Raw genomic sequence first — 72,089 nt, 5'->3', positions numbered from 1 at the left:
AATCAATAAGATTAATTATAATATGTAAAAACACATATATAAATACAGATGTATATACAGTCATATAAAAACAGATATATATATATATATATATATATATATATATATATATATATATATATATATATATATATATATATATATATATATATATATATATATATATATATATATATATGTGTGTGTGTGTGTGTGTGTGTATACCGATATATACATATATATTACATGAATCAGTATTATTGTATTAATTATATAATTATTAATTTATATTAATTGAATAAGGAATAAAACAAACATAGAATCAAAATCTGTTTCACGTTACAATCATACTGTAAGTAATTTGATTCTCTGGCTCTGATCTAGTACAAATCAATTGAAATTAAACAATCTGTATCTGCTTCATTCTTCTTTTGTTCTGTTCTTCTTTTTCTTCTGACACAAATTGATTCTCTGTCGACCACTTACTCGCTGCAAAATAATCAAGATCAAAATTGTTAGCTGTTGATAACAGTTAAAGCGTACGAATCCATTGCAAGTCTCTGTCTAATTCTGTTTTCTTATTTCCTTCTCCTGCTCAAGATTCTTCATCGATCTCAATTAAATACTACAAAACAAACAAATACAAAATTTGCTAGATATTAAACAGAGGAAGAATCGAATTTAGTTTGGCATCAATATCAACTTTCTTATTTACCTGTCCTTCTTGTCTGATAAGAATAAACACATCGAATGGAATCACAGATACAAAACAAAAATTATTAGAAATAAATATCAAATAAATGTACGAATTTGTTACAGGTCATCATCGATTTTAAATTTTACTCTTGTCTTCTGCTCTGCTCGATTCTTCCTGTCGACTTCTTCAATCATATATAACAAGCATATCATTTTTTTTTCTTCATTAATACCCTACACCACATTAAAACCAATCACCACTACATATCTCTCCTTCTTTTGTGAACTCGACAACCCTTAATCCAATCTTATTACAGCATCCATTGTATACTCACACTATATATCCATACCCACAATTCAAAAATAAAGAAAAAGATAAATCAAACAGAAACCCTAAACCGTTTCCAACATTACCTTTAGTTTTCTTCTTCTTAGATAAAAGCCACTTGCTATCCACGCTTCCATTTATCTGTTTTCTAATCCTTTTCAAACATAGTCCAAACAAGAGCCATTAGTTGTTTATGTTTTCTTCATGTTCCTGTTCGAGCTTCAACCAACACAAAACCTATTGCTTTTTTTTTATTACCATCACCTTCTAAATCGCCAAAACCACTCGAATTATATTTTTTCTTCTTTTCTCTTCTCATACGTTCCTACTGCAGCTACAACTACGGTACCTTTCTTCTATTTTTTTTTGCCAACACAAACCACACTTCTATATATAAAGTGTATATAAACTCAACCCATTGCTTTTACTAAAGAATAAAAAGGTTGCTAGAATATCCAAGAGATAACGTGTGTATCCCATTCACTATATATATATATATATATATATATATATATATATATATATATATATATATATTTTCTTTTCAAAAAGCCGTTCCATTTAAATATATATATCAAATAGAAACCACAAGGAAAGTGACATGATAATGATATTGTCGATGCAAAAGATGAATATGGAAGGTGAGGTGTTGGTGATGTAATAAGGATGAGTGCGGTTTAACAAATCAGTTATGATTAAAGTTCAAATATAATAATAAATAAAAAGGAGACTAAGCACCGAAATTGTGAGCTGATTATTGAAGTTTTTTTTTTACACCATACCCACTTGTGCAATATGGGTATTATATTCGAAATTTCTACAGCTAATCCTACGTGACCCAATAACCACCACGAAAATGATTAAAGTTGATGAATTAGTGGATGAATATTTTAATGATGATGTTTTTGCCTGCATGATTACTGCATCCCTCGCTTTCATTATGTTACTGATGATACGTGTGACAATCATATTAGTGAAGGGGTTGATAAAGTATGGTGGGGTTAATTAGAATGACAATTGGATGATTTTCTTTTTGTTTCTTGGCTGCTATTGCGTTTTACCTACTTTTTGTTTCTAACTCTGATCTAGAACACTTCATACATACTTTATGTTGGGCCAACATGTTTCCTTTCCTTTTAAACCGTGAACCATCAAAACAGCTGACACCTTGCTAAACTGTGCTCGAATCTTTCTGTTTTTCATTCAAAACTCAACCGTCACCATAATAGTATAACAATTGTTGCTATTCTCTTTCTGTTAAAACGACGCATAGAAAACAAATATAAAGTTTTGTCTGTTTCACTTACGAAATAAAAGATGAAAGAAATATATTGATGATTAGAAATTAGTGCTCACAAGAAAGGGATAGTGGAGTGGGTGTGGGACTAGAGCTAGATGGCTGACATAACACATTCTTGTGGGACGTTCAATTATTTTTTTTATCATAACATTATATAATTGGAGCATTATAATTAAGGTGATGGTAATTGGTCTAGTTGATTATGATAATAAAGAATGGATGATTATAATAATAATAAGTGGAAAGGTTTCGGTATTAAGAATTTTATGAGTCATGATGATGATGATTGATGAGGAACATTGAATGATGATGATGGTTATGAAAAAGACGGGGACTAATGGACGAATAAAGATAATGATTTACGAGATGGAGCTGAGAAGTCGAATAATTCTGTGATGATACACGTAAACCGAAAACCTTTAGGGTTTCATGGGCTACTATGTATATTGGGTTTGTGAAGAGGTCAGGCTTAGAAACTGCTGGTGGGCTAAAAAGAAATCTCGGCCGAGATCTGCTTAGTGTTTCTGTTTGGGCATAAAACTCGAGAGGATGCTATACAGGGTTAACTGAAATTTAATCCGGGTTATAATGGATAAACCAAAATAGATAAATGGTTAGGTGGTGGTGTTGATGAACGAGAGGTCTCGGGTTCGAGCCCGGGCTGCGACATTATTTTGGAAGATATTATTTTTTTACGTAGTATACTTATTATTCCTATTATTATTATTATTAATATTAATATCATTATTATTATTATTACAACTATATTATTATTATTATTTTTACTACTAATATCATTATTATTAATATATTAACATTACTAACTATAACTTTAGTTTTAAATGTATTTTGTATATAAAATATAACTATATTTTTTTTTATCTTAAACTAAAAAGATAGATATTATAAGTTAGATACAAACATTAGATATATAAAAGTATATATAATAAGTATACTACTTTTACTAATAAAATAATTTTTGTTCATTTACGTTTTAATATAACTCGAACTTATTAATAATACTATCATATTAAAAATTACAATTATTTAAAAATATTAATACTAAGTATTTATTCAAAATATATTAATAAAGTATATAATATATTATTATGATAATTTAATAAAATATATAAAATAAAAATATTTAAGTAATTATTAATATTAAATTTAATATCACAAGTATATTACTAATATCAAAATATATATTTATTTGAATATTATTATATGTGTTAATATACATACTTGATATAGGTTCGTGAATTCGAGGCCAACCCTGCATTGTTCAATTCTGTCGTCAGCATATTTTTACTACAAAATATCGTATTGTGAGTTCATTTGCTCCCTTTTACTCTTTACATTTTTGGGACTGAGAATACATGCGCTGTTTTTACAACTGCTTTATTAAATGCTTTTGAAATATATTTTGAACTACGAATACATGAAATGCTTTTATAAATGTTTGATGAGATAGACACAAGCAAAATATTCCTCGAATGAATTATTATGCAGACATAAGTTCTGTGGATTATTATTGAATTATGTGGACATGATAATTGACACCGTTGAATTATGTGGACATGATAATTACCACCGTTGAATTATGTGGACATGATAATTGCCACATTTGACTTATGTGGACATGATAATTGCCACCATTGAATTATGTGGACATGATAATTGCCACCAATTGATATGAATGTTATGTATCGAGAGAATAATTTTTATACACAGGTTATGTGTATTAGTTTTTGTGCACGAGATATGTGTACGGTTACTAAGATTTATGAAAAATGGTTTGCGTACACGAGAAAGGTGTACTGTATTTAAAAGATATCGCATGTACATTAAAGGTGAGTATAGGATTCGGGCCCATTTGTACCATGCACATTTAAATCTTGTGGTCTATCAAAATGATGAATTTTACTATTTATGATAAACCTATGAACTCACCAACCTTTTGGTTGATACTTTTAAAACATGTTTATTCTAAGGTCTGAAAAAAATCTTCCGCTGTGTATTTGCTCATTTTAAAGATATTACATGAAGTCGTTCATGGCATATAGAGGTCAGTACCTAGCAATGGGACCAGCTATTGAAGACTTCATCCAGGTGGATTAGGATGGGTCACTACAGGTGGTATCAGAGCTGGTATAACCGCGTCCATGTGTGGCGGGTTAGTCGTAAAGGAGGTTCTCACAGTGTGACCTGTGGCGAAGCATTGGCTCTTTTTTTCCTTGCGATCCCTTACGAGGGTTGGCAGTAGCCGAGAGGCAGGGCCTAAAATCAGTATCTGAGGTACACTCAGTGGTCATCAGGTGGTTAGCTGGGAAGGCACTGGGTAGGATGGTGGTTGTCCCCACTGTACTACAGGTGGTATCAGAGCGGTGGTCTTAGCGAACCAGGTCTTGCATTAGTGTGTCTAACTGATAGTTGTTTAGATGCATTTGTGAGTCTGGACTTCGAGCGTGTCTACATGTCAAAAGTTTTGCTTATCATTTCGTGTCGAAAATTACCTGCTTATCATTCTTAGGGAATCACTTGCTTATCATTCTTAGTCTAGACACATCTTACTACATTGATTGCATGAAAAGTGTATAGACAAAATTCATATCTTAGCGTATCTGTTACTGTAAACTTTGCCTGGCATATTCCGTAAATTCCTCCGTAATCTACGAAATCTTTTGTTCTAAATATATAGATATTCTATATAATTAGGATACCACCCGATAGCCAGAAATCATTTCATATCGATAAACCCTTTACTCAATCGTACGAAATGGAACTCGCCACTAGTTCAAGTTCTTTGGAATCCGACAGCTATTCCGACATGGTTGTTCACCTAAGCTCCGAAGCAGCGTCACCGGAATGAATCAACCAATCAGTCATCATCTATTCTGGATGAATTAGGGATGGGTTCGTAATCGACTTAATCAATGAAGAATAGAAGAAGGCGATCCTTTCCACCAACCGAATTCACCTCTTGGTGAAGAACCTGAAACACTTACCGGCGAACCAGTTCGAAACACCATTTTCATCCTCATTTCCCGAATATCTCGCCATGATTATATACTATCTCAAATTCAAAACCTTATTCGCTCGCTCGTTCCTACCGACAATCATTCCGGAGTAATAAGTCAACGAGTTTCGCACCCGAGTTGTAGCCTTGAAAAATATGGTGCAAAACGTACCAGCTTCAGCAACATCACTGGCACCAACAGTACCACCATCGGCAACATCAACAGTACCATCACCACCACCAACAGCAACCTCCGCATCCCACACCTCAACATCACAATCTGTCCCACGAGCATCAACATCATATGCACCATAGATATCAAGGAGTACCAACAACAATGAACGATGAAGTATTGATCCATAACTTCATTGAAGAAATATTCTGCGAAGAATATGTGGTTTCTAAAGTCTTAGAGATTATTTATTCTAGCTCAAATCGAAAAGCAAATGAGATTAATATCATATTAAACTCATTAAATCCATGATTACATCTGAAGAAAATATATATGTATATATATTTTCATAAAGATTGTAATTCAAAGTTCTTTTGTACAAACTATTAATGGTGAAAATATTTTAACGGGTAGGTAATACCCGAGGAATATTTAGTTTTCACATTAAAAATTACACTATACATTCTTCAATTCAGATTCAGCGGTCAATAGTAATACTGTTCAAATCCGCACATATACGTATCCGTTCACCAAAGAACAACTATTTTCATTTAATAATTCGGATTTTGACCGATCAAAATCCAAGTCAAGATTTAACAGAAGATATCACTTTTAGATTCCTACATCTTTCAAAGCCATACTTTGAATTCAAAACTGTGCCAGATCCATTGGCGTGTTATTACCGAAAATAACTTTACAATACCTTTCCAAAATTAGAAAATTTTGTCACAGCTCCAGCAAATCAACTTCGACTTTCATTCAGATTAGCCTTATTATAACTTTGATATATAAGTTTGCCACTTGATTTCGTCCTAAACAATCATTCGTATCTTGACGATTATCATCAGCGTTTAATCATCTAAAAACACAATTCTCTTGAAACCACCTCGGATTGATAACCAATGATTCATATATGGTAGCATTAAATGCAGAAGAAACAGCAAAATTATAGATGGTCAAAATGGCCAAAAGTTTGGTGATAAAGAATTGAGTGTTGGGAACGCTCGATAGAAAATTTGGTACTGAAAAACGGTTTGAGCAGACCACGAAGGTGACTGCGGAAAAATACAAGGACCAAACCCTATATTCAAAGAATCCAGGTAATTCTGAATCCGATGAAATCTTTAGAGAATATCTTGCTCCGAAGCCATGATAAAATTTTGTTAAAAATTTTTCTTCATCAACTTTCGAACTTAGAAATTCCAAAATATCATCATAAATACTTTCGATATTTATGAGGATATTTTCATAAATATTCTTGTCTGAAATTATCTACCTCTTCGTGTTTTCTGTATTTCATTATATTGGAAACTTCTGTAAAATCTAAGTATAAATTATGAATGAATTGTGGAGAAGTGTTGGGAGTTGAAGCATGAGTTAGTATAATATAATGACACTTGGCCAACGTGATTATATTACAATAAGTCATGCTGAATTTCTAATGGAATGTGACGATGGTTCACAGATCATACCCTCATCATGTGCCATGTTACATAACTCTTTCATTCTACTTAATCTCTAAGTATATCACTGAAATATTTCCCTTGATAGTTCTGTTCTTCCGTAATCCGACAGTTTGTTAATAAATCGTGCGATTACATTTTTTCTGATTATAAGATTTCTTTAAATCCCTTAAATTCCAGAAGATTAACCGTGACTACATCAAAAGTTAAGAAGAATCTCCATTTCTTCATTTCACTCTTTCGTGATAGCTCCACTCGTACACTTCGAGTAATCGAATTGTTTTAATACGTATTATCCAATGGTGATAAAACTTTATTTATCAACTCATATTTGTCATGAAAACATTCTTATTGTTAATCATGACCACTACAATCAAATTTCGGGACGAAATTTCTTTAACGGGTAGGTACTGTGACGACCCGGAAATTTCCGACCAAATTTAAACTTAATCTTTAAATGATTTCGACACGATAAGCAAAAGTCTGTTAAACCGAGTCTTAAAATTTTTGAACTGTTTACATGAATTCATTTAACCTTCGACCATTTCCGATTATTCACGAACAATTAAATGTAAATAGATATGTGTGTATATATATATATACATGATAATTGGAATTATAATTTGTAATATTATATGTTGTGATATATATATATATATATACATATATATATATATATATATATATATATATACATATATATATATACATATATATATATATGTATAATAAATATTAAAAATTCAATACATTATATAATTGGAAAATAGTAACAAATTGTAATATATTAAACCTAGTTACAAGTTTGAATATAATTATCATTACTTTCATTATTATTATCAATAGTAAGATTAATATTAAAATCAGTATTATTATAGTATTATTTTCAATATACTACATATAGATATGAAATTGATATAAATAAATTGTTATAGTATTATTACTAATATTATTATTATCATTAATAATATTAGTATTTTTATAATTAATATTATTATTATTAATAATATCATTGTTATAAATTTATTAGTTATTATTATCATTATCATTAATAATAAAATTATTACTAGTATATTATTGTAAATTTTATTATTATTATTTATAATATTAAGCGTATTATTATTATAATTATATTTATTAATCAATAAGATTAATTATAATATGTAAAAATAGATATATAAATACAGATGTATATACAGTCATATAAAAACAGATATATATATATATATATATATATATATATATATATATATATATATATATATACAGATATATTACATGAATCAGTATTATTGTATTAATTATATAATTATTAATTTATATTAATTGAATAAGGAATAAAACAAACACAGAATCAAAATCTGTTTCACGTTACAATCATACTGTAAGTAATTGGATTCTCTGGCTCTGATCTAGTACAAATCAATTGAAATTAAACAATTTGTATCTGCTTCATTCTTCTTTTGTTATGTTCTTCTTTTTCTTTTGACACAAATTGATTCTCTGTCGACCACTTACTCGCTGCAAAACAATCAAGATCAAAATTGTTAGCTATTGATAACAGTTAGAGCGTACGAATCCGTTGCAAGTCTCTATCTAATTATGTTTTCGTATTTCCTTCTCCTGCTCAAGATTCTTCATCGATCTCAATTAAATACTACAAAACAAACATATACAAAATTTGCTAGATATTAAACAGAGGAAGAATCGAATTCAGTTAGGCATCAATATCAACTTTCTTATTTACCTGTCCTTCTTGTCTGATAAGAATAAACACATCGAATGGAATCACAGATACAAAACAAAAATTATTAGAAATAAATATAAAATAAATGTACGAATTTGTTACAGGTCACCATCGATTTTAAATTTTACTCTTGTCTTCTGCTCTGCTCGATTCTTCCTGTCGACTCCTTCAATCATATATAACAAGCATATCATTTTTTTTTCTTCATCAATACCCTACACCACATTAAAACCAATCACCACTACATATCTCTCCTTCTTCTGTGAACTCGACAACCCTTAATCCAATCTTATTACAGCATCCATTGTATACTCACACTATATATCCATACCCCAATTCGAAAATAAAGAAAAAGATAAATCAAATAGAAACCCTAAACCGTTTCCAACATTACCTTTAGTTTTCTTCTTCTTCGATAAAAGCCACTTGCTATCCACGCTTCCATTTATCTGTTTTCTAGTCCTTTTCAAACATAGTCCAAACAAGAGCCATTAGTTGTTTATGTTTTCTTCCTGTTCCTGTTCGAGCTTCAACCAACACAAAACCCATTGCTATTTTTTTTATCACCATCACCTTCTAAACACAACCTCACCACCTTCACTCTTGATTAACCACTATTCTTTTATTTTGTTCATCGCCAAAACCACTCGAATTATATTTTTTCTTCTTTTCTCTTCTCATACGTTCCTACTACAGCTACAACTACGGTACCTTTCTTCTATTTTTTTTCTGTCCAACACAAACCACACTTCTATATATAAATTGTATATAAATTGGACCAATTGCTTTTACTAAAGAATAAAAAGGTTGCTAGAATATCCAAGAGATAACGTGTGTATCCCATTCACTATATATATATATATATATATATATATATATATATATATATATATATATATATATATATATATATATATATATATATATATATATATATATTTCTTTTTAAAAAGCCGTTCCATTTAAGTATATATATCAAATAGAAACCACAAGGAAAGTGACATGATAATGATATTGTCGATGCAAAAGATGAATATGGAAGGTGAGGTGTTGGTGATGTAATAATGATGAGTGCGGTTTAACAAATCAGTTATGATTAATGTTCAAATATAATAATAAATAAAAAGTAGACTAAGCACCGAAATTGTGAGCTGATTATTGAAGTTTTTGTTTACACCATACCCACTTGTGCAATATGGGTATTATATTCGAAATTTCTACAGCTAATCCTACGTGACCCAATAACCACCATGAAAATGATTAAAGTTGATGAATTAGTGGATGAATATTTTAATGATGATGTTTTTGCCCGCATGATTACTGCATCCCTCGCTTTCATTATGTTACTGATGATACGTGTGATAATCGTATTAGTGAAGGGGTTGATAAAGTATGGTGGGGTTAGTTAGAATGACAATTGGATGATTTTCTTTTTGATTCTTGGCTGCTATTGCGTTTTACCTACTTTTCATTTCTAACTCTAATCTAGAACACTTCATACATACTTTATGTTGGGCCAACATGTTTCCTTTCCTTTTGAACCGTGAACCATCAAAATAGGCGACACCTTGCTAAACTGTGCTCGAATCTTTCTGTTTTTCATTCAAAACTCAACCGTCACCATAATAGTATAACAATTGTTGCTATTCTCTTTCTGTTAAAACGACGCATAGGAAACAAATATAAAGTTTTGTCTGTTGCACTTACGAAATAAAAGAAGAAAGAAATATATTGATGGTTAGAAATTAGTGCTCACAAGAAAGGGATAGTGGAGTGGGTGTGGGACTAGAGCTAGATGGCTGACATAACACATTCTTGTGGGACGTTCAATTATTTTTTTATCATAACAATAATTAATTGGATCATTATAATTAAGGTGATGGTAATTGGTCTAGTTGATTATGATAATAAAGAATGGATGATTATAATAATAATAATAAGTGGAAAGGTTTCGGTATTAAGAATTTTATGAGTCATGATGATGATGATTGATGAGGAACGTTGAATGATGATGATGGTTATGGAAAAGACGAGGAGTAATGGACGAATAAAGATAATGATTTACGAGATGGAGCAGAGAAGTCGAATAATTCTGTGATGATACATGTAAACCGAAAACCTTTAGGGTTTCATGGGCTACTATGTATATTGGGTTTGTGAAGAGGTCAGGCTTAGAAACTGCTGGTGGGCCGAAAAGAAATCTCGGCCGAGATCTGCTAAGTGTTTCTGTTTGGGCATAGAACTCGAGAGGATGCTATACAGGGTTAACTAAAATTTAATCCGGGTTATAATGGATAAACCAAAATAGACAAATGGTTAGGTGGTGGTGTTGATGAACGAGAGGTCTCGGGTTCGAGCCCGGGCTGCGACATTATTTTGGAAGATATTATTTTTTTAGGTAGTATACTTATTATTCCTATTATTATTATTATTATTATTATTATTATTATTATTATTATTATTATTATTATTATTATTATTATTATTATTATTATTATTATTAATATCATTATTATTATTATTACAACTATATTATTATTATTATTTTTACTACTAATATCATTATTATTAATATTATTAACATTACTAACTATAACTTTAGTTTTAAATGTATTTTGTATATAAAATATAACTATATTTTTTTTATCTTAAACTAAAAAGATAGATATTATAAGTTAGATACAAACATTAGATATATATAAGTATATATAATAAGTATACTACTTTTACTAATAAAATACTTTTTGTTCATTTACGTTTTAATATAACTCGAACTTATTAAAAATACTATCATATTAAAAATTACTAATATTTAAAAATATTAATACTAAGTATTTATTCAAAATATATTAATAAAGTATATAATATATTATTATGATAATTTAATAAAATATATAAAATAAAAATATTTAAGTAATTATTAATATTAAATTTAATATCACAAGTATATTACTAATATCAAAATATATATTTATTTGAATATTATTATATGTGTTAATATACATACTTGATATAGGTTCGTGAATCCGAGGCCAACCCTGCATTGTTCAGTTCTGTCGTCTGCATATTTTTACTACAAAATATCGTATTGTGAGTTCATTTGCTCCCTTTTACTCTTTACATTTTTGGGACTGAGAATACATGCGCTGTTTTTACAACTGCTTTATTAAATGCTTTTGAAATATATTTTGAAATGCGAATACATGAAATGCTTTTATAAATGTTTGACGAGATAGACACAAGCAAAACATTCCTCGAATGAATTATTATGCAGACAGAAGTTCTGCGGATTATTATTGAATTATGTGGACATGATAATTGCCACCGTTGAATTATGTGGACATGATAATTGCCACCGTTGAATTATGTGGACATGATAATTGCCACATTTGACTTATGTGGACATGATAATTGCCACCATTGAATTATGTGGACATGATAATTGCCACCAATTGATATGAATGTTATGTATCGAGAGAATGATTTTTATATACAGGTTATGTGTATTAGTTTTTGTGCACGAGATATGCGTTCGGTTACTAAGATTTATGAAAAATGGTTTACGTACACGAGAAAGGTGTACTGTATTTAAAAGATATCGCATGTACATTAAAGGTGAGTATAGGATTCGGGCCCATTTGTACCATGCACATTTAAATCTTGTGGTCTATCAAAATGATGAATTTTACTGTTTATGATAAACCTATGAACTCACCAACCTTTTGGTTGACACTTTTAAAACATGTTTATTCTCAGGTCTGAAAGAAATCTTCCGCTGTGTATTTGCTCATTTTAAAGATATTACATGGAGTCGTTCATGGCATATAGAGGTCAGTACCTCGCAATGGGACCAGCTGTTGAAGACTTCATCCAGGTGGATTAGGACGGGTCACTACATCGGTCACACTTTTGCTCTTCTTGTTCGAGTGGCTAGTAGCTTCAAATTTTCATTTGCCAAAGGTGAAGTCACTCTTTCTTGGAGCATGCGACTCAAAACCCTTAGCGATAACAAACAATTCATCAAAAGTCTTCGCCGAATTCCTACTAATCCTTTCTTGATAGTTATCATTCAAGGTTCGGTAGAAATCTTCTTTCAACATTTGATCATTCCCGTCATACTCCGGGCAAAATTGGGTCTTTGATAAGAAAGTGGACTTGAGAGTGTTCAAATCCATTGACCCTTGCCTTAAAGTACGTAACTCTTCCTTAAGCTTTGAAAGATCGACCGAAGGTCGGTACTCCTTGAAAAATTCTTCTTTAAACTCGTCCCACGTCAAACTCATACTTTGTTCTTCGCCATAAAGTCGGATTTTCGCGTCCCACCACAACTTGGCATCACCCCTCATCATGCTACTACCAAACCTCATCTTTTTATCGAGAGGGTACTCACTAGTACAAAAATCCCCCTCCATATCAAAGATACATCACTCTTGAGTGGGTCTCGTTCACCTTCAAAGGTGGGAGGTTGAGCATCTTTGAAGTTTTTATAGTGGAAATCTCGCCTTCCAGCGTTATCCTCTTTAAGAACAATCTTAACTTGTTCCTTGACTAGATTGACTACTTGTTCATCAATCGAATCCAAGAACATCTTCTTAACATCCTCTAAGAAGGCTGCATGACGCCTTTGCATAATGGCCTCAACCTTGGCCGTAAACTCGACATCCTCGCTCGTACCCCCTTCATTGTTCTCAGGTCCGTTTCTCGTCTTCATACTATAAAACGGAAAAGATTAAGCAACGAAACGAAAGGACTTAACACATATGTATATACATATACACCACACTACCCCATCTTGCTCAACAATCGTCGTACGTCACTTGTTTGACACGATTTGAACCCGTAACAATGGTAGCTAATCATTGTTACGTGAGCACGTCGCATTAACTTTCTAGTACAACGTCTATCTCGCTTGATGATTGCTAACACAACACAAAACAATTAGCGCAAGGTTAGTTCACATAAACCTAAACACTAGTCAACTCCCGGTCCGACCCGTCTCCAACAAGTCCCGCATAAAGCGCATACACAAATAAGTCTGAGTCTAGGCACCTATCTCAAGCCGCCTAAATCCCTTAGACCATGCTCTGATACCACTTGTAACGACCCAAACCAATAACCAACCGATTACGCGAAACAAATTTTTATTTATTTATTTAGAAGAGTGCGCCACGCGCACCACCTCAGGGTGCGCGGCGCGCACATGCCCAATTCAGTTCTGTCCGGTTTTCTAAATTTTCAAATAAAGATCTCCCACTTCCCGACATATTTAGACGAAACGCTTTTCGCAACATGTTATAATGGTTAAAACTCACACGATTCAATAATAAAATAAGTTTTACGAAACCGGGCCCACATATGCCGTAATACGAGTTTTGTACAAAAATATGAGTTTCGACTACACTAGTTTAAATTCCAAACGACACTATGAGCATGGTGTTTGGGGGTTAAACTACCCAAATCTTGGTCGAACTCCAAAAGCTATAACATCCAAAAGCGTCCCCTAACAAACAAACGGAATCTCTAATCCATACGAATGCCCTTACCCTTGTCTCCGCCGGATCCTATAAAAAGATAAACAACGAGAGGGTAAGTAAAGCTTAGTGAATGCAATAATTATACCCATATATATATATATATATATATATATATATATATATATATATATATATATATATATATATATATATATATATATATATATATATATATATATATATATATATATATATATATATATATATATATATATATATATAGTATACCTACTTGCAATCACTTAGACACATACCGCATACACGCTAGCAATACAATTAGCATACCATCTCAAGTACAAGCTAATAATCCCAACAAACCGCAACTAGCGTAATCAATAACATATAATCGACATAATACAATATGCTACAAAACAAAACACAACCATGGTTAACCATTCTCGCGTCATGGTGCTATCGGCTCTTTGGTTCACACCATACGCATCGGTTATAATGCTACCGGCTCTTTGGTTCACATCACAACCCGAGTCATACTCGCGTTAAAGTGCTACCGGCTCTTTGGTTCACACTCTAACAACTCGTGCCGTAGTGCTACAGGCTCTTTGGTTCACACTACAACACACGTACTATGACGCTACCGGCTCGTTGGTTCACATCATAGCACAATCGCACATGCTATGGCACTACCGGCTCTTTGGTTCATACCATAGCATACAAATAAATACATTATATACATACGCATATAATCATTCCACTCACCTTAACAGCTTCGATGAATGTTTTATACTTCCGCAAGCTTCAAGGCAAAGTATCTAATATAATAAGTACTTCAATCAACACACAAACTAGTTGGACTAAAGTACCAACAATTCACTTATGTGCATTTAATGACTTAAATGCATTAAATGCCCCATTATCGCCAAAACCGTCCCATTAAGGTCAAGACCATCATACATCACTCAAAGCTAGTGATTAAGATCCCACAACACTAACTAATACACAATAAGGGTATTTCATACCCATTTTCCCCAACTAGGTCAATCATTAACATTTTGACCATTTTAAAACCAACACACCCATTTGCTAAATAACTAGGTGTGCTAGTAATTAACTAACCAATTATGACTCATAAACTCATTTATCATTTTAAAACCCTAGGTTAGCAATTCTTGAGTCCTCATGACTCGCTCTTACCCAAGAACACCATAAAATCACCAAATATGGGTTTTATGTTCTTCATTTACCCAAACCCTAACCCATACATAAATCAAAGTAAGGAAATCCAAGTTAGAACATACCACTACAATCAAGACGTAGCTAGAGAGAACTCGAGCTAAAACTCAAAACTAGCTCCTTCTTCCTTTGCTTGAGCTTTCTCACACTAGAATCTCTCCCTCTCTCTCTCTAAAATTGAAGTGGATAGGATAAGGTTGTTGGAAATGGAGTGAATGACACCCCAAGATCTGACCTACTGGCCTTAAACTCGTCCACAAGTGAAATTACCAAAAAGCCCTTCAAAATATCTGATTAAAAGAACAGAATCCGGCTACAGTGAAGAGTGGCGCGCTCCCTTAGGTGTGCGCGGCGCGCACAAGGTGCTGGACAGTTTCTGACTTCGGTTTAATTATACAACAATACCCACACTCTATGTATCATATTTACACTGCTGTACAATGATGATTAGGGTCTTACAGCACTCCTGTGCGCACCGCGCATTTCCTCAGGCCAATTTTACTTGTGTTTTACTTTTCACAAAATCTTTCCCGCTTAACCGCAACTCCGATTAACATGAAATTTGGTTAACATGCTCATATATGATTCCTCATCATGGGAAAATTGTAGGATACCCGACCCGACCCCGTTGACTTTGACTTTGACTTTGACCAAGTTTGACTTTTTAGTCAAACCTAACCAAATACTTACGCAATCGTTCTAACTTGCTTTTATACTTGTATCTTGCATGAAACTTGACAACGTGATTCACATGCTATATAATTGAGTCGTAATGAGCCATAGTACTAACTGAACATCTTTGACCAACCGTGTTTACCGTTATTGATACGACCTACTTGTTTAGGTCAAGAATAGTATTCGTTTTTGCACACGTTACTTTGTGAAGTACTTTATTTACTCGTACACTCAAGGTGAGATCATAGTCCCACTTTTACTCTTTTATACTTATATTTAGGATGAGAAAACATAAATGTTTCATTTTCATTTTACAAAGTGAACACAAGTACGAAAAAAAACATTCTACGTACGAGTTAGAACAAAAAGCCTCAATTCAATTATCATTAGTTACACTTACAGGGTGTAAGCGAGAACTTATGTTGTGTGGCCATACGGGTTTGAAAAACCCTCATTCGGATGGTTCGTTACCATTAAACGGATGAAATATATTTTCGGGGATAAGTATATGTTCTGACATTATATTAATGGGGTTTCGTGATAGTTAAGCCTTGATAATTGGGTGCTCGTGATATCAACTTTTAGAATGGTTTACTATTATTTCAACGTGATAAAGCTTGTGGTTCAACTTACTTACTCACTTACTTACTTATTAAACCTATGATTTCACCAACGTTTTCGTTGACAGATTCTCTATGTTTTTCTCAGGTCCTTGAACGTTAAGTATTACATGCTTTCGCACGCTATTTTTGATACTTGCTTGGATGTCGAGTATACATGCATACATGGAGCATCTTTTGACTTTACTTAAATTGTGTCGCATAGGTTTCAATTGTATTTAAAACGTTGTAACGTAACTAGTTGTCGAACTACTTTTGTAAACTTGAAACATCATTACATTTGAAATGAATGCGACATATTTTGGTCAAACGTTGTTTTAAGGACTTATGACCACGTAACGGGACCTAAGTAGATGGCGCCGTCAATGACAATTTTGTCGGGTCGCTACACCAGGAGCCTGATCAGACCCTGAAAAACAGAAAGCAAGTGCTCCGGTGGGTTTCTTGGAGTTTGATGCTCATCACGGTTCTCATCCTTGATGCGTATGAGCCTCAAGTGTACAACTCTTGATGTTTTAGCCACACTTTAACCAAGGTTTAACCATCAACACACAAAGTTAAGACTAAGAAATAAAACACAACTCGAGTGAGAGTTTGAGCAAGGTGATGAACCAAAGTTACATCAATTTCTTAGTTTCAACAGAAGTACAATTTCTATTAAGATATAAACTTTAAATCAAACTAGATAAGCAAGACCTTAAGTTATGGAACTTAAATCTTAGCTAAGTATTGAAGACCTTAGACTAAAAATTCTAGATCTTATGTTCTTGGTGAAACCCTAAGTCATATCATTTAGACTATCAGCTTTTACACAACCATAAGTTATGAAACTTAGATCTTGTAAAGTAAAGTGAACACAAGTTAATGAACTCTTGTTTCAACAAGTTAGATGCCCATAAGTTACTTAACTTAGATCAACTTTAAATGAGTGAAAGTTATAAGCTAGGAAGCTTAAACTTTCTTGTTCTTGAACATTCAAAGTTAGACTTTGGTTACAAGATTCATGAGATCAAAGTTAACAAGTAAATCTTTAACCAAGGAACTTATATAAATCAAATTTCATAAACATAAATGATAAATTTAAAGTTAAAAATAAACAAGTTCAAGTTTGGATCCTTTATATAATGAGATATCAAGTTACAAGCTTGAATCTTCATAGAATGAACTTTAAAGTTCCAATACTTGAACTTAAAGGGGATCTTAAAGTAATTGATCATTTGATTATTACAAGTTTCATGTAGAACCAAAAGCTACAAAGTTTTGATTCTTGTTCTTGCTTCTTTATCATACAAGTAATTAAAGAATGCAAGATAACATAAGGATTTAAGTTACAAAAACCAAAATCCATGAACACTAATGATGATGATGATGCTACAGTTTAGAGAGAAAAAAGAAGGAAGAAAAGAAGTTTAAACCTTTAAGTTCTTCAAGTGTTTTAGTGAGAAAAGTTAGAGAGATACTTGAGAGAAAAAGAGTGTGTGTTTTGAAATGAAATTGTGAGTGTTTAAAATGAAATGGTGATGATAGTTGGTGCCTTGAAGGCCGACGGTTAGCATGGGTGGGGCGGGGGACCATTTTCTTGGCATGTGTGGTAGTACATGGTGGTGTAGGCACATGTTGGGTGGCATGGAACATAAGGTTAAAATTTGTAAGTAGTAGTACCAAGCATGCTTAATACTTGTCTTATTTACTAATGGGTTTTGTCTTATGTTGCATGGGCTAACTAGTCCATTAATTAGTCCATTAAGTTAAGTAGGTTGGGCCTTTAATAAGCTAGGTCCATTAAGGTGTTAAGTCCATTAAAACTAACTAGTAAGCATTAGTAAACACTAAGCATAATTAAGAAACCATAAAGCCAAGTAATTGTCATAAATAAATAACAATTATGTTTACGTAGTCATAATATTCCAATTATGACAAAAGTTTAACGTGCACTAAGTACGTAGCTCGTTTTAAACAATAAGTGACACTAACGTTCGTAAATGCAATTAAGGATTATGTTAAGTAACTAAGTACTTAAAAACACGTTGTAAGGTATTAACGAAAGTAATTAACATAATTAATGATCCCAGCAAATAATCTTACTCAGTACGCACAAATACGCAGTTTCGTAAAAGTAATAAATATAATTAAAAGTCGAAAAAGTCGGGTCGTTACAATCTAGTTGAAAAACCCAGTTTGAACTATCGGTGCAATATTTAGCAAACTAAAAGGACTATCCGTATAATTTTGTCGGGATATCTATAGTATCATATAAATCTCTAAAATATTGATGTTATAAACAAGGATTATTCAAGCTTGAAAAAAAAATTCAAAAATAAAGAAAAAAATTTAAGCCCCTCATGATGATATCATTAAAATAATTAATTATTTTAATAGAAATATTAACATGTTAATTGTATAATATATGAAGCATTATGTACAACATTATAATAAAATACACTCTTGACCATATGTACAATATTTGAAGCATTACGTACAACCTTATGGTAAAACACTCTCATGACCATATGTACAATATTTGAAACATTATGTTCAATTTTATGATAAAACACCCCATGAACACATGTACAAAATTTGAAACATATTGTACAACATTCATATAATAATTTTATTTTAGTTTTTTGTTTTTGTTTTTTAAATTAATGAGACATTTCTTATTACTAATAATTATTATTGAAAATATAAATACTTAATTTTAGAACAAACTTTATTATTATTATATTATTATAATAATTTAAAAATGCGTTCTCTTTACGGGATTAATTACGTTACATATATAAGCGAAATACATGTCTCAATAGAATTTTGTAATGTAGCTTTTAACAAAAGGAAAATAATAATTGTGATGAAAATTTGAAGAAAGTGGTGGGAGAATAAATGTAGTTTATTTATTTTGATCAAGTTAAGCATATAAATATATTTGTAAAAACAACGACAAGTTTTTTAGTCGGAATATGTGGTTTCACGAGTCATTAAAATAAATGATTTTAGCATTTACGTTTACTTAATACTCAAATATATCATTAAAGTGTTTCATTTAAACAAATACCTAATTTTACATATCATTTCTTACTAATTGTGTTAAGTGCATTCCTTGTAACGAACAATGATTATATAAATAAGTCACTCTAAAGCATGGGTGATTGTGCATTTATGTGTTCAAGACTCCCCCATCATGGTCTATTTTCTCATCCACACCTTCACATTTTATCATTTATTTTGTTTTATCCATCAATTTTGTTGAAAAATCAAATAAGTAGATCTTGCAAGATCACGGTATGAACATGTTGACATTTGAGATTTAATTTCATGCACGACCAGATTCGATATTTGATATTCAAATTTTCAATTTCCTAATACCATAGATAATGCGACGTTTCTCTCCCCACTCAATTTAGGGATGGCACCCGCGGGTCGTGGACGCGGATCCACTACATCCATCACCCGCATCCGTGGATTTATTGATGATTCATTAACCCTCAAATCTTGGTTAACGGATTTATATTTTGATCCATGCCCGTACCCACGGATATTCGCGGATTGCGGGTTTATCCGCGAATCTTATTCATGAAATATATGTTAATTAAAGTATTCAAAAATTAAAAATAAATATCATTACATAATCTAAAGTGACAAGAAAAACGTAATCCAATCATATACACATGTTTATGATATAATAGAATGAGAAAACATATATTAATTATATATTTTTTTCTAATATATGCGAAGCTATAATGTTTAAGATTAACAATTAGTTGCTAAAACTAATCAGTAGGTTGACGAATTACTAAATGGATAGGTATAAAGTAGATCTATTAAGATAGTCTAATAAACGAAACAAACGACGACATGATTTGATTATATAATACATGTAATATGTAGTTGTGAGATGCACTTGTTACTAAAAATTTTGATACCAAAATGATTGAGGAATGTAGAAACTTATACGGATTAAATTATTACTATTGACCATTTATTGAAGGTGGTGATTTCCACCCATTTAGAACGAGTATATCTATGGATTATTCAAACGGGTATTACGGATTTTCGGATCAGATTTTACCCGCAACGGATCTATTACATCCATCACCCACCCGTGACTCGTCACCGGGTACAAGATTACATCCATCGCCCACCCGCGGGTAAATTTTTTTTTATTTTATCTGTCCATCACGGGTGCGGGTACCCGCGAATCTCGAATTTTTTTAGATTCATTACCATCCCTACCACTCACTCCTACATGTCAAGACAAAACGTCCCACAAACGCCCGACGTTTGTGGGTGATTTTGGTTGGGGCGTGGGAGGGGGAAGTGAGGTGAGGTGGAGGCTTGTGATCAGTTCCAATTATTTTCTCTCTCAAACTTTTACAGTATTTATTTACACCTCAAATACGAATTAAATTTTAACACATCATCCACAAACTTTCTATAACCCTCCCAAGAAACGCCATCCATTACAACTCTCTTCTTCTCTCATCATTGCCATGTCAGCGTCATAATCCAAAAAGTACTCGTTATCTACTTCACATCACAGTCACAATTACCATTATTCATAGTATTACCCCTTATCCACTCCACGTCACAGTCACAGTTACCATTATTCGTAGTCTAAGATATTAGGTACAACTTTATAATTCATAGTTCGAATAAAGTATTGACACTTTTATATACTCACTTTTAAGTAATACTTGCCGTCCTATTCTTGTTATGCAGTTTCTCTAGGGTTGTCGGAATCATGAATTACTGGATTTAAAAGAACAAGCCTTTGCTTTATGAAATAGTAAAATTATCAATAATAATTTTATGAATGCCAAATTCCATAAAAAGGTAACATATCATACCAGTTTTCCTATTTTCGGTAACATATTTTGTTTCGCTATAAAAAAGGAGTGTATTTTCGAAAGTTAATCAAAAAGAGGGGTGTCGTTAACTTTTGTTAACTTTCTCAGTTAAGTGTCAACTATGCATAACATGTCAACTCCTTTATCGACCAACATTTTCAAATCGTGATTTCGAGGCACGTTTTCGACTTGCGATGCCGACACGCCTTTTTAAGGCATTTTTTTCTATGCGTGTTTTTCGCTGCGCGTTTTCGAGGCGTGTTTTTCGATGCGTGATTTTCCTATATAAAGTAATTCCCAAAGACATGATCGAAAATGGCAACATTTCGATACGCGTAGAAATCGCACCTCGAGAACGCTCGTCGAATCGCGAGTTGAAAACGCACGCCCCTTGAAAAACGTGCGTCGAAAAAGAGAGTAGAAAACACGCCTCGAAAACGCAGGTCAGAAACGCATGTCAGAATCGCGCTTCGATAACGTGCGTCAAAATCACGATTTGAAAACGTTGGTCGATAAAGGACTTGACATGTTATGCAAAGTTGACACTTAACTGAGAAAGTTAACAAAAGTTAACGACACCCCTCTTTTTGGTTAACTTTTGAAAACAGGCTCTTTTTTTATAGCGAAATGAAATATATTACCTTTTTATGGATTTTGCCCTTTTATGAAATACGACATATTTTATAAATGTATAATTTATTTATAATTTATTAGAAGTTAATTGTGTATCATAATGTATAATTTATTTATTTATAAATATACTCCGTACGTAAAAAGTACATATTTACGAATCCATTATGCACGATTCTATTGAAAGAGTTGGTGTTATTGAGGTGTGTGATGATGTTAGCAAACGAACGAAAGATATCGCGACCATTGTATTAGAGTTCGACAAATCGGTGGGTAAAAAGCCTTTGATAGAGGTTGTAGGTTGTGTGTGAGAAGGCTTTATTAGAATTTTAGGATTGACCTAGCTCAATTGTATAGGTGGACTTGGGTCCATTAAAATTTGGGTAATGATGTATCCACCAAAATTACTATATCCACTACAAATATGCATTATTTAGTTGAACAGTACAATCTAGTAATACACAATTTATGGTGGATGAAGTAATTTTGATGGTGGATATATCATTACCCTTAAAATTTAGTTCTTTTCTCAAACTTGATGAGGATAAGCCGAATACGTTTTTTTAAAAGTGAATCGTCATATGCAAACAAGAATTATTTTATTGATTAAATTAATTGATATGGTTGATGAGTGATGCAAGATAAGACGAAGACTAAGGTCCGGCCCGCCTGCCCCTCGGGATGGTTTAAGGGTCGGATCCTCAGAGTGTGGTTCGGGTTTCCTGCCCGAAAGCGCGTGTGTGTGTGCAAATGATGACTAGGCTTCGGTCCGGACTGATGCAAGCTTGCCTTTCAAAAAAAAAAAAAAATTAAATAATAGGCAGTGGGTCTTTTACTCACATATGTATATATTGCGTAAAGGTAATCGAAGAGATAAAGGGTAAGAAAGACGGTGACCAATTTGTTTTTGGTAGCGGTAACACATCAAATATTTTTCGGTGGTGGTAGCAGAAGGTTGTTTGGTGACGGAGGCAAACTGGTGGCAGCGACAAACCGCTTTTCGGTGGCAGCGACAAAAAGAAAGAGAAGAACCCTAAGTTTCTCAATACCATATCGAATAACATTAAACCTCGTAGGTTATTACGTTATCAGTGATAATTATTTATAGAGTACAACATAAACCCAAATTTCATAACTAAAATCCTATCAGACCTAAGCCCATATATACAATCGGGCTCAGTCAATCCTAATATTCTAATAGGCTGCTTCTTTTGTCTCAGATTTACATTTCACCAAGTTCAACGAAATGATGAATAGTATCGTGGATAGTATGGAAGGCGTTAAGGTTAAGGATCTTCTTATTAACTCAAGCGATATGTCAAAGCTTGCCGTTAAAATCAAAAATAAAGGAAGAAGAGACCAGTGCAAGGTGAGGAAAGTAAACAATTTTTTTTGATTTCATCAAGGACATTTGATTTTGTATTCGTCTGCGCGCTTTTGGTTCATGTTGTCTTCTTATAGATGGTTTATAATCTTTTCATTAAGTATGGATTGGTTATCCTCTTTTGAAGTTGTGTGGCATATTTTGGTTTAGTTTCTTTGCAGTTTTTGTATTATTTTGCTTTAGTTTTTGTCGTGAGCTATAGTTTAGGTTGTTGTTGTTGTAGTTGAGCTCCGAAGTTCGTGTTGTATCTTTGTACGTTTCTTGGAAGTTTCATTTTTTGAATGAAGTTCTCTTTTGATTATATAACTTTCTTTGTTTTTTCGAATAAAAAAACTATAAGAATGACATATCGTCGTTTATAATTGGGTTCACATTGATGTAATCACTCTAATTTGATGGGCCACAATTTTGTTGTCTAGTCACTGGATCAAAGTGGACCGACCATCTTGAAGACCTGAAACCAACTTTTTTCTGATTTTATGGGCCACGACATTCAACAAATGTATGTCATGACTCATGAACGATATATGGAAGTATAACAGCCTCAAACATGTATATAAGAGAAATGGGCCTAGGATTTCAGTAATTTTTCAGTTTTGTTTGCCATGTGCAAAGCATATTCAACTCTTGAAAGAAACGAGAATTATAACATAAAAATAAACAGTTATTCGTATCCACGCAAAATGGAGAGAATGGAAATCGGAAAGGTATTTGTTTTCATTGCAATATACTTTTTGTTCTTCAAATTAAAGTCTATTTCATTGGGTTTCATGTTCAAGGTTTGTTTATTATTTGGATTTTTTGTATATAAAATATTAAATATTAAATATTCAAGATGTAAAATTGGTAGCATAGCTATGTGATGAAATTACACGTTCCAAAGTACTCCAGGGTTAGGTCATGATTAAAAATTTAGCATATCAGATTTAAACCTAGCATATCTTGGAGTGACAAGGTAAAAGGTTAACTGTAATTTGTCATAATGAAAGTTTTGGAACCGATTTCGTCAAAATTTCTTTTTTGAAGTTATTCGTAGTCGGTCAGGATGATTTCTTTAAAAATTTGTTTGTAGCTTAAAATTCAGGAAATAATGATTTATATGGTTAGTAGCTGAACTTCTCTATTCCTTTGGATTGACTTTGTCCCGGAATCCCTTTATTTGCACATGACATCAATACAAATGACTATCTGGTGGATATAGGAATGATAATCACTGGTACTGGTGGTTAAAAGTTTTTTTTTTTTTTTTCCTATTAGATGACTTAATTCAATAATGTAACTCAAAAATATTTACTGTTGATGTCACTTGTTGAAAACCCAAAAACAAATTTTCACTAGATCGCGAATTTCACTAGTATCAACTATCACGTGCTACTAGTGAAACAAGAGTACGTCCTCCCCTGTACCTTTGTATGATGAGTGATATTTTCTTGATGTTGGGCCATGGCCATTGGCCACATTCACAGACCACTGCAACATGTGTACAATCTTTTTTTTTTTTTTTTCTTTCAAAAATAACGATTACTATTAAAATTAGGATACATTTATCAATAAATGAAGGAACCTTTAAACCGATACATCCAACCTACCAAACGGCTTGCTAAAAGTGACATGCTAGTACAAAAACAGAAGTAAACATAACTAACTCTAACCGAGCCACGCCCGAAGCAAAAACGATGAAACCTAGCCACAAACAAGACCATCGAAATAAAACAAGAAAAACAAATACCAACTAACAAACAACCTATTTACTAAATAAACAACCAAAGAAGTCAACTTAGCCGACTTTGGATCTACCTTTGTGGTTCCTTTCATCCGGCCGTGAAATCCCATCTAACTTATCGATTCGAACACCTTTGCCTTGCCGATTTGGAAAAGAATACGTCAACACATTGGAAGATTTGTCGCTAATAAGAGTACCCGATTGTTGGGGAATCAATCTCAGATCCGCCAAATTTTGAAAGAAACCTCTATGATTTAAACTCGAAGAACCCACCACTGGCTCGGCACGCATCGGCTGAACATCCTTGAAAATCTTCACATTATTCTTATCTTTTTTTGTTCTTGAATGCCATGCTCCATTAATAACAGTAGGCACATCCACCTCAACAACAAGAGGTGGATTACTACTAATTTGAATTTCTTCATTCAAAGAAACAACCGAAACAGTAGACTTAATATTCTTATCTTTTTTGGTTCTTGAATGCAAAGCATCATTTATTGCAGTAGGCACATCCACCTCAGCAACAAGAGGTGGATTACCACTATTTTGAACTTCTTCATTTAACGAAACAACTGAAACCGTAGCCTCGTCAGAAAGTGGTGCCGAATTCAAGTTAAGCCGATGCACTCCTTTGTCGATCGAACCCGAAACTGTGTTAAAACCCATAGCGTCCATAACACAAAGAGAACCGAATTGAAGTTCCCCAACTTTCGCTACATCGTCCCCGAAATCATCCGATTCATCGATCACTTTTCGAGCCGGTCGTCATTAACCTCAACAGATTGAACCTCGACACCTCCAATACCGTTCAACGCCTCTGCAACAATCTCAGCTTGATGTCCGTAAACAGGATGGCCCGAGAAAACAATCCGATTAGTAATAGTAAGAAGATCGGAAGGAAACTCAGTCACTTCAAATTCCGACGTAGCGCATAACTCGTTAACCCACACATTGCACACCGCGAACAAGTCATCTTCAAGGTCAACCTCAACCAAATCGTGCAAATGTTTCGGGCTCCTAGTTTTGACGAAGACAAAAAACGATCCAACGTTACCTAAATTACTAGATATGTTCGCAACTTTCAAAACGTCACCAAAAAGACTTGCAATCTTATTGGCACTCTCGGACGAAGCATAGGCAACCGGGATACCCTTGATTTCTAACCAAGTGAATCGAAAATAATTTCGAGCCAAATCCTTCATCGGTGCTACTAACACGAAATCATCCGAAGTAGACGAGAGGATATTCCTAAACCCACTTTCGTTTTCACAAACAAGAATGACACCAAAAAGACCCACTTTGGAAACCTTGTTGACCGTGACCTTGTTTTTGATCAAGAAAGCTTGAAGCTTTAAATCTACCAAAGGAACCGAATCAACAACCAAAATGCACAACCCAAGTTGATCCGTCACGTGATTATTTGTTCCAATTTTACACCGGAGCTTCCCCGACATAGAGAACCGATTACGACCATGAATAGAATGACTCGATTAGCTCGCCGGACCGGCCAACCCACGAAAATGGGCTGACCAAATACACGGGAACCGTTCATTGTGTCCACCGCCACTGTTGCATAAGAAACGTCGGAGAAAGTAACAATAGAATACCTTCTACTTGGCCAAAATTTAATTTCCGACAATGAACCGATTTTTCCGAAGGTAGACTCAATCATATGTCTTGAAACAGATTTATCGAGTCGCCCAATAAATATGGTAGAGCCGTCGTTGTTATGAGCCACCGGAGTAGAGGAATCCGGTAAACTAACTCCGGTATCAGTGATTCCGACAACGTTATGTGTCCCCTGTTCATGCTGCACAATGCCTGGTCCATTGAAAGAAGGGAACTTGGTAGATGTGAAGATGGGTACGGCTGCCGGAGATGGAAATCCGGTAGAAGTGTCGGCAACAGTAGGTTGATTTTTTGAGAGCAAAGGAGGTTGAAGGTTGGGGTTAGGGGAGTCGGGGAAGTTGAGATTGGGAATGTGAGACATTTAGAGGAATTTAATAGTAACAGGAAGTGGATGAGGGCTCGGTAAATGAAGGTGGAGGAGGAGATGGAAGGTGGAATTTTGTGGTGGTTTGTGATGGAGGAAAAGGAGGTGGAATTTGTATACAATCTGATTTCATTAACTTGGGCACTCTTTATTAATTGTTGCATGATGAAATAAGGCACAAAGTGTTCAAATTTGATCTGCATACCCTAAATTTGTCAAGGTTTATTTTGTTATCTCCCACCTTATAGGACTTCATGGACGACTAATTGGCCTTCTGACAGTATAGGGTGGGTATATGGGTCATAATCAGAAGTTTAAGGGGACTAACATAGGTGCATATGTATTGATATATACTACTGACTTAGATTAGACTGGCATAAACCCGATCCGTTTATGGGTTTAGGGTACTTTTAGAGTTTCCATGGCTTTTAGGTTTGTGATTGTTATAAATATTTTGTACTAATAAAACAGAATCACTAACGGGTTTACATTATTTAACATGGTATCGGGTCTGATCCCGAGACCTAGTTGACTGTCATGAGCCGCACTACCTCCATGCCTCCCCATAAAATCTCCCTAGTCACCGTCATACCCCAATACCCATAAACGAGTCAGGCTTATGCAAAGTCTAATCTAAGCCCTAGCTAATCTATTACACAATTAAGTTAGGTCTAAGTCCGATTGTGGGCTTGCGTCCATTAGGATTTCCATGGCTTTTAGGTTTGTAATCGTTATAAATATTGCATAAATAAAACAGAAGCTAGCACGGACGAGGTGTACATTAGTTAACATAACGCTTCTCGAGTAAGAGCACAAAAATCAAACATGCTCACCTCGTCACATATCAAAGCTAATCCTAAATTTGAATGAGGTACTCTCACATGCTACTAGACTGGCTCAATAAATGAATTGTAGGCTCACCGGAAATTCATATTAGTGAATGTAAAGGCAAAAAAAAAAAATTAGTGAATGTAAAGGCTCAATTAGTACCACAAATATAGCATTATAATTGAACGAGTGAGTGGTCATTATATAAATAGCATTATAAGGGTTGGTTTCATGTAGTACTTATTAAAGACTCGTATTGAAATAGCATAATAATATGGCTACTAACTACAATGTGGCTAAATGTGACATGATTTGCCATTTCCTCTTCATCAATAGTGCGAAAATCATTGTTGTTGATTTTATTTGATTATATATTTGAAAATACCAGCTTCATTCATATTAGTATGCAGTACTATTCAAATTTCAACTTCAGTCAAACAATATATTAGTCAGTATTATCATGTTCCTTAGGATAAAATGGTGGCTAAAGAATTTAATTAAAAAGTCAACCAACCTACCCAAGTGTGCACCTTTTAACTAGCAATTGGTCAAAGCCAGTGCAAGATACTGTTTTATTTGATAACCATGTCTAGAGCTTTTAATCCAAGTGCACATTCTTTTCCGTACAAATTTGTCTTTTATCCAACTATTATATATCATATCTCTACATATTATATGTTATCTTTTTTATAGCTATGCATTATGCAACACACACACACACACACACACACATATATATATATATATATATATATATATATATATATATATATATATATATATATATATATATATATATATATATATATCCGTATTAAGTTGTGGCTACAGGTCCTTCAAAAAACAATCTCTTTGCACTCGGTGGAGAAACGACGTCCCTCTTATCCAAGAGTATAGAAATGATTGTTTACATTTCACCTCTCCAATAACTCATGGTATTAGGTATCGTTGTTGTATTATAAATTATGTTGGAATGGAATGACCTAAGTAGCACCAAGAACTTTTTATATTGTGGCTTCAGGTGGTATTATAGTTTCTCAAGAGTCAAGAATGCTATTTTCTCTTATTGATTGATTGATTGATGTATAAATATAAATACAAGACAGTTTACTTTATAATTCATTTTGTTAGGTTTATATATAGTGGATCTCTTTCTCTCTTTGATGTGGCCATTATGTATGACCTGGGCGGGCACTTTTCGAATATAAGTAACCAATAAACAGATATTGGTTATCTATCAGTAGCATGCACTATTGAACTTAACCTTAAACAAATCCAGTTCTAAAAAGCATCCAGTCTTTCTTCTGCTTTTTCATTCATACAGCCATTTAACTACTTAAATATAGCAGTATGTGTGTGTATATAACTATATATAATTATAAATGGGATGAGGAGAAAAGACATGCCCCTTGGAGAAAGTCAAATTGTATATGGTGTATATGGGCTTAGTTTATTCTCACAGGATCTTAAACATACATGTTTAACATCACTTAATATACCAATTAATATGATAATCTTGTCTTGTGTCAAAGCTTGCCTTTCCTTATTGTATTTATTTTATTGCGTTAGATGGTTTTGTTTTTGTTTAGGGTGCGTTTGATAAAACTGAATAATTTAGCATTGAATGGTTCTTATCTGAATGATTCAAAGGTTTTGAATTAAGTTTGTTCTAAATGACAATAACCTCTTTGATAATTATTTTAAACGAAAAATGTGAATTGTGTAAAATTAACTTAGTAAGCTTTGGCATGAACAAAAATTAGTTATTTAATACGTGTTTGTTGGATAATTTACAGAGAATATTACATAAAATTTAGGTGCTCAATGGTTAAGAGAGAATTTCGGTTTTAAATAGTTTAGCATTGAATGGTTCACCATGCAGTAGCATTTGTTATTCAGAGGTCAGAGACAAACACATTGAATTCTAAATGCCGGGAAAAACATAGAAGATTATTGCTATTTATTGAAGATATGATTACTAGTTTTGGTAAATATTGACATAGGATAGGTATTTAGCAATAAAATTGCATAAGGCCAAATCTCAATGACCTGGAGCCAACTTATATACAGTAAAATTAAGCTATGTTGTCATAAAAATACTTACATAAAATGGAACCCAGCTTGTAGACTCAATGCAGTGTGATAATATTATCACATTTCTTGATGCACATTGGTTGATCTATATATTTTAATTGCAAGGACTTAAAAGGTGACGAAAAACCATCATATGGAGAGAAAAGAAAATGCTCTTTGTAATGTACTAATGTTTCATGTAGGCTATTTTAATAAGCACACTTTATATATGTCAACTAGTAGAGTATGAGAGAGGTCTATCATGAAATCATAAGTGAAAAACACTTACCTAAGTAATTGAACTGTTATTACAATTAAAAAAAACCAAATTTATATGACAAAGGTTGTCTATATATATAAGTTCTAGTATCCTAACAAACCATCAACACTCATTTTCAAAATGGCATGTGCTACTAGGTTTTGTTTCTTTTTGTCTCTTGTTCTGCTTTCGGTTACCATCTCAGAAGCTCGCATTGTAAGAAACGAAGGGAGGTTGATTGAAAAGGCGAGAGAAATAATACAAGAAAGTACTCGAAGATATAATACAGAGCAACAAATTTCTCATTATAATGTGAACAGATTGAGCCCTGGTGGTCCTGACCCAAAACACCATTAGATATGTTGTTAATGATCGGGTTTGGGTCAATGCCTGAAACAATCAAGACAGGCTGATGTTTTTTTCTTTTTTTTCTTTTTTTTTTTTTTAGAAACGATATATGGGCTGTAAGAGCCAACAATCTTACTTTTGGCTGCAACCGAGATGTAACTTAACTTATCTATATTGAAATTTGAGCATTACAAGAATTTTATTCTGTTTTATTTGTATTTTTGGCCTTACAGAGAAGGTTGGTTGAATTATTCGCGAAGCGATATATAGTCCCCAAAAACTTGGGTCATTTTCAGCACGGTATAATCCACAATTTTTAATAGTATAAGAGTGTAACCGACAACTGATGAACTTGACCAACTTGGGTCGTTTTCAGCATCTTCTTCATATGTTTGTGGTGGTCCAGGACTATAATATAACATAAATGATTCCCTGCTAAATTTGCTTATGGTATGTGTTTTGTGCTTGTTTATATGCAGTTGATGCAAGAAATGAATTGTTAATAGACACTTGTTATTTACCATAATTCTATCCAACAATACTGATTATGGTGGGATCTAATGAGATCCTCCAAGGGAGTTCACTATTTTTCCTGAAAATTTCATACCTTTTTACCTGTGGTTTAAACTCCACCTCAGCGGCCATTAATCCGATAGGACCAAGCACATTGTCACATGAACTTGGCTTAGGTAATTCACTCCCTGAGGAGACTGGCATGACCCCCAAAATGTGTTCTATGTTTAGGATTTTTCTAACAACGTGTAATAAAGACTTGTACATTTTATTAACTGCCATTAAAAAGTCAATATTAACCGACATATTAATGCACATTGCGCTGTCATTAGAAAATCATCATGTTTATCATACACTTTTAAGTTGGTTGAACTGAAGTCGCTCGTTAGTATATAGTTCCACTCTGCATTCAAGGGACTATTACATGAGAAAATTTAATAGGATTTGCCTTGATCTAAACCTTCAATCTTCAACCTTCAGTTTAAAAATGTGTTACAGTTATCTTCCCGACATGTTTATTTTACTTTTGAAGTGGGGTTAGCTAAACCCACTCGTGAGTATATAGTTTCACTATGTGATGATGTACGGTTTAATTAGGGTTTGTAAATGGGGATGATCCGCTAGCTATCTTAAACCCTAATTTTTCCTCTATATATATAGGCAATAAATCTACATCAAACACCACCTCCACCTCATACGACCTTCCCTCTTGTGCCTAAGGCTTGCCCCACAATCTTCTATTCGATCGACACCTGACTTTCGGATTTTTTACTGTCTGGCTACTATAGAGGTGTTTTCCCACTGTCGCCACATCAGTCCGATCATTCGGGAGGACGCAACATTTAACCACTTGCGGACCGAAGTGTTAAATCCTGTAATCCTCAAAATCCCAATATTCATTTCACTCAAGAACATACAAGCTTTACGGTTATTAGTGCATAATTGTAAATCCCTAGTTCTAATTGGTTTATATGTTTACTTCAGTCATTTGTTATGGAATGATTTTGTAACTGAGCAATGAACTTTGGATTGATTGTTTACATTTGTTTACAAATTACATAATGAACATGTTAATGTTTGGATCCAAAGTTAAACTGACCAGACTGTCGGTCGACAGAAGCACTTTGTCAGTCGACAGAGTTAGGTCGGTGTAAACCTTGTTAGTATTGACTAACTCACGACAGTGTGAGTCAGTCGACCGATAGACTGAGTATGTCGGACTACAGTCACCACAGTGTATAAATATGGGTTACAGGTTTCATTCATAGTTTACACGCCTAATATCAACCCTAGCCATATTCTCTGTGTTCTATTCATTCCCATGCATACCCAACACGAATTCCCTAGGTCTAGGTTTGATTTATTAAATCCTGCAAGTTAGGTTTATTCGATTAAAAGCTTTGTCGAGTGTTTGCGCCTTTAAATCGAGTTATACGTTTGTGCCTAGATCAAATATGTCCAACAACGATGAATATTTGCTTTTGCATTAAATGTGTGCCGTCTTTTTTGTACTTGGTATAATTGCGACTTGGAGTTCCGTATACGTGTTCAACGTATAACATCAAACTGGAGGACTTAATCATGTGCATATCTGCGCATGCGCTAGTTGCAAGTATATTTGCACTTAAACGTAGTAAAAGAATCTTTTTCACGCAGATTACCATTATATGTTCTGCACCAATTTTCCTTTGTAATAACTGTGCATCCCCCCAAAGTCGATTTAGATAGATATTCAAATATGGCTAAGATTTCCTTATTTATAGCCTCATATCGTGGGAATTAATCGTGGAAAAGATACAGCGTTTGGTTTTTCTAGAATAAAGGCTTAGCCATAATATAAACCTTAGGATTCACGAAAACCATATACAATCGATCAAGCTTCTACTATGTCGGATTCATTCTTAAACGGAAGATTTTCTTCTAAAGTTTTTAGGTTAGTTCAAGTAACGGTAACCTACAAACCTTCTTGGGCAATTGAAGGGCAACCACTTTCAATGGTGTAGTCAACATTTAACCGGTACTCTATCGATATCTTCATTTCGATACGCGTTATTTAAGGTAATCGGACTGAAAAGTTAAATTCTGATATTTGTACACCCGATGATATTGCAGTGAATGACGTATTTATCTTTTGGTAAATATATGCTTTATTTTGTTAGAACGGCAATATCGGCATCGAATCCTCTCATTTGCCACTCACGCACCCGTTATGAAGAAACTTCTCGCATCTATCGCGCAAAGCGTATCCGGAATACTTTAGGTTAACTGTTTGGCCCGCACATAGTGAAGGATACCAGAGGCATAACCTTTGGAGAAACCCCCCCCCCCCCCCCCACACACACACTCTCTCCCATGATTTGAACCTGCACCTATTTTTTTCAAGGATACAGGCCCACAAACAATTGACGCTTTTTACCACTCAACCAATAGTTCGGTGGTGACGTGCTTTATTAGTATATTATGAATGGATTATCACATGGGAAAAGTCTGTAGGATTTGCTAGTATGTTTTTAACCTAACTTTTGACCATCCATGATATACAATTCAATTGATGAGGCCCAAATTTGACATAAAGTAGGGTAAGTAACAAAATCCGAAGTTATTTCAATTCACTGAATATAGATGGGATTCTTAACAAATTTTGAAAAAAATCCATCAACCTTACTTTACACTATATTAGCTTTCACCTTCATATTTAGCATGTGTTGGTAACTAAAACATCACCCTATGAATTATCTATATTTAATTATTTTCATTATTATTATTAATTATTATTATCATAATCATAATAATCATAATCATAACATAATGGTTATCTTCTACCACCACCCAACCACCCAATCCCACTACCACTAACCCAACACACAATAATCTATTATGATTCTATTACTACAACCTGCAGTTGCTTATGTACAAATGTGAGCCTACTATAGGCTTGTATCTTGTACATTGATCATATATGGTTGTCTAACTTGATAACAATAAAAAAAAAAAAAAAAAGATCATCAAAACTATCAACAAACCCACCTCAAAAAAAAAAAAAAAAAAAAAAAAAAAAAAAAAGAATCTCATCTAGAAAAGATCAAGAACTATCAACAATGACTCTAATTTTTGTGCAGTGTACAACTGTAGAAGAATTGGCCATTCGGATACAATGCTGCCTACGATTGTGTACGTCAATAGACTAATTTGCATTTTTAAATCATCAACTAATTAAATGGTGCATAAAAAGAAAGTGCTTGTCTTGTAGTTATAATTAGTCCAAATCAGATTAGACTAGTGATAGTGTAAAGTGGTTTTATCTTGCTGGCTGTGATTACTACCAATGTCTCTTCATCTTTTGTGTGCCTTTATACGTAATTTTGCACGTGTAATCGTATGAAAGAGAAAAAAACAGATCAGGATTAACGTATACAAGATATAATCGTCACTGCACAAAGCGAAAAACATCACAAAAAAAACTTTAAGCTGCATATGCAGTTGTCATTAGCAAGAAAAAGGACAAAACAAAGAGCTCATGCAAGTTGAAAATGACAATAAATCGACTTCGAGTAAAGCATACTACGTCTTTATCTGTTTGGCATGATGTATTAACTTCATGTGTAAAGTAACTAACAAAAGCAACAACAAGAAAACAGAATTTAACAAGAAAACAGAATTTAATGACTAGATGATAAACTACAACTTCCTACTCTGATGACATTTGTTAAACCATGGGCTAAAGCTACTAATATTATTAATTTGTATAGGTGCCATTTGTGCTTGTTTTTAAGATGTTATTGTCTGAACATCTGCGAATCATATGTCTGTTGTACAGATGTAGCCTAAAGGTCTTTATGTTGAATATTAAAGACTTTTTGTTTTTATGTCTGAATAAGATATTATTTTATCTTATACTTTTAGAAAAACAAACAGTTTTTAATAAAAACGTTTGTGGGCGCGTAGACTTAAGACATAATAAGATGTGCAGGCTAAAAAATAAAGAACACCTAAATTAATAATAATATGTTCCCAATTGTGATTTAGCCTTTTAATATTAAATCATGGATCATATTTTATACTACCAATTACAATTTGGAAGTCAAAGAGTTATCTGTTTGGACGACATCTTAATTGGGTCGGTATTACACCTTTTAATTACAGTAGCTTTCTGTGATTCTTTATCATCGATGATCTTACTATCCACTAGCCACTTTTGTCTTTTCTTCTTAATATTCTCTATATAAACAACGTGTTACCATCGTTCTAATTATCCTCTTCGTTTTCATAATCATAATACACACGTACGTACGTTCATGGCTAAGGTAACAAATTTTTTATTTGTTTTGTTATGTATAACAGGAAGTTTGTTGATACCTGGTTCAAGTTCAAACCGAGTGTTTATATTTCATGATTTACATGAAATGCAAGTTAGAGAAGATACACGTAGTATTTTGAATAAACACGGGTTTGATCAACCGTTGTTGAAGTATTATTGGAGGAGGGCGATGATGGAAAACGGTCCGACGAGATTGGCTCCTGGTGGTCCAGATCCTCATCATCATTAAGTGAACTTTGGTTCTTACATTTTGTCCTGTTTGTGTTCATGTTGTCTTATAGATGAGAATTTAGGTAAAGGAAACATTTTGTTTCTTTATTTCCTGAGTTGTAACTGAATTTGAATATTTGACAAAAGATCTTGATTTATGCAATTACTTATCTGTTATGATCCTTGTAAGTGTGCACATACGCATGCACATTATAATTACAACTGTCTTTTTCATTAGTTGATTTGGTAGTGATATGTACAACATGGTTTTTGTCCGTACAGTACGATTAATAATGTTTTATGTTTTTTTGTTAGCGATGAAACACCTATGAACAAATACATTGACTTCCTCATAGAGGGTAAAACTGTTAGACAATGCGAAACCCGTTCATTATTATTCATTATCGAATCAGTATTTATAGAGTACATAGTAACCATGACCCAATTCCATATATTGGACTTGGGGCTAATCTAATACCTCTAACACTACCACGTAGTTCGAACGGCGAAATCGCGAAAGTTTCGATTGGAAAGAGAAAACAATAAACATAAAAGAATAAATAAAAACACAATTTTCTCTTTAATTTGTTGTATGAAATTGATTGATTGATATCGCTGATTGGTTGCGATGCTTGACTGCGTTTCCTTTTCCGTAACGTTTTTTTTTTACGTCGTGACTTGCTTGCCTAAGGATTGAGCAGGACTTATCCTTCAAAGTTGCAAAATAAGAGAGTTTTTTTTTTTTTTTTCATATTCCTCTTTTTTCAGGGTTTAGAACTCAGGCCCACGCCGATTAGGGTTGCAGAAAATTGACTGAAATGAGAGATAATAGAATAGAAGAATAAAATAAAAAGAAAAAAAATACGTGAGACAAGGCTGTATGGTTTTTTTTTTCTTTTTTCTTAATCCCATGATTCACTTTTACAAACGTAAGGTTTAACCAATTGTGAAGTGGGCAATAAAAGGAATTTGGTGAACAAAAAACAAAAACAGCATAGATGCGTGAATAAGAATTGCAGTGCGTGGTGGCATTCTCCAATGATAGAAGCGAACATACAAAATAAAATATGACGGTAACTTCACCGTTTCTTTCTTTATGTTTTTTTCTTTTTAGGGTTACGATTGATAAGGGGTTGAGTGTTTTGACGGGGCGGAGATAGCGGCCAAGAAAGCCGACTAGGTCTCGAGATCAGACCTAAGTTCTGGTTACCATGTTAGACAATGCGAAATCCATTCATTATTATTCATTATCGAATCGGTATTTATAGGGTACATAGTAACCATAATCAACCCTAATGGACCCAATTCTATATATTGGACTTGAGCCTAATCTAATACCTCTAACAAAACTTGAGTAATCAAGTCCTCCGAACGCGAGATCTGGTACCGGGTGAATTGCGCATTATGCGCACCCTCTGATCACACTCCATTTCTGAACAATTTGACATAGTCAGGAAATGAATTCGGGTGATGTGCTTCATTGGATAACTCGGTGGCCACTCAAACAAGCATGCGTGGTTAATAATGATTTATGTTGTTGTACAGTGTGACAACATAAAACATTTTTAATTATCAGTTTTATGTATGGAACATAAAATTAAAATGCTGATAACATATGAAAAACATAAACTGCTTATAACGTTTTAAATGCAACTGTGCATATCGTTTTTTACAAAATAATAATAATAATAATAATAATAATAATAATAATAATAATAATAATAATAATAATAATAATAATAATAATAATAATAATAATAATAATAAAAAAAATTATAAAAAAAATAAAAACTTGAACTCAACATCATATTTTTATATATGTTTTTTTGAACGGTGATATTTTGACATCAGTAGATCATTTATTTCAACGAACATCATCATTTGCACGTAACACACACGTTCGGGCGAAAACCCGAACCCGATCGACGGTACCCGGGAACACATCTATTCGAACAGTGGTCCGGGTAGAGGTCCGTGAACAGAGGCGATTCTATGTTATAACCGTGGAGTCATGGGACACCGCTAGTTTGAAAATTTTTATTAGAAAATACTTTTTAAATTATATAAGACACCACTAAATTTAAATGTATGACCCCATATATTTTTTAAATATGTAGTTTTTTCCTTTATATTGTATAAGATACCACTAAATTATACTATTCGGACCCCATATATTTTTCGAATTTATAATTTTTTTAAGGTAAAGTATCACTAAAATAGCAATCTAATATAATTGGTACTGAAAAAAATTTCGGGACTCCATTGAGTTATGATTCTAGAATCACCACTGTCCGTGAACGAATCCGGTAAAACCTCCTTATGGGGTCAATATATACCACCATTATTGTTGTTCAATTGGTTTAAAGAAAATCATGTTATCCTTAAGGATCGAACTCATGACCTCTTCATATTCCACGACACAAAGTACATGAAGGGACCGTTGAGCTATGCCCGCAATTTCCTCACCATCATATTTTGTTCATCTCTCATCACAATTGGAGCAATATAAAATGGAACATATCGATGATGAAAATATGAAATCCAGTTACGATATACTAACAGAAAGGTGTGTGGTTAATTGCATCATCTTTTTCAGATGATGCACGTGCACCAACATGTCGTGTAAAGTGACTTTGAAGATATATCTAATAACCTAGAAAATTTGAGTGGGAGAGGTAAAATATGTATTTAAAAAAAAAATATGTATTTAAAGTCTAGAATGTGATTATTATGAATATATTAATTAATTTTAATACTTCTTTCTTCCCATATCTATTTTCCATTATTTTTTTTTGGACTGTTCCAAATTAACTGTGCATTTTTATAAGTGGATAAGAACAAAGACAAAAAATAGGCAAAAAGTAAGGATTAAAATTGCAAAGTTAACAAAAAGTAAATGTGTCATATATTTTTTCTTAAACCGTTTGAAACAGGAGGAGTATAATACTAATATAGTGAAAAAATAAAGTTTAAAATCAAAAGAAACGAAACACTTGAAGGAATAAGTTACTTTCTTGTTAAACGGTTAATTGAGATGTTAAAATAATAGTGCAAACTAAACTAGCTCTGGACATGGTTCACAGTCGTTGAGCATGAGTTCCCGAGAGGCGAGGGTTGGACCTCTGATCCGTTACGATTTAGAATAGAACGTCAATCATAAAGATATTAAATATATGTCCTTGTTATCGTTCAAAGTGGAATAATAATATTAATAATAGGTTGTACGAAAGAAACAAGAGTGAGGAATAAAGAGTTTCTCTCTTTTTTCTCTCTAATTACAAATTATAGTACATAGACTTTTTGTAACCAGAGGCTTAATCCCCTCTTCTCTCAACTCATGTATTGTATTTGTATTTATATCATAAAAAGTAAGGCCATATATCCACAATTCATTAAATTGGGATCGTGGGTTACATGGTTAGTCACCACCCATGTGAACGTGGGATTTCTTTTGACTACTCCATGTTATTTCTCATTTCTCGAAGTCGATTTATTTGATCTTGGATCAACCTCGGTCCCGGAGTGTTAGTTGATGCAGTTTGATCTCGATGGGCGAGGCGGTTTTATTTCCTTTCCATACAATATTTTATTCACTTTCTTTCATTTTCTCTTTGTCAAAATTTCGAGAACACTAATTATTTTTATTTTTAAACTTTCTGAAGTGTTTATCGAGTGATCTTAAAGTTGTTTCGTGCTTGCTATTAGATCATTTCCAACGATGGTGCTTTCAAATTAACACACTTCCACATCAACGTCACATCACAATTTTCTTCTCATTTCCTTACAATCATTTGATTGTAATATTGTAATCATACAATAATTCATTAATATAGTGTTGGGAAATTACGGTCTCACTAATTCCCACCACCCAACCCAACAATAATAGTAAAGAAATAAGAACAATACACAACACAAGATTTAACGTGGAAACTCCAAAACAAGAGAAAAACCACTGACCCCCAAATAGAGAAATACACTATATCACAAATTGTTACAATGATATAGACGACTCTCTTAAGCCAACTACACTCTCCAAAATATTTAACTAATACAACTCTCAAACAAGAGTAAGAAAGAAAGAAATAATCAAATACTTAAAGTGTATTGATTGGTGCGATTTGGAATGAAGACTTAGCCCCTCTTATATAACCAAGTCACTCACCCCTCACATCTTCCTCCCACCAATGTGGGATAAACATATCTTCTACTAGCCAAAATAAACCAACAAATCTCCACCTTTTGGATAGAAGAAGATAACCATGCTTCCACATTGCAAGGATAACCGATGTAGACGCTTCCTCGACGACAACTTCAAGATCCTCATCTTCATGCCGTTGACATTATCTCCCAAGAGACAAAACTTGCATCTTCATCGAACATCGTCTAAACCGACAATCATTGTCATCACAGACAATCATAACTCTTAACAAGAATTATCATACTCCACCATTAAGAGTATAGCACTTAGAATATCACATTCCAAGCATTTCACCTCGGCACATGTTGTTGAACAACCAGCTGAAACTTTATGGTGCAACTTCCCTGTTTGGCTTTCCCGAAAGTCCCATCAGCTACAACATCAGTTTCCACCACACAACCTGCATCAACGCCAAACCAATGCCCATGTGTAATTGTGGAACCGCTAACGAACATCCCTTTCCACGGTGGCGCGGACACACCATGAGGATGACGTGACTTCAGAAGAATTCGTCACTCTCCGTAACAACGGAGACAATGTTAGCGTCTTTGGAGCCATTTGCCGGATTAGCTCCACCGGGACAATTAACCCTTACATGTCCAGTCTTCCCGCACTTCCAGCATGTCAGATTCTTTCTAGAGTTTCTCTTCTGCCTATCCGAACACAACAGTACCGTAGCTTCTGATGACGAGACTCCGTTACCTTCCAATCTTTTCTCCTCGGATAGGAGCTTGCTAGTAACATCTTCAAACTTCAACGTTTCTTTCCCGTACATTAGAATAGGTTTCATGTGCTCATAGGACGATGATAAAGATAATATCAACCTCAAAGCTTTATCTTCATCATCCGTTTTAACTCCAATAACCTCCAGTTCCGAAACAATACCGTTAAGAATACTTAGATGATCTGAAATCTTTGAACCCCCATCCATACGCAGAGTATGAAATTGTTCTTTAAGACACAACCGATTTGAGATGCCCTTGCCCTGGTACAACTGCTCTAGTTTAACCCAAAGCTCCTTTGTCGTTGATAACCCGTGCACATTTGCAAGCACGTTATTTGCAAGACACAAACGAATCGCACTTGCTGCCCTCAAATCCGTATCATCCCATTCTTCTTCATCGAACTTACTGCTAGAATCACTGCCGGGAACAAAGGTGGGTTTACCTTTCAATGCCTTGTGTAACCCGGACTGAATCAACACATCCTTGACTTGAACCTGCCATAAGCCAAAATTGATCATCCCATCAAATTTCTCAACATCAAACCTCATTGGACTGAACTTCGACATCGTATCCGTATCCTATAAACAACACTTTCTCTGATTTTGCTCACGTTTCGAATAGCCAAAAGATGTAGCAGGTAGTCAGGACCCTTTAAATCGGAAATCCACAACTAGGCCACTAACAAATCCAACTATTACTACGAATCAGAAAAAATATTGTCTAACCAGATACCCTATACGATCAATAGAACTCGTTTCTTATGTGGACGATCCACTCCCGTGGCAACCACAGAGCATACTCCGACTCCTATAACCGAGACCCCCGTCAAACCTGACGCTCTGATACCAGTTGTTGGGAAATTACGGTCTCACTAATTCCCACCACCCAGCCCAACAATAATAGTAAAGAAATAAGAACAATACACAACACAAGATTTAACGTGGAAACTCCAAAACAGGAGAAAAACTACCGGCCCCCAAAGAGAGAAATACACTATATCACAAATTGTTACAATGATATAGACGACTCTCTTAAGCCAACAACACTCTCCAAAATATTTAACTAATACAACTCTCAAACAAGAGTAAGAAAGAAAAAAATAATCAAATACTTAAAGTGTATTGATTGGTGCGATTTGGAATGAAGACTTAGTCCCTCTTATATAACCAAGTCACTCACCCCTCACATCTTCCTCCCACCAATGTGGGATAAACATATCTTCTACTAGCCAAAATAAACCAACATATAGCAAGTCTCAATTTTTAGGAGAAAGTATGTCATGATTGTCGTGTCGTAGATTAGTGGTGGTGAGTGTTGATGTGTGCCCGATGTAACATTTAGTCCCTACAAAAATATATCTATAGTCGGGAATGGAAAGAAGTATGTCATGCTTAAGGATGACAAAGGATCAGATATGGAACGGGTGATGGCGTATCCATATCTATATAGTTTTTGTTCATCCATATCCATATCCATATCCATTTAATTTCAGTTGATCCATCCATATCCATATCCACTGGATGAAGCGGGTTAATGGCTATCTGTTGGTTATTAAAAGATGTTATAATATTTCCTAATATGCGATAAAAACAAAAACGTAGTATAGCAAAAATGAATATAACATGACATAATCAAAATATATCCACAAGAATGTGTAATTTTTGTTGAAGATAAAACATATTTGTTGACTTTACTATTAAACATTGATTATGAAAAAGTAAATATGTAATTTGTTCGTTTATTTTGTTAGATTATGTGTTTTATTGTAATATATCACAATTATTTCATTATATCGTTGAAAGAAAAATGTAAATCTAACGGTAAATGCATTTGTAATAGTAAATATATAAGCATATATTAATATTTGTGTATTTGTATATATGTATTTCAGGTGTTAATAGATATATCCATACATGAAATTTTTCATCCATGTGTATATCCATATCCATTTAAGTTCATCCATATCCGTTACGAAGCGGGTGGATCACATAAATATGGATCATCAAGAATGGCTGATGAAACCACTAATTTATTTTTCTACAGTCACTTTTAACTTCTCTTCCCTCTCACTGCAGATCCATCATCATACCACTCAAAAACCTAGTTTTGCTACCAATGCTCCATTTTTTGTTCCCAATTCTAGGGTGTAGTTAACATGGTTTCATTTTGAAACCCTAGCTTCTTAGTTACTTTTAAAACCGGAAATATTTTGGTATTTGAAAGAAATTAGGGTTTTTAATTTCGTTTTATAGTGTCAATTGCTGTTTGCATTATGGATGCTGATAAGATAAGCAAAGGTAAGAGTAGTTGGGGAGATAATAGTAATAGTAAAGTTTATACAAGAATGATTAACAAAAGTACTGAAATTTACCCAAATCAATTTGCTACTCATCCCAATGTAACTAAATCAGTTGTATCATTGATGAATAATCGAGTCAAGATTAATTTAAAGCATGTGAAATCGAACAATGAGAGTAAAGCGCTTAGCAAGAAGCTAAAATTAGAGGTTGATCAAGTTAGGGGTTTAGTTCAAAAGCTTGAAGAAAAAAAACTTAGGGCTAAGGCGTTTAAGAGTTGTAACGGTTTGCTTAATCGGTTAATGAAGCATAAGAATGGTTGGGTGTTTAATGAGCCTGTTGATGCTGAGAAGTTTAGGGTGAATGATTACTATGAGGTTATCAAGCAGCCTATGGATTTAGGAACGATTAAGAGTCGGCTTGCTCAAAGCTTTTATAAGTCGCCTAAGGAGTTTGCGGATGATGTTAGGTTAACGTTTCGTAATGCTTTGAAGTATAATCGTGAAGGGCATGAAGTTCATACTATGGCTGAACAGTTGTTGAAGGTATTTGAAGACAAGTGGATGGTGATTGAGTTGGAGTGTAATCCGGATTGGATGTATGCATTGGTGTTTGATGCAGAACGTTCGCGTAGGACTTGAATGTTTGATGCATCACTTGCTTTTTTTGATGGTATGTTTGTTGTTATTGTTGGCAAATTTTAGTTATTATCTTGGAACATTATGTTTGATTACCTGCTTATCTTGACTGTTACTAATGTATGCGACATAGCATTATTTTTGTGCCCTACTATAAAGATGAAATCGTGCAGTGACTGTTATAAGCAAATGTGTGTAAGATGCAACATTGTTGACTGTAGACATGAAATTCATATTTGAAACTTGCAAATGTTATTGTTTAGTATATTCTTTGCGGGAAATATTCATTCGCATCCTTAATTTTGCTTGAAAACGAGGTAAACCTCAGCCCTTGGATCAACATAATCAATGGCTAGGATTAAAAACGCGGAACATTCACATGTGATTGTAATATCCAATCTCTATTCTTTGCTATTGTGGATTCCTGGTTTGTGGCTAGTTGATTCAGTTTTGGTCAAAGGTTTAAACTTTAAACCATCCGTTAGTTTATAGTTAAAAAATATCCGACTCATTAGTTATTTTCATTATTAGCAGTGTCATAATTCGTCTAATTTTGTTTGTTCCACCTTTGAAGTTACAAGAATTCCATGGTGAATTTTTGTAATCCATTGCGATGATGCGTGTATACAAAAATCCAATTTGTTCAGTTAGAAGTAGGACTTGAACCCACAATGGCCCTTTTGGTAACGTGTATGTGTTTATAGTTTGTCTAGAATTTGAATGGAGTTTTTCTTTTTCGCAGTTCATTGCATTTTGCCTAATAGAATGTTGTTTATTGCCCGCTTTGCAGTTTGTGACAGTATGTTGTGACTGACCTTCCGTAATCAATGCTTGTGCAGAACAACTTTCTAGCTGGTTGCTGATGGGAGACATATGTGATGCTGGAGAGTCAATTAAGAATGTAGGTTTGTTTTATTAATGGTTATTTACTACTGCAGCAAATAGTCTATGTTATGTATAGATCGGTCCTAGCTGTAGGAGATGGATGTAAGATGCAAGTAATTCACAGTAGATACATTTAAACAGGTCCTGCCAAATGCAGATTAGGTAGTCAGGACGAAAAACTTATCATGCATCTATCATAACCGTTATTAGCTTGTGCTATTATTTACGAGTAGTTGGTTTGTCCCTGTTCTACCAGCACATGGAAATCTTTATGTAGGATCGTCCCATCTGTCAGATTATTGTTCATCGGACATGAATCTCATGATTGACGTTTCTACTTTGTTTTGCATTGTTGGCTACACATCTTACGTTGGTCGCCCAATTGTAATTTAGAACACCAATCGTGTTAAACTGTTAATATTATAATCAAGATCTGTGTTGCATTGTTGTAAAAATAAATTCACAACATTTAGCTTCATGATTAACAGTGTACAAGAAAAACTTGAGACATTGAGATCCAGTTTTATTATTTAATATCAGGCATTGTGTGACTAGATGTGATCATATATATTTTAAAAGCATAATGACAAACTATCGTTGTCTGTAATCACTAGATTGTAGTTGGTCAAACAACAATGTATATGCCAACAGCAAGCATCAAGCAATCTAAACACTCCTTAAGGGAATGTGGTTAATTTTCCCTCTTATTGGTCAGGTAAGTAAGCCTATTGCATCCTGAATAACAATCAAACAAAAGGGAGGGGTACAACAAAAGTTCAACCAATGTCCAAAACTGTGCCAATCTCTTTTAAATAACACGAATGAGTAGTAGAAACCAAGAGGCTAACTTTAACTCTGGTTCGCAAACTTGATTCCCTTCTCGATAGATGACTTGAGCTCGGGCAAAAGGATCTCCAAACCTTGTTTCTCGTAATCGTTAAGTGAGCCGAGTCCCAGTACTTCCTCTACACCATTTTTGCCTAATCTCACCTGTAAAAAGATGAAATAATGTTATAAAATTTGTCATTTAACGGGGTCAAACTTCTTCATAATGGGCTGAGCTCAAGTTTAGCAATGGAAAAGGAGGATTTTGGTAAAGGGGTCAAGTGACAGTTAATCTGTTGATGCAAAGGCAAGTAAACAATATTTAGAGCAACAGTGGGAGTACCTTTGATGCAAAGAAAGGTAGTTCAGTTACATTTGATTGCACAAATGAGCATTCTACAACATCCGGGACCCCATTAAGTCCTTTCAAACAAGCATCGGCAAATATTGCTCCAGCATAACTGCATAAACAAACATGATATAAACACTCAGTACAAACACATATATGTCCCGAACTAAAAAACTTCTTATTGTAACAATTGACAACACAAGCAATGAAGAGAAACGAGAAAATTAGTTGAGACTTACGCCATAGAAAGTGTAGCTGAACCCTTTCCAGCCTTGGCCTCCACAACCTCTGTACCACCATCTTGAGTTCGTTTTGTTAAAGCAACTATCTCGTCTTGTGATAAACTGTTTGCTTGTGGTGTAGCCTTCATTTGTAACCAATCATCAGTATCATACCCCAACGATTATAAATAACACCACTTATATACAGCCAATATGTATTAACAAAAGCGGTTAATACCTGAGAAAACAATGGTAAAATGGTAACACCAGCATGGCCACCAACAACGGGCACATTGACACCTGTGGAATATGAATACCAAATTAAGCGTGATACAATTTATATGGAAAAAATGACTATCTTTTTTTTTATGTTAGTTCAAGGATGTAGGTAACTTACCAGCAACTGGAACCTTTGCCTTTCCAGCATAGAAAGTTTTTGCCCTAACAACATCAAGTGTGGTCACACCAAACAACCTTCTCTCATCATAGGTACCTGCTTTCTTAAAGACCTCAGCAGCAATGGGTACCGTGGAGTTGACAGGGTTACTGATCATATTAACCAATGCCTGATTATAACAACATGATCCTTAATTCCTTAATCAAAATTGTTATACAAGTGGGAAAAAACAAAACAGAAAAGTATTTAATGATTTAGTTGAGTACTCACGTGAGGACAATACTTGGCGATAGCTGTGCACAGGCCCTTAACAATACCAGCATTGATGTTGAAAAGATCATCGCGTGTCATACCTGGTTTCCTTGGTACACCAGCTGGAATGATGACAACATCAGCTCCTTCCAATGCCTTCCCCAAATTTTCATCACCCATGTAACCAACCACCTATGTAACAGAATACCGATATATTAATATTAATATGTCAACAAACCAAACTTAATTTTTACTTAAATTAGAATGAAGCATAGTTGTAAGAGCATCTGTTTTTTTTTTCTTTTTTTTTTGAACGGCGATTTTTTTGGCATCAGTAGATGTGAACGAATCCGGTAAAACCTCCCTATAGGGTCAATATATACCACCATTATTGGTGTTCAATTGGTTTAACGAAAATCATGTCATCCCTAAGGATCGAACCCATGACCTCTCCCTATCCCATGACACAAAGTACATGGGGAGAACTGTTGGGCTATGCCCGCAAGTTCTTAAGAGCATCTGTTATAAGGGGAAGGATAAGGTCAGTCTACAAATAATAACAAATTACAAATAGTAAACATATATTTTTTAAATTAAAAACAACCAAACAATAGCAACTATAATCATGGAGGCCTAAACAAGTTTATATTGACCTAATTTTTTCCTAAGATCTAAAAACCTAGAAGCTAAATATGATCATAATCAACACAATTAACCGTTATAAGCTATTATGATGCTTTATAAAGGATACAATTGTCATTTTGCAAACGTATGGTACAGAAAAAAAGAGCTAAGAGAATAAGTTAGTGATAAACCTCAGATCTGGTGTTGATGTGGCTGACGTCAGCAGCAACACCGGGAGTACCGGCAATATCGTATAAGGATAAACTAGATACAAGAGGATTTAATTTCATGAGAAGTGAAAGCGGTTGTCCGATACCGCCGGCGGCACCTAAGACCACGACCTTACGTTCCGGAGCAGATTCCGTTGAGTAACTCCGGCGGAATAAAGTTGAAGATGATGATTTCTGAAGCGAAGATCGGATCGATTTCAACATTTCGGTCCTCATAATTATTGCAACTACACAAATCAAAAGGGTTTAAAGATGAGAGTATCAATGAGATATGAACTACCACAGTGTTGGAATTGGAATTTAAAGAGAAACAAAAAATATACTCCGTAACTAGTTTAAAGAAAGTATACTAAAGGTCCCTGATCTATTCATTTATTTCATTTTCGTTTATAAAGAAAAAAGGTTGTGCCCATAGTTAGACCACTATTAAACCTGACGTCGATGTATGATTGATTTTGCACTTTTCGAAAAAGAAAAAAAAAATTAGTTTTTTGATTGTGACGTAAAAGTTTTATGAATTGAAGTTTTATAAAAGTTAGTGTTAAATTTGAATTAATAAAAATATTGAAAGATACGTTAAAGTATGATTGAAAGTTAGATGAAAAAAAAAATTAAATAATATGTACTGAATGATTGAAAGCTTTTTTTTTAAAGGCAAACACAAACATCCATATACGAATTTAAACACGAATATACACATGTGACATGTCCATCCCGGGACTCGAACCCCCAACCTATAGATTGAATGGGTCAACTCAATCCGCTAGATCAATGGCCCTTTGATCTAAAACATAAAGTTTTGAATAGTAACATGTGAAGTCAACAATTTTGCCTTCTTCCTATTTTTAAAATGTTCTCTTATAAATTATTACCACTATCCTAACGTATGGACTTCCTAACTCGTTAACACTACTTATTAAACCATAGACGGCCAAATACCACCATCCTAAATACTACTTATCCTGCCGATACACATGTTTTGAAACAAATACTACTTATATTTAAGTAGCCAAAATAATCATAACAAATACATTAAAAATCGACATTTAATTCTAATATCGTTTTTCTCTATATTTTAATATTAATATTAATATTAATATTAATATTAATATTTTAATATATTATTAATTAATTATTTTAATGTTTAGTTAAACTAAATTCAAAAAAATAAATACGAGAACTGCATTCAAATTTGAAAAGCAAACCGAAATTGAAACGGAACTGAAAAACCGATTTCTAATTCAGTTCAGTTATCATTCGTTTTTATTTGATTCGTTTTTGAATTAATCGATTACTCTCTTACCTCTTAGAATCTAATATTATTAAAAACTACTGTACAATCACAAAGCTTCTATAAATTTCTAAACTAAATACCCATATAACAGTGATGTACAAGTATTACAAATTCAATTAAGTATTTAATGGAGTAATTACAAACATTCGAGTAAGATTTAAAGTTGACATTTTTTTTGATGATATCACCACCAAGTTATCTTGTAAACATATACATTTTCAATATAAAAAGTTTTCATATCATAAAAAAATAAAGTTGTAATAAACTTATTAAAGTTTAGTAAAATAAAATGGTGAAGCATAGCAAAAGTCAAAATCATCAAGGCCTGCAGGCTGCAGCTCACATCCAAAGATCAACTCTCGTTTTTTCCTTCGAAAATAAGAATTAGCATTAAACAATGGGATTTTCATCGTTAGATAAAAGAAAACCCAACATCAGGAACCAAAAGAAAACAAAATCTAACAATTACCCAAACAACCCAACTCATACAACCAAGGTTGTAAAACTCGCGACTCGGGGAGAACTCGGCCGAAGGTTTTTGAGGAGTTCTCGGCGACTCGGGGAGAACTCGGGAGAGAACTCGGATGTTGACTAATGTTGACTTTATAATTTTTTATATATAAATACTTATATATTCTAATGGACTTTGAGATAAATATATAAATTTTAAGACTTTGAGATATATACTATATGTATTAGCTACAAACAAATATTTTATAAATATATATATGTTAATTATATAAACTTTAATTACATTAAGGGGTTAAAATGTACTGTACCTATTTAATAATAAAATTAAGATGACAATTAAATTTAAGGGGTTAAAATGTAAGAATTAAAATTAAGAGGTTATATAAGGTAAATAATAAAGTTTAGTTCTCATACTCGTTCCTCCGTAGTTAGAAGAAATAAGTAAAAGTAGTAATGTGGGGTCTACTTAAAGTAACAAGTGAACATAAAATAAAACTAAATACGGAGTAAACTTCAATAAAGAAAGGAGATGATGCAGTAGGTGTTATCTTTTTTCTCTTTCATCATGCTTCACCTTCACTTTAGTCATCTTCCTCAACCTACAAACAACTCCATCATTCATCATTTTCTCAGCCATTCGAGAAGAATTAAAGAGAAAATCGTTCACAATCCCAGAAAAAGAGCAGATCTGGTGTCGATTTGAGGTTTTTACACGTTGACCGGCAGTTGACCGGCGGTTTACCGCCGTTGACTGCCGTTGACCGAGTTTTTGACCGAGTTGGAGTTCGAGAACTCGGAGAGCAACTGAAAACGAAAACTCGCCGAGAAATCGCCGAGTTATACCGAGTTTTACAACACTGCATACAACCGAAGAAACAATTACCCAAACCTATGAGATATGAGAAACTAAAGTCGTGTTTGGCTCACGGAATCCAATGGGATTCAGGTGGAATTGAAATTGAATTTAAACACGACGTGTGTTTAAATTCCATTTCAATTCCACCGGAATCTCGTTGGATTCTGTGACCCAAACGGATCCTAAATCTAACAACAAATTTCCTAATACAATAAGAAATGAAAGGGAGAAACCAAAGCCCATCTAAGGAATACCGATTCCCTCCGAACAAGTTATCCATACTCTTATAGAACCACTCCACCTCGACACTAACCTTCTTGTCTTTTAAAATCGACTTAAGAAGCTTGCCATCCACTTTAGTGAACCGAATAATCCATCACACCACCCCTTTTGGTGTATGAAATAATAGAACTTCATTGTTTTATGCAACATGACTACTACTCTACTAGTAGTATTTATTCACTAAAATCTGTGATTACGCCTGTTTCGACAATAAAGTTTGTAAAATCTAAATGACTTGATACTTTATTGTGCCAAACAATTAGTTGTCAGAATGTTTATTACGTAAACAATCTTTCAAATTTTATTTGCAAGTTTAAAATTACATTAAACAAAATTTAACCACTTACAGATGTTAGAGGCTGAATGAGTCTTTTGAGCAAGCTAACCACAGGTGGAGAATTCGGTTTCTAAATTTGCCTTACATAATGGAGAACTATATAAGCAATTAAGCATACTACATACCGCTCTTCTACTTCAACCACCCCTCTAACAATGACAACTTTACTACCCTTCGGCGATCGACGAACTCAATATCTCTTCCCTACTGCACTTGCTTCACTTCTTTTCATTGGGTCCCTGAGAATTGTCCTTGATACTATAAAGAACAGCCACCACACCCATGGCTTTTTCTGGCCACAAAGAAACGGACATCGTGTAGTAAGACGCCCCATTCATGTTTCAGATGATGAAACCATTGAAAAAAGTTGCAATATATTAGAAGGGAAATGGGTATGGGACAATGAGTCTCACCCACTCAACACTGAAGAAAGTTGTCCTCTTTTGGTTAAGCAAGTGACTTGCCAGAAAAATGGGAGGCCCGATTTATGAGGGTTGAGTTTGTTTAAACGGATTGTTGCCTTTTTTTATGTTATTCTAACCAAAAACATGTAGTTATTTATAACAAAAATCAACATGTCCACTGCGAAGTGCGGATAACCTCCCACTTGTTAAACTCAAATAAGTTGAACATTTCCAGATATGGAGATATTGACAATGTTCAAGAGTACAACGTAACCGCAACTTACAGATTAGCAATGGAAACTTGGGCAAAGTGGATAGGAAGCAGCATCAATTCTCATGTACAAAAAGTGTTCTTCATGACCATGTCTCCAAGACTCCAACACACTTGTGGCGAGTAATTTACCATAATACCCTTGTTATTCTTTATGTATAACTATAAACAAAAGGGTAAAAATGTCATTCTGTAAACTACAGGAATTGGGAATGGAAGAATGGGGACGGTGGGAACTGTTTCAGCGAGTCACAACCCATACAAAGGCCATATTGGGGAACCGGTTCAAACCTAGATATTATGGGAATTGTTAAAGATGTTTTGGGAAAGTTAAGGGTTAATGTGAGATTACTAAACATTACTCAATTATCAGAATACAGAAAAGATGGTCGCACATCGGTTTATGGCGAAAGGAAAGGAAAATTGCTAACGAAAGAGCAAAAAATCAGATCCGAAAAACCATGCAGATTGCATTCATTGGTGGGGTCCCGGATACATGGAATGAAATTTTGTATGCAGTTTTGTTACAAGATTACCGAAAGTTTTGATATCATAGAACAATTTGTTTTTTTATCTCTTTTGATTAGTTTTACTGGTATTGTTATCTTCGTACATCCAGTAGCAGAGACGGATCTTGAACGACTTTAGTGGGAGGGCCAAAATCATATCAAAAACTTAAAAAGGAAAAATTCTAAAATCTTGGAGGGGTTATTTTATAAAATATTTATATTTTCGATCCCCGAAAATAAAATTTACACTAAGAGAACAAATTGTTGGAGGGGCCACTGCCCACCCCAGTCACCCCAAAGATCCGTCCCTGTCCAGTAGTGTAACAATGTGAGATAACACAAACAAAGGGTAACTTTTAATGATGCAATTTGTCAACTTATAAAAATATAAGTCTATCTTATTTACTTATGACAAGCTATAATGAGCACTCTCTTGATGGTCCTCGGATCTCATTCTCAAGGACCCCGTTGACAAACCATAATATGATCTTGGAGCCGTATCACTGAAACCAGTGTCTAACTCTGCCCGTCCACCAAAAGTACTACCTAACAGTGTTCCACCAAGGCTACTAAAACGTGAACCACCATAACCACCTCCTGAATAACTAGGCGCATAACCACCATTAGTGGACAATCGCGAACCACCACTGATGCTACCAAAAGAAGACAATCCAAACCCACTACCTGAGTTTGAAGTTACAACATCTTGTGAATGTCCAGATGGTGGTCCTTGTACTCCACCACCATAACCAAATGTACCACCAAGTCCTCCTGATAATCCCAACCCACCCACATTTCCGCCATTAGCAGAACTGCCACTAGGTCCCCGACCACCAAATTGTGAAACAAAAGAGCCATCCATTGAACTTTGATGCTTCAAATTTACCACCTCCGGTTCGACCCCATCAACTGACCCACGAACTTGAGCAGCTGTAGCTGCTAATGGTGCAGCCACACCGCTACCAATGGTACCATATGAGAACTGACCTGATACGCTACCAGGATTCAACTTCATAAAATGAGGTGGTAGGCCTGACGGTGCAGCTTCAGGTGCCGACAGAGCAGTTGCAGATGATGACGGAACAGCTGCAGAAGCCAACGATGAAGCTGAAGCCGCTGATGTTGCAGCAGCTTTAGCCTCTAACAGTGCTTTCCCTTTTCTAGGAATAGCAAGTCGACAATGCAACAAATGCCCATCAATATTCTTAATCGGGTCCAACAAACAAGCTCTTGCACCTTCCTCATTCTTATAAATAAAAAAGGCAAAACCACTAAACGTCTGCTGTTTCTTACCAGTTCCAATTGGTCCTTCCTCAACCTCACCATAAGACGCAAAATGATCCAACAATCTCTGTCGTGATATTTTATTACTCCACACATTTCCAACATAAACTTTCCTATACGTATTATCAACGCCCTCATTATTCTTACTGATTCCATTATTATCATTTTGATTACTGTGACGTGCAAGGCGTGTAACAGTCATTTTCCCCCCAATTGTCTTATTAGGTTCTTTCAAAGCCCTAATTGCACCATCTGTATACTTAAACGTAATATAGCCGTAACCTTTACCTTTACCAGTAACCGTATCAGTTACGGCAAACGCATCGATTAACTCGCCGTACGTAGTGAAGAAATTACGGAGGTTTTCGCTTGTCGTTTCGGCATCGAGACCGCTTATGTATAGGCTACGTTGCGAGTAATCGTAATCGGCGATTGATTGTACGGAATTGAGAACGTCTGAGTGACGGAGTGCAGCGGTTGTTACGATTTGTAAGAGCTGTTCACGTGTGAATGGTTGGATGATTTTGTAAATTTCGTCGTGTGAGAGTGCGGTTGTAGTTTGTGATACGACGTCGTCTTGTTTGTGTTTTCGTTTTCTGGTGAGATCTGGTGATGGATTCTCGGAGAGATTCATCATCGGAAGAAAAAGAAAGAAACCTAGTGACAGTGCGATGGTGGTAAACTGGTGATAGCGGTTACTCCGTATTTTCTTAGAGGGGTTCAATGTGTAAAAGTCTTTATAATGTAAGGGGTAATTGTGAGCTTATCTCGTTCTATTTACACGTGTAAATACGTTGAGGGATGACAAAAGCTCATGACACAAAGTTCAGGACTAAAAGTGTTACAAGTCCCAAAACAGGGGTCTGCTTTGGGTCCGTTATACCGTACGTTACGGAGTTTAACTCACGTCGTTGGTGCTGATGTAGACCAAAACACACACTTAAATGGGGGTAATAACGCGTGGCATTAGGCGTGGAAGCAAGTGTGAGTTGGAATCCCACATGAAGGCTCACGGGTGTGTGAGTTTCATGTGACCGTTAGAATTTTATTTAAGAAAGGTGGACGGTGACACGGTGGGCGGCGAGGGCTTCGAAAAATCTAACGTTGCTCTCATGGACGAGCTTCTGGACGTCGAGGGCTGAGGGTGCGTTGAGATTCGTCTAGCAGTGACATTCAAACTCTAAAAACACCAAGTTATCTGAACATGTTAGGAGGAAGTATGTGCTCACAATTTTCAAAAAAATATACCTAGGCTTAGGTTTTGCTATTAGACCACTTGTAGTGGTTGGGGGCGTGGGTTGCTTTTTGATAACTAGGACGTGTGAGTTGTTTTTGTGGAGTAGTGGTTGTGTGAGTTTTTGGTGTGGGTTGAATGTATTGTGATGATGTATTAAAATATAATTGGGTTAAGTATTAAAAAGAGGTATAAAATAATATTTTAAATTAATAAAAAATATAAAAAAAGGGCAACGCACGTTGCCTTCTACGTTGCGCCTGGCAACGCCAGACCAAAACCTGGCTCCTTCCACGCATTGATACAAGCAAAAGTTGGTGTGAGTGGTTGCTGCATAGGATGGCCACGGCGTGGCCATATACCGATACAACAAGTCTTAGAGATTGACGTAACAATGCATTAATAATATAAGGGGTATATTTTACGTCCAAGATACTTTTTTTTTTAACGACTAATTTTATAAACAAAAAACTCTAGCAAAAGAGCTAGAGTTAGTTGAATAATAAAGGCTTTACAAATAGGGTGATGATATTTTCAAATTGTTTTTTTATAGATACACACATATTTGGTGGTATCTTCCCAGATTACCCTCAAATAACTTCCAATATAAAATTTGTAGAGAACATCATTTAAGGGTATAGATATAAAATTAAGTGGATCTATCAAAAACACATTTGGAAATATCACTACCCTTACAAATAATACACTACGAGAATGAAATAATATATAGGGAAGAGTACCAAGTTTTTTAAAAAGTAAAGCATGCCAATTACTACATTTAATCAAACATTTTTTTCGAATTTAATATTATAAAAAACAAACTAAATAAATATTATCACAAACACTTCTCTACAATTCCTAAACTAAATACACACATAACAATATATACAACTATTACAAATTCATTGAAATATTTAAAAACTTAATAAATTTCGAGTCAAATTTGAACCTGATATATGTCAACCATTAAGTTATAGGATATACATTTTCAATATATAATTTTCATATCATATATATATAACCAAATTGTAAAACTATTAATGTTGAATAAAATAAATGGGGAAGAATACCAAAACCATCAAGGGCTGCAGCTTACATCCAACGATAAACTATCCAACAAGAGCCATCAAGGCCTGTTGTATAACTAGAGTTATATCAACAATGTTCATAAGTTCTTTTATGACTGGATACTTTGTGCCAAACAATTAGCTGTCACAATCTTTATCAAGTCAAACTCAGTTCAAATTCTATTTTCAAAGTTTTAAATAATTGTCTTAAACAAATTTTTACCATTTATAGATGCTAGACACTGTACGAGACTTTTGAGTAAGCTAAGCACAAGGTGGAGAAGTCGGTTTCTAGTTTGCTTGATGTAATTGAGAACATACGGTATATATTTGTCGGATTTGTTAACGTGTGCACCTATGATACACATGAAGAACCCAGGATCATACAAGGCCCCCGTGTATCATCTGCATTGAATACTCACTTATTCAATCTAACATTAGAAAGAAAAAAAAAAAAAATTACCATTCTTATCTGTGTATTAATTACAAATTATGTTTTTAAGGAAATTACGAGTTTATTAAATGCACATTAGCGTATGTCATGGGTGCATACGTTAGCAAAACCTATATATGAACAAGTCTCTTTCTTTTTTTAAAAAAAAAAAACTCTAGGTTCAAGTCTTTTCATCAGAAAAAAGAAGCAGCAAAACCCATATATCATATCATATAGAATTAATATTAATATAGAATTATAAAACACATATCATATCATATCATATAGAACTATAAAACAAAGATACTTTCCTGAACAAACCTAATTAAGACATACAAACACCAGACTTGAAGCCTTACTAATTACCAACCGGTAGTTGCATGAGTTTGTTATCAATTGCTTGAAACTCAATGCAAAATCCCAAATTTAATAGGTACAAAAAAAACATACTTACATTCCGCTTTTCTACTTCAATCACCACTCCAACAATGAGAACATTACTGTCTGTCGATCGACGAAGATATCTCTTCCCTGCTGCACTTGCTTCACTTCTTTTCATTGGGTCTCTGAAAATTATCCTTGAAAATATAAAGACCATCCACCTCACCGATGCCTTTTTCTGGCCACAAAGAACCGAACATCGTGTAGTGAGACGCCCAATTACTGTTTCGGATGATGAAACCATTGAAAGAAGTTGCAATATATTCCAAGGGAAATGGGTTTGGGACAATCAGTCTCACCCCCTCTACACTGAAGAAAGTTGTCCTCTTTTGGTTAAGCAAGTGACTTGCCAGAAAAACGGGCGGCCCGATTCATCGTATCAGAACTGGAAATGGCAACCTGATGGATGCAATTTACCAAGGTCAAGGTTTTACCGATTATTTTAGACTGTTTGATGTTCATAACTGAGGTGTATTCATGGTTTTGGTAGGTTCAATGCTTTGAAATTGTTGGAGATTTTGAGGGACAAGAGACTCATGTTCGTAGGGGACTCGGTGCAAAGAAGCATGTTCGACTCAATGGTTTGTTTGGTCCAGTCTGTAATTCCTGAAGGCAAGAGATCTCTTCAAAAAGTCCCTCCTAGAAAGATTTTCAGAGCAGAGGTAAAACAAAGTTGGTTACTCATCACCTAACTAATTCTGTTATAACTTGTAACAAATGCAATTCCCTAGATCGTATGCTAAAGATAATCTAAGTTAACATTTATAACATTTATATTGCTTATGGATGTTAGGAATACAATGCATCTATTGAATTCTATTGGGCTCCTTTCCTAGTTGAATCTATTTCGGATCATGCAACTAATCACACGGTAATGAAACGCCTAGTCAGACTCGATTCTATATCCAACCACAGCAAACAATGGGAAGGAGTCGACATACTGGTCTACGAAAGCTACGTATGGTGGATGTATAAACCAACAATTAACGCAACGTAATTTCACCATTCATGACAGTAATTTTTCAAGATTTTAGCCAGAACTACAATATTAAACTCAAATAAGTTGAATATTTTCAGGTATGGGAATCTTGACAATGTTCAAGAGTACAACGTAACCACAGCTTACAGATTAGCAATGGAAACTTGGGCAAAGTGGATAGAAAGCAGCATCAGTTCTCATGTACAGAAAGTGTTCTTCATGACCATGTCTCCAACACACTTGTGGTGAGTAAGTTACCATAATACCCTTGTTATGCTTTATGTATAACTACTAACGAATAGGTAAAAATATCTTATGAAAACTACAGGAATTGGGAATGGAAGAAAGGAGATGGTGGGAACTGTTTCGGTGAGTCACAGCCCATACAACGGCCATATTGGGGAACCGGTTCAAATCTCGATATTATGGGAATTGTTAAAGATGTTCTGGGACAGTTAAGGGTAAATGTGAGATTACTAAACATTACTCAATTATCCGAATATAGAAAAGATGGTCACACGTCGGTTTATGGCGAAAGGAAAGGAAAATTGCTAACGAAAGAGCAACAATCAGATCCGAAAAATTACGCAGATTGCATTCATTGGTGTTTACCAGGGGTTCCGGACACATGGAATGAAATTTTGTATGCAGTTTTGTTACAGGATTACCGAAAGTTTTGATATCATAGAACAAATTTTTTTTTTTCCATCTTTTTTGATAGGTCTTACTTGTAGTTTTATCTTCAAAAACAGCCAACATTGTAACACTGTGAGATAACGTAAACAAAAGGGAACTTACAATTACCGCAAAATAATGAAAAAATTGGTAAGAGGTTGGTCACCATCCATCATACACCGGAAACAAATATTTATGTTAATAACTGTGCCTCGCCTCGCACCTCAAGCACAAGTGGCAGTCACAAATAAATTTGAACCTATTAATAGCAATATTATGTATTCAAATCTAAACATATGTATAAGTTGAAAAGCAAGAGCAAAAATCTACCTCATTTGTAGTGAGTCCACAGATACCTTCTATGTTGCTGTTCGGTTTGGTCAGTCGAGCCAAATGAGAAGCTATAGTGAGCACTCGCTTGATGGTCCTCAGAACTTATTCTCAAGGACCCCGTTGGCAAACCGTATTAGAATCTTGGAGTCGTATCAAAGCTAGTGTATAACCCTGCCCGTCCAAAGTTGCCCGTTTCAGCACATCTGGCACCAAAAGCAGTACCTAACCCTGCTCCCCCATCACTGCGTGTTCCAACAAGGCTACTAAAACGTGAACCACCATAACAACTGCTAAACCCACCACTGCCACCTCCCAAGGAACTTGGCGTATAACCACCACTAGTTGTCGGCAACCGTGAACAACCACCAATGCCACCAAACGAATACAATCCAAACTCACTACCCGAGTTTGAATTTACAGCCTCTTGTGGATGCCCCAATGGTGGAGACCTCGTCCTCCACCACCATCACCAAATGTACCACCAAGTCCTTCTGGTAATCCCAACCCACCCACATTACCACCATGAGCAGAAACACCACTAGGTCCCCGACCATTATACTGTGATACAAGAGAGCCATCCATTGAACTTTGATCGTTCGAATTCACTACCTTCAGCTTAACCCCGTCAACTGACCCTCGAAATTGAGCATCTGTAATTGCTCCTCTATCACTATGTGTTGCACCAAGGCTATGAAAACGTGAACCACCATAACCACTGCCAGCTCCCAAGGTACTTGGCATATAACCACCATTAGTAGCTGTTGATGCATATTTTGTATGACCGTCACTGGGCGAATAACGTCTATTCTTACATTGTACACCTAGTTTATATACACGCGTGAAACTGATCAGTTATAGGAGCATATGTAACCGTTGGGCTATTCATGTCGATAGGCCCATTAGGGCAACCTAAGTCTAGGTCGTCTATATATATCAGTTTATGTGTGTCTTTAGGGTTAAGAGATCAGGAGTCTAAACCCTAATTTGGGAGAGCCGCATTCGGCGATCCTGTGCATAGGGGAGATCATGCTCGATCTCCCCTGACCACCGATGTTTCTGTGTTTAAATCAATTGTAAGTTCAACGTTTATATTAAATATATTGATTTATGTTTGATTCATCGCGTTTATCTCTTCCGTCTTTGATTTTTGCTCGTTAATGGTTGTTTTGATCCTTAACCGGACCAACAAATTGGTATCAGAGCTGTTACAACCGAGCTCTTGATTGGATCGAAGGCAAAAGACGTTAATTCTGCTGAAATTCGTTTTAGATCTCAACAGTTGACTTTTGTTGACTTTTTGGGGTTTTGAAGATCTAGATCGAATTGAAAAAAGTGTTTAAATAGAAAGGTTGGAAATCATCTCGTGAATATTTCTTCAAAGTTTCAGAATCTAATTCGTTATATAGATCGAGATCTGAGATTTTTTTTGGTTCGAATTTTTTGTGTAAAAATCGATTTATTGTGCTAGATTCATTATGTATTTGGGAAATCTAAGAATGGAGAAGTGTTAGTAGTGGTTCAATGCTACTATCTGCAAAATTTCCTGAATTTTGGTTGATGATTTGAGGTGGTTTTGATGAACACCGCCACCGATCACCATGAACCACCGCAGCTCCACCACCATGTTCATCTTCGATTTCCTCACGTGTTCATGCATCTCCTCACGTGTTAAAAGCTTAAACGTGTAACTAACACGCTGGAGAATATCTTTCAAGCGAGTTTTTGAAAAATTAACGCAAAAATTTCGCGAATTTTAGGCTTAAAAAACAGCCTGGTACGCGTTTTTGTGCGAAGAAGAAGCAGATACAGCTAATATATTCGTGTGGCATGGTTGTAATTTTAGGTAAGGTTGAATGGTGGGACCCATGTGTTTCTTGTCTTGTTCCTTGTTCCCCACACACAAGACTTACATGTCTTCTAAGAAGACTAGTCCCATCCCGTGTTTATTTATTTTCGGTGGACATATTATTATTTATTTATTTAAATCCCATTTTTCAGTGGACATATTATTCAGCTTTTGACTTTTTATGGGTCCACATCATCTTTCTTATTTATTTAAATCCCATTTTACTTTGCTGAATTACAGCAACAATATTTTTACGTAAAACATTTCTATCTTTATTTACTGAAGTATTTGATTTATAAAATTTAATGGATAACCTCCTTGTCCGTTAAATTTATTTAGTAAGTGAGTACGGAAACACTTATTATGAGAAGTGTTAGTGGGGTAGTCGGGAGCATACGACTATTTATGGGCCAACAACGTTTATTATTCCGCACTTCTCGATATTCCGCTTTAGAGGGAATATGTTTGTTCCAGTTTCGCCTAGTAGAGCGAACTGAGGTTGATGTTTCGCGATCATGAGATACAAATTTGATTTTCTTTGGTAGTTTGATGGCAATAAAGACTTATTTGAGTTATTAATTGTGGAACGGACTCCTCTACATATTTTGCCTTTACAAGAAGCAAGTCAGGATGAACGTTAGTGCTACGATGTCTAATAGGATACAGCTAACAGTGAGGGGGAAGATTCTACATTTTATGATTCTGAGAGAGTCGGTTTGTTTGAAGAGTTTATCAGAGATATCGATAGGGATCTCAGCTCAATCTTAGGGGGAATCTTGCTGCATTTGTACTATGAGTAACACGTACGAGTTAAAAGAAACTACTGGATGACAATTAGCATTTCGACTTCAATGAGCGGAAACATTGATGTTCGAAGTTTGGATTTTCACGTATTCTGGAAGACTTTTGATGGAGCTTGTGATTCACAAGTTTATGGTACTACAGCAGAGATTGACTGAAGATTGCAAGAGGTGTTTACAATCATTCGCCAGCAACGTCCAAGGGGGAAATTGTTGATGCATATTTTGTATGACCGTCACTGGGCGAATAACGTCTATTCTTACATTGTACACCTAGTTTATATACACGCGTGAAACTGATCAGTTATAGGAGCATATGTAACTGTTGGGCTATTCATGTCGATAGGCCCATTAGGGCAACCTAAGTCTAGGTCGTCTATATATATCAGTTTATGTGTGTCTTTAGGGTTAAGAGATCAGGAGTCTAAACCCTAATTTGGGAGAGCCGCATTCGGCGATCCTGTGCATAGGGGAGATCATGCTCGATCTCCCCCGGCCACCGATGTTTCTGTGTTTAAATCAATTGTAAGTTCAACGTTTATATTAAATATATTGATTTATGTTTGATTCATCGCGTTTATCTATTCCGTCTTTGATTTTTGCTCGTTAATGGTTGTTTTGATCCTTAACCGGACCAACAGTGGCTAACCACCAACCACCACCGATGCTACCAAAAGAAGACAATCCTAACCCACTACCCGAGTTTGTTGTCCTCCACCACCATAACCAAATGTACCACCAACTCCTCCTGGTAATCCCAACCCGCCCACATTTCCACCATGAGCAGAAATGCCACTAGGTACCCGAACAGCATACATTGAACTTTGATGGGTCGAATTCAATACCTCCGGTTTATCCCCGTCAACTGACCCACGAAATTGAACAGCTGTAGCTGCTAATGGTGCAGAAACACCGATAACAATGGTACCATATGAGAGCTGCCCTGACACACTACCAGAATTCAAATTCATAGAATGCCGTGATAGCCACAACGGTGCAGCTTCAGGTGGCGACAGAGAGCTGCAGATGATGACGGAACAACTACAGAAGCCAACGATGAAGCTGAAGCCGCTGATGTTGCAGCAGCTTTAGCCTCTAATAGTGCTTTCCCGTATCTAGGAATAGCAAGTCGACAATGCAACAAATGTCCATCAATATTCTTAATCGGATCCAACAAACAAGCTTTAGCACCTTCCTCATTATGTAAACAATTTTAAAATAAAAGGGAATTTGGATAACTTCTTTGTTCATTTAACACATGTATTATTGTACGTTCGAGTCGGTGAGGGATGACAAAGGCTCAAAACACAAAGTTCAGGGACTAAAAGTGTCACAACCCACAAGTCATAAAACAGGGTCTGGTCTGACCCGAAGGATTTAGAAGTGCAGTTACGAGTAAATAAGAACACTTTGTTTTCCCCTATCCACAGTCATATAACCAACGGCTGATTTCTTCTGTATATTTTCAATTCAACGAATCATTAAATTAAAATGTATTGATAAATTGGATTTAAATGTATATTATTATAAACCATAAAAATCTTTAAGTTCCGATGTATGACCTCCAACTGTTCGACCATTTGCCTAAGAGATGCTATCCTCTCATTTGTAAGCTCATTTTCCCCTTTCTAAGTTCTTTCCCCTCAGGTGCTCCCGAAATACTGTTTAATTCTATGCTTATATATGGTTTTGATTTGAGTTGTTTGTTAGTTGTATATGTTTAATGTTTACTGCTTTGTTGGTTGGTTTGTATCAAAATGTAACTGGTACACATCTGTTTATTAGAGTTCATAAGGTGTTACATTCAAGAAGGTTATTTTATACTGTTCTTGATTTAATCTTTCTTCAGGAATTTATCTATTAGTTGCACAAACAACAGTGTGGTATTTGTTAGATCGTATAGAGGACTTCAGTTACTTAGAGCATTTCACTGGGGCACTCATTCAAGGGAGGAATCAAACTTCTCGGAATTTAGGCGTCAGATTAGTTCTAGTTACCTTGGAAACGAACCTTCTGATGAAGAGGTCAATTCAAATAACTTTGTTGTTGAAAGAAGGTCAGTTAAGGATAAAAACGAAATGCAAAGACGGCGAAAGATTGGATTAGCGAACAAGGGGAGAGTTCCATGGAATAAAGGCAAGAAGCACACTGCAGGTAGTTTTTGTTGTCTCGTTTTGGTGCATTATTATTATTATTTAAGATTATATGATTTTGTTAGGGTTTGAATTGATTTAAGATGTTATCTCACAGAAACTCGCGAGTTGATCAGTCAAAGAACTAAAGAAGCTTTAAGTGACCCCAAGGTGTGAAGTCATGTAAGGGTTGTCAGTGGAAATATCTCATTTACTCGTAATATATTTCAGTACATGTGACGGGCACCCGTGCATGTGCATACCTTTTGTCTAATTTACTAATTTACTTTGTACATCTGATTATAGATATTACACATAGTTTTCATGTGAATTCATAAACATGTGTGACATATTAGTTTTTGTTTTGTATTCTTGTTATCTTTTACTTACAGCTGTTTGTACTTTAAGTAGGTAAGAAAGAAGATGTCTGAATGCCCTCGCACTCTTAGGTATGATTATAATCCTTTGTTTTGAAATTTTCATATTATATGTAGACAAATTTACGTGGTTGGTCTCTAACGTTTGTCCAAAATTGCGCGTTAGGGACTAAAGTCTGTTAACGAAATTTAAGAAAGAAGATATTTTGAATTTCATATTATATGTGGACAAAATACCCTCGTGTGAGGAGCACATGTGAGCATTTAACGTAATTTAACTAACGATCGTTAGTGTCAGGGAACAACCGTGTAATATGTGCAAACTTCATGGTCAATCAAGTCCAAAATAGACTTTAGTCCCTAACGTGCAATGCTGGACAAACGTTAGGGACCAACCGCGTAATTTTGTCTTATATGTACATGGTAATATATTATATATTACATATATATCTATCTATACATATTTTTATGTGCAGTGACCAAACGAAGGACAAAATACGCGTAACAATTACACGGCAATGGAAAGAACGTCGGAAGTGGAAAAGGTCAAGGGAAAGATTCATATCCAAATGGGCTGAAAGCATTGCAGAAGCTGCTAAGAAAGGTGGTCATGGTCAACAAGAATTAGATTGGGACAGTTACGAAAAGATTGAAAGAGAAATTGCTTTTCAACAACTTCAGCGATCTGCTGATAAGGCAAAAGCAAAAGAAATGGCTCGTATACGAGCCGAGAGACGAGCCAAGGCAAAATCTGAGAATGTGAGGACTACTCTAAAAAAACGGGTGGCGAAAGTGAAAGGACTTGCAATGAAGAAATCAAAAGAAGAAAAGGAGGAGTTGGCTGCGGCTGAAGATTTGAAACTGAAAGAGAGATTAACAAAGGTAGAAGCTCATGTGAAATATATATATCTAACACCTCTTCTAAAATATTAAATGCTTGTATATGTGATAAGTATAGGTGGCGAAACGGGTGAGTTGGCTAGCGGGTTTGAATAGGTAAGATTTGATGCAAGTCAAAACGGGTTGAATTGACACAGTACCAGTTTTTATGTACCAAAGGGCTCTTGGCCTAGCGTATCAAGGGAATTTATTAACGTTGAGATTGTGAGTTCGAGTCCCGTCGTGGACAAAAAGAGAGTGTGTTTGATGTTCCAAAAAAAAATAATAATAAAAAATACCAGTTTTTATATAAATAAGAGTTTTTTCCGATGTATAAATGTCACATTTTGTTTGGGTTTACAAGACTGGTCGATATTCTCACTACGATATGGAATCTTGATATACACAAATTTCTACTATGTCACCACTCTTTCATTGGGTTACATTCTTCCCCTTTGTTTGATGGTCGACAGATTCACAGGAAAAAATCTCTAAACAAGCAACTTAGTAGTCGAGATCACAGAGCTTGGGAGAGACTTGACCTCAAGTTCTTAAAACGTGATATTAGGGAAGAAGACGTCTCGCTTGCAGATCAAATTCGTGATGTCAAGAACAAGAAAGCAGAGCTCATTGTCTCTGACAACTATACCCCCTAATCATCTATCCCATTAAATTCAACTTTGGGGGCACTAATGCGTATTATTAGAATTATCTAAACTTCCTATGTGATCATTTTAAACGTATTTATGTTAAACAATATTTGGATGCGGATTCTTAACTGAAATATAATCCAGGTAGCAAATGATTAGAATCATAAAGTTCATGTTGCAAATTGCACGGTATCAAGGGTAAATTTATTATTGTTGCTAGAAACCTATAAACCATTTCTTTGTTTAAACAGACGATCGTATGTCTTGAAGGTTTATTCGTTGTGTCCAATCCATTTGATTCAATTATATAATTGAACTTGATCGTCGTTCATGTCCATCACGTTCAATTGAATTCAAGGGCTAGACAATCACATTGTGACATGTTGTTCTCTGATTCATTTTGAGACAGGCCTATTATCATTGCTATCATTTTATTAACAAGCACAAACCATGCAACCAGATGTTAAAACACTAAACCGACACGTGACTGGTCTATTTGGTAATAGACATGTGGCTTGAGCTTGTTGCATTCCTTCACATTAGTTCCTAACAAAGATTTTAACCGCTTACAGATGAACGAAGCCAGACAAATAATGAGCTGATTGTCAAACACAAGTAATACCAACATATTAACCATTTTGCACAAGCAACAAAAACTTGCTGAGATTCAAATAACCATATTCTTATGAACCAGATAAAAATCAACAGATCCTAGAAATTATAATAGAATAGAATAGGCATTTAGTATCTATTATTATATTATATGATGATCACTAATAGTTCTGAGAATAGTTTGGAGGAGATGGCATGTCTCTTCCAGGCAAGTCCTGAGTCTGGTAAGGGTTCCCACCGCCTACATTTGGTGGTGCATAACCGTTCGGCCCTGGTCCAGATTGATAAGGCGCACCACTATTTGGTCCATACCCTGGCTGCTGCTGTTGATAATTGGGGGCATTATTCTGTTGCTGGTAACTGGGGGCATAATTCTGCTGCTGATAATTGGGGGCATTATTCTGCTGCTGGTAATTAGGTGCATTATTCGGCATCCCCCCTCGTGGCGGCATCCCACCGCCCATGTTTGGCGAGCCTCCATTATAGTTTGCATATGGACTACCACCACCACCACCAGTGGGTGGCCCACCCATACTACCACCTTGTTGCATTCCCCTAAAGTTCCCAGATGGTGGTGCACCTCCAACGTTGGGTGGTGGACCCATGTTTCCAGATGGTGGTGCGCCAACAACATTGGGTGGTCCACCCATGTTGTTAGGAGGACCTCCCATGGGACCACCAGATGGTGGTGCACCGCCAGCGTTGGGTGGTCCACCCATGTTTCCAGATGGAGGTGGTAGCCGGTTGTTCTGCACATTTTCTCTTCTCCTCTCAAAGTTTCTTGATCTATCGAAGTTGCGAGGCCTGTCATTTCTCCTATTCCTCTCGTTTGCTCGAGCATTATTTCTGATCCACTCCTCATGGTACTTAGGATCATACGGAACCGCCTTCCCATCTATAAATGGTTCCCCTGCCACATGTAACACGAAACAATAAGCTTTATTTGTAGTATACAATCTTCTTTTTAATGTCACACAATTACTACTACAATCAACAACTATTGAAAGAGCTTGTCGTTTTACACTTCACCCACAACATCACAAAAGAGCTAATCAAACAATAAACAGTATGCCGTCTGTGGTACCTCCATAGTCTTTGTTCTTTACGTCCAAATACGAATCAGGTAGCACCCAACGAACACCAGGTAACTCTAACAAAAAGCAATAAACAAAAACAAGAAATGGTGATCTAAATTTCAATCAGCCAAAAATGTGAACAAATAACATCTTAGCTAATTACTGTACCTTTTAGCTTGAAAGAGTCCTCTTCAGGCACGAGTGCTCCAAAAGCATAATAACATCTAGTCGAGACTGAATAAATTTTCATCCTTGCCTCATCATAACTAATAACCAAAACAACAATGAGATGCACATTCAAATACATGCAAAATACTTTCGAAAATGTAAATTATTTAAAAATTAAAATATAAGATAATCTTAGATGCTGCATAAAATTCATCGTTACAAGAATAATCACATTACAATACAAAAATTCCAAGTCTAAATTAAGAGAATTATTTCATTTCACACAATAAACACCGGCCTACACACACGTGTAATATACAATATATTATGATGAAAAATTATCACAAAAATTATTAAACCGTAAAACGATACCTTCCTACAACTTTAGCTAAAGTATTGATGTACGAATCAATGATTTCATCTCTAGTAGGATCACCTTCCGGTTTATCAACAACAACAAGCCAATGTTCAAAATCACAGCCATCAAGCAGAATAGTTTCTTTAGGTGGACGGTTTGACCAGTTAGGGTTCGAGTCGTTTAGCGAAGATGTGGTTTGGCGCGTGGAGAAAGCACGAATCGTGGTGAAAACAGGTGCAGCGTGGTGTAGACTGGCGGCGGCAGCGATGAGTGGGCGGAGACGGAGGATTGAGGAAGGTGTGGCGGTGGTTGGGATGCGGGAAATTAGGGTTTGGTTTGCGGTAGAAATGATGGATCGAAAGAGAACACGAGTCGCCATTTTTAGAGGTTTGGGGGTTTGTTTAGGTCTAAAACCCTAGTTGGAGATCGGATAGGGGAGAAAAGTGCAGATGAGTTTACTTGGTAGTATATAATACGGTCATACTTTTTTTTAATTATTCTAAATTCAAAATAGATAGACAAAATATCAACAATAGTTCAGCTCATTCCAATAGTTCACAGAAAAAAACACGCAGTTTTAAAAAATTCTACTAATTTCATTTCTCCACCAATGAAATATCTTCTCTCTCCAGATCCACCAATGAAATATCTTCTTTTCTTTCTATTTATGGAAGTGGACTATCAGAATGGGACAGCCCAAAATAGAATAATGGCCTATTGGAATGAGACGGAGGTAGTACTATAGTTTCTATCAAAAATCACTCGTGGTTTTTACTAGTGGTTCCTGAATTTTTTCGTCAAACATCGGTGGTGGAACTTGAACCCGACTACAGAGGGGGCGAGTTAAAATAATTTAATATGTTTTTCATTGTCAACAAGGGCAAACACTAAAAAAAACCTTATTTTTTGGTAAAAATTATTTTTTTAGTGTAAAAAATTTTTTCCCGTTAAATCCAGGGGGACGGGCGCCCCCTTTGGAATACCTTATGTTCCGCCCCTGTCAAAGATGATCCTTGCGATTTGCATTTGAATCACTGATGGTCACTGTGGTTTGCATTTTGAATCACCGACGGTCATTTTGGTTTGCATATTTTCGTCAAAGATGTTCCCTCACATATGCACCATAGGGACCATCGGTGATTAAAATATAAACCACGGGGACCATGCTTGATGGAGAAAAAGTTCAGGGATCACCAGTAATTTCTGATACAAACCACAGTGAGCGTTCTTGAAATTTTGTCTTCTAAACGTAAAAATATAAATATAATAACTAGTAATATGAAACTATTAAGCTCGTAAGGTTATATAATCAATTTCTATTATGTGACGAGCCGAAAATTTCCGACCAAATTTAAACTTAAATCTTTTTATGATCTCGACATGATAAACAAAGTCTGTAATGTTGAGTCTCAAAATTTTGAACTATGTTATGAATTCATTTGACATTCGACTATTTTCGACGATTCACGAACCACTATCTGTAAATAAATACATATATCTTTAAATATATATATATATATATATATATATATATATATATATATATATATATATATATATATATATATATATTAATTGAAATAGAAACTTATATGATTTAATTCATGTGTAAATGAAATAATATATGATATTACTATATATATATATATATATATATATATATATATATATATATATATATATATATATATATATATATATATATATATATGAAAAGTATATTGAAAAATATATATAAATATATTGATAATGCTAAAAACGAACATATATTTCATAGCATTATCCCTCAAGAAAGACAAGCTTTTAGTTGCAATTGTTCTATTTACAAGTGATATTCGTTTAAATAATAAAAGGTGAAGACAAAAGACAGATTCGACGAATTGAAGACGCAAACGACCAAAAAGCTCAAAAGTACAAAGTACAATCAAAGTGGTTCCAATTATTGATAAGAAACGTCTCAAAATTACAAGAGTACAAAAAGCAAAACGCAAAGTACAAGATATTAAATTGTACGCAAGGACGTTCGAAAATCTGGAACCGGGACCAAAGTCAACTCTCAACGCTCGACGCAACGGACCGAAAGTTACAAATTAATTATGTATATAAATATAATATAATATATAATTAATTATATATATTATATTTATATAATTAAAACCGTCGGCAGTCAAAAGGATCCAAGAATGTTAGCTGAAACTGGAGGTTCCGCACTCGCGGAGTTTGAAGGCATAAAAACTCCACACTCGCGGAGTTTGAGGGCCTATAAAAGGCCATGCATTCTGCTCGAATTCTGCACCTTATTTTTTCTCTAATCTATCTCTTACTCTCAATATATATATATATTACAATTATAATTTTAATTTTAATTTTAAATTAATAATAATAAGGTTATGTTAGCGAATGTTTTAAGTTTATAAGTCGAAATTCTGTCTGTGTAACGCTACGCTATTTTTAATCATTGTAAGTTATGTTCAACCTTTTTACATTAATGTCTCGTAGCTAATGAAATGTCCCGTTCTTATTGATTAAAAACGTTCCATATTAATTGATTTCGTTGCGAGGTTTTGACCTCTATATGAGACATTTTTCAAAGACTGCATTCATTTTAAAACAAACCATAACCTTTATTTCATCAATAAAGGTTTAAAAAGCTTTACGTAGATTATCAAATAATGATAATCTAAAATATCCTGTTTACACACGACCATTACATAATGGTTTACAATACAAATATGTTACAACAAAATAAGTTTCTTGAATGCAGTTTTTACATAATATCATACAAGCATGGACTCCAAATCTCGTCCTTATTTAAGTATACGACAGCGGAAGCTCTTAATAATCACCTGAGAATAAACATGCTTAAAACGTCAACAAAAATGTTGGTGAGTTATAGGTTTAACCTATATATATCAAATCATAATAATAGACCACAAGATTTCATATTTCAATACACATCCCATACATAGAGATAAAAATCATTCATATGGTGAACACCTGGTAACCGACATTAACAAGATGCATATATAAGAATATCCCCATCATTCCGGGACACCCTTCGGATATGATATAAATTTCGAAGTACTAAAGCATCCGGTACTTTGGATGGGGTTTGTTAGGCCCAATAGATCTATCTTTAGGATTCGCGTCAATTAGGGTGTATGTTCCCTAATTCTTAGATTACCAGACTTAATAAAAAGGGGCATATTCGATTTCGATAATTCAACCATAGAATGTAGTTTCACGTACTTGTGTCTATTTTGTAAATCATTTATAAAACCTGCATGTATTCTCATCCCAAAAATATTAGATTTTAAAAGTGGGACTATAACTCACTTTCACAGATTTTTACTTCGTCGGGAAGTAAGACTTGGCCACTGGTTGATTCATGAACCTATAACAATATATACATATATATCAAAGTATGTTCAAAATATATTTACAACACTTTTAATATATTTTGATGTTTTAAGTTTATTAAGTCAGCTGTCCTCGTTAGTAACCTACAACTAGTTGTCCACAGTTAGATGTACAGAAATAAATCGATAAATATTATCTTGAATCAATCCACGACCCAGTGTATACATATCTCAGTATTGATCACAACTCAAACTATATATATTTTGGAATCAACCTCAACCCTGTATAGCTAACTCCAACATTCACATATAGAGTGTCTATGGTTGTTCCGAAATATATATAGATGTGTCGACATGATAGGTCGAAACATTGTATACGTGTCTATGGTATCTCAAGATTACATAATATACAATACAAGTTGATTAAGTTATGGTTGGAATATATTTGTTACAAATTTTCACGTAGCTAAAATGAGAAAAATTATCCAATCTTGTTTTACCCATAACTTCTTCATTTTAAATCCGTTTTGAGTGAATCAAATTGCTATGGTTTCATATTGAACTCTATTTTATGAATCTAAACAGAAAAAGTATAGGTTTATAGTCGGAAAAATAAGTTACAAGTCGTTTTTGTAAAGGTAGTCATTTCAGTCGAAAGAACGACGTCTAGATGACCATTTTAGAAAACATACTTCCACTTTGAGTTTAACCATAATTTTTGGATATAGTTTCATGTTCATAATAAAAATCATTTTCTCAGAATAACAACTTTTAAATCAAAGTTTATCATAGTTTTTAATTAACTAACCCAAAACAGCCCGCGGTGTTACTACGACGGCGTAAATCTGGTTTTACGGTGTTTTTCATGTCTCCAGGTTTTAAATCATTAAGTTAGCATATCATATAGATATAGAACATGTGTTTATTTGATTTTAAAAGTCAAGTTAGAAGGATTAACTTTTGTTTGCGAACAAGTTTAGAATTAACTAAACTATGTTCTAGTGATTACAAGTTTAAACCTTCGAATAAGATAGCTTTATATGTATGAATTGAATGATGTTATGAACATCATTACTACCTTAAGTTCCTTGGATAAACCTACTGAAAAAGTGAAAAATGGATCTAGCTTCAACGGATCCTTGGATGGCTCGAAGTTCTTGAAGCAGAATCATGACACGAAAACAAGTTCAAGTAAGATCATCACTTGAAATAAGATTGTTATAGTTATAGAAATTGAACCAAAGTTTGAATATGATTATTACCTTGAATTAGAATGATAACCTACTATAAGAAACAAAGATTTCTTGAGGTTGGATGATCACCTTACAAGATTGGAAGTGAGCTAGCAAACTTGAAAGTATTCTTGATTTTATGTAACTAGAACTTGTAGAATATATGAAGAACACTTAGAACTTGAAGATAGAACTTGAGAGAGATCAATTAGATGAAGAAAATTGAAGAATGAAAGTGTTTGTAG

The 72,089-nt window shown here is 34.6% G+C and overlaps 6 protein-coding genes and 1 pseudogene across 6 annotated transcripts; 4 read left to right on the top strand and 3 right to left on the bottom strand.

Annotated features, from left to right (window-relative positions):
• Window positions 1-42,966: 42,966 nt before the first annotated feature.
• LOC139873654 (transcription factor GTE3, chloroplastic-like) lies at window positions 42,967-44,867 on the top strand. Its single transcript, XM_071861594.1, has 2 exons — window positions 42,967-43,736; window positions 44,542-44,867. Exon 1 carries the CDS (start codon window positions 43,040-43,042, stop codon window positions 43,703-43,705), a length of 666 nt encoding a protein of 221 aa, XP_071717695.1. The 5' UTR covers window positions 42,967-43,039; the 3' UTR covers window positions 43,706-43,736; window positions 44,542-44,867.
• Window positions 44,868-45,157: 290 nt separating this feature from the next.
• Window positions 45,158-47,701, bottom strand: LOC139873416 (malate dehydrogenase 1, mitochondrial). Its single transcript, XM_071861346.1, has 7 exons — window positions 47,447-47,701; window positions 46,650-46,823; window positions 46,380-46,548; window positions 46,221-46,282; window positions 46,001-46,125; window positions 45,756-45,873; window positions 45,158-45,577 (listed from the first exon to the last, which is right to left on the bottom strand). The coding sequence occupies exons 1-7, from the start codon at window positions 47,699-47,701 to the stop codon at window positions 45,437-45,439; spliced, it is 1,044 nt and encodes a 347-aa protein (XP_071717447.1). The 3' UTR covers window positions 45,158-45,436.
• Window positions 47,702-50,880: 3,179 nt separating this feature from the next.
• Window positions 50,881-51,948, top strand: LOC139871242 (protein trichome birefringence-like 31; annotated as a pseudogene).
• Window positions 51,949-52,262: 314 nt separating this feature from the next.
• LOC139873303 (uncharacterized) lies at window positions 52,263-53,872 on the bottom strand. Its single transcript, XM_071861237.1, has one exon. The coding sequence runs from the start codon at window positions 53,828-53,830 to the stop codon at window positions 52,316-52,318; it is 1,515 nt and encodes a 504-aa protein (XP_071717338.1). The 5' UTR covers window positions 53,831-53,872; the 3' UTR covers window positions 52,263-52,315.
• A 2,480-nt stretch (window positions 53,873-56,352) lies between these two features.
• Window positions 56,353-58,027, top strand: LOC139871241 (protein trichome birefringence-like 31). Its single transcript, XM_071858972.1, has 5 exons — window positions 56,353-56,789; window positions 56,859-57,030; window positions 57,162-57,361; window positions 57,446-57,592; window positions 57,676-58,027. Exons 1-5 carry the CDS (start codon window positions 56,416-56,418, stop codon window positions 58,025-58,027), a joined length of 1,245 nt encoding a protein of 414 aa, XP_071715073.1. The 5' UTR covers window positions 56,353-56,415.
• Window positions 58,028-62,717: 4,690 nt separating this feature from the next.
• Window positions 62,718-65,178, top strand: LOC139871240 (uncharacterized). The gene is made up of 6 exons (XM_071858971.1): window positions 62,718-62,767; window positions 62,851-63,155; window positions 63,252-63,304; window positions 63,545-63,582; window positions 63,987-64,392; window positions 64,863-65,178. Exons 1-6 carry the CDS (start codon window positions 62,718-62,720, stop codon window positions 65,043-65,045), a joined length of 1,035 nt encoding a protein of 344 aa, XP_071715072.1. The 3' UTR covers window positions 65,046-65,178.
• A 489-nt stretch (window positions 65,179-65,667) lies between these two features.
• Window positions 65,668-67,713, bottom strand: LOC139872223 (multiple organellar RNA editing factor 8, chloroplastic/mitochondrial-like). Its single transcript, XM_071860067.1, has 4 exons — window positions 67,268-67,713; window positions 66,896-66,993; window positions 66,736-66,801; window positions 65,668-66,561 (listed from the first exon to the last, which is right to left on the bottom strand). The coding sequence occupies exons 1-4, from the start codon at window positions 67,630-67,632 to the stop codon at window positions 65,813-65,815; spliced, it is 1,278 nt and encodes a 425-aa protein (XP_071716168.1). The 5' UTR covers window positions 67,633-67,713; the 3' UTR covers window positions 65,668-65,812.
• Window positions 67,714-72,089: the final 4,376 nt, after the last annotated feature.

This window comes from Rutidosis leptorrhynchoides, chromosome 10, assembly GCF_046630445.1.
Source record: "Rutidosis leptorrhynchoides isolate AG116_Rl617_1_P2 chromosome 10, CSIRO_AGI_Rlap_v1, whole genome shotgun sequence".
Lineage (NCBI taxonomy): Eukaryota > Viridiplantae > Streptophyta > Magnoliopsida > Asterales > Asteraceae > Rutidosis > Rutidosis leptorrhynchoides.
The sequence above is the reverse complement of the archived record's forward strand: the minus strand, read 5'-3'. Positions and strand labels throughout refer to the sequence as shown.

Excerpts from the sequence above, each read along its gene's own strand:
- LOC139873654 (XM_071861594.1), top strand. The coding sequence starts at position 43,040 with ATGGATGCTGATAAGATAAGCAAAGGTAAGAGTAGTTGGGGAGATAAT.
- LOC139873416 (XM_071861346.1), bottom strand. The coding sequence starts at position 47,701 with ATGAGGACCGAAATGTTGAAATCGATCCGATCTTCGCTTCAGAAATCA. Across the intron at positions 46,824-47,446 it reads ACATCAACACCAGATCTGAG|GTGGTTGGTTACATGGGTGA; the intron begins GTTTATCACTAA and ends TCTGTTACATAG. Across the intron at positions 45,578-45,755 it reads TACCTTTCTTTGCATCAAAG|GTGAGATTAGGCAAAAATGG; the intron begins GTACTCCCACTG and ends ATCTTTTTACAG.
- LOC139873303 (XM_071861237.1), bottom strand. The coding sequence starts at position 53,830 with ATGATGAATCTCTCCGAGAATCCATCACCAGATCTCACCAGAAAACGA.
- LOC139871241 (XM_071858972.1), top strand. The coding sequence starts at position 56,416 with ATGAGAACATTACTGTCTGTCGATCGACGAAGATATCTCTTCCCTGCT. Across the intron at positions 57,031-57,161 it reads GAAAGATTTTCAGAGCAGAG|GAATACAATGCATCTATTGA; the intron begins GTAAAACAAAGT and ends TATGGATGTTAG. Across the intron at positions 57,362-57,445 it reads AAACCAACAATTAACGCAAC|GTATGGGAATCTTGACAATG; the intron begins GTAATTTCACCA and ends GAATATTTTCAG.
- LOC139871240 (XM_071858971.1), top strand. The coding sequence starts at position 62,718 with ATGTTTAATGTTTACTGCTTTGTTGGTTGGTTTGTATCAAAATGTAAC. Across the intron at positions 63,583-63,986 it reads GAATGCCCTCGCACTCTTAG|TGACCAAACGAAGGACAAAA; the intron begins GTATGATTATAA and ends TTTTATGTGCAG. Across the intron at positions 64,393-64,862 it reads TGAAAGAGAGATTAACAAAG|ATTCACAGGAAAAAATCTCT; the intron begins GTAGAAGCTCAT and ends GATGGTCGACAG.
- LOC139872223 (XM_071860067.1), bottom strand. The coding sequence starts at position 67,632 with ATGGCGACTCGTGTTCTCTTTCGATCCATCATTTCTACCGCAAACCAA. Across the intron at positions 66,802-66,895 it reads GGACTCTTTCAAGCTAAAAG|AGTTACCTGGTGTTCGTTGG; the intron begins GTACAGTAATTA and ends GCTTTTTGTTAG. Across the intron at positions 66,562-66,735 it reads AAAGAACAAAGACTATGGAG|GGGAACCATTTATAGATGGG; the intron begins GTACCACAGACG and ends TACATGTGGCAG.